The sequence below is a fragment of the Poeciliopsis prolifica genome, unplaced genomic scaffold, assembly GCF_027474105.1.
Source record: "Poeciliopsis prolifica strain line A6 unplaced genomic scaffold, Auburn_PproV2 SCAFFOLD079, whole genome shotgun sequence".
NCBI lineage: Eukaryota > Metazoa > Chordata > Actinopteri > Cyprinodontiformes > Poeciliidae > Poeciliopsis > Poeciliopsis prolifica.
In genome coordinates, this window is record NW_026562454.1 from 1,547,970 (window position 1) to 1,620,058 (window position 72,089).

At 39.6% G+C, this 72,089-nt stretch overlaps 1 protein-coding gene and 2 gene segments (V, D, J or C); 1 reads left to right on the forward strand and 2 right to left on the reverse strand.

Annotated features, from left to right (window-relative positions):
* Positions 1–676: 676 nt before the first annotated feature.
* Positions 677–31,522, forward strand: LOC129352677 (T-cell receptor alpha chain constant-like). The segment is given in 5 exon segments: positions 677–729; positions 28,768–28,980; positions 29,118–29,162; positions 29,240–29,347; positions 31,025–31,522. Coding segments are annotated over 5 exon segments (408 nt in total).
* A 5,664-nt stretch (positions 31,523–37,186) lies between these two features.
* On the reverse strand, positions 37,187–56,480 carry LOC129352747 (uncharacterized). Its single transcript, XM_055021851.1, has 6 exons — positions 56,435–56,480; positions 53,318–53,562; positions 52,568–52,649; positions 52,137–52,432; positions 44,935–45,084; positions 37,187–37,471 (listed from the first exon to the last, which is right to left on the reverse strand). Exons 1-6 carry the CDS (start codon positions 56,478–56,480, stop codon positions 37,187–37,189), a joined length of 1,104 nt encoding a protein of 367 aa, XP_054877826.1.
* An 8,236-nt stretch (positions 56,481–64,716) lies between these two features.
* Positions 64,717–65,294, reverse strand: LOC129352748 (T cell receptor alpha variable 3-like). The segment is given in 2 exon segments: positions 64,717–65,144; positions 65,218–65,294. Coding segments are annotated over 2 exon segments (483 nt in total).
* Positions 65,295–72,089: the final 6,795 nt, after the last annotated feature.

Sequence of the window (72,089 nt, forward strand, 5' to 3'; positions counted from 1 at the left end):
CGTGTTTCTGAGTTTCTGTCCTGAAGCTTCATGATGTGTGAAAACTGGAGCGCAGAAGCTGCTGTTTGGAGCCGGAACCAGTTTAACCATCGAAACCAGTAAGAGATGAAAAAACAGGAAGCTAAAGATTAAAATGATCAAAACGCCGAAATATTGAACAAAATGAAGAGAGATTAGAACAAAAGTCAGAATAATCTGAAAACTTTTAATGTTAGAATTAAATTCTGAGTTTCATCTGGATTATTCTGAATTTCATCTGGATTATTCTGAATTTCATCTGGATTATTCTGAATTTAATCTGGATTATTCTGAATTTCATCTGCCTGGCTGTGTGACTGGCAGAGGCTTCCAGAAAACCATCTTTGGAACTGGAACCAGTCTAACCAGTGAAACCAGTAAGAGATGAAAAACCTTTAAAGAAGAAAATAAAATAAAAATGATAAATTATCTTTTATTGTTGCCATAAATCTAAAGTTTAACTGTAAAAATAACGTAGAAATTAAATGTTTTTGTTAGAAAATAATAATTTTAAATGTGATTTAATTTAATGAGATTAAAACATAAAATTTAGTTTTTACAAATGTTATAAAAATCATTTTACTGATGTGATGAAATATAATCAAAGATTTAAACTATATTTTAGTTTTTGTCATGAATCTTCCTGCTGTGTGACTGGAAACTCTCAAAAGATGAACTTTGGACCTGGAACCAGTTTAACCATCGAAACCAGTAAGAGACGAAAAACCTTCCAATAAAATCAGCTGAAGGATTAATAATCAGAAATTACATTAATTATTTTATTGTTCTAAATAAACATTCAACTGTAAAATATTCTCTAAAATGATTTTTCAGAAAATTATCAGAATTTTAAACATTTGTTGCAATTTAATAAAATGAAAACTAAATATTGATGATAAAAATCTGAAGTGGGATTAAACAGTTTTTAGTTTTTGTCATGAACCTTCCTGCTGTGTGACTGGAGGCTACGACAAGGTGGTCTTTGGACCTGGAACCAGTTTAACCATCGAAACCAGTAACAAAAAAAACTTCCAATAAAATCAGCTGAAGGATTAATAATCAGAAATTACATGAATTATTTTATTGTTCTAAATAATCCAGAAGTTCAACTGTAAAAATAATCAGAATCATGAATAAATGATTAAAACTGATGATGTGGGAATAAAAGGTTTTAGTTTTCGTCATGAATCTTCCTGCTGTGTGACTGGAAGTTCTGATAAAATCACCTTTGGGACTGGAACCAGTTTAACCAGTGAAACCAGTAAGTTCTGGTCTAATTCTTAAAGATAATAATGTGAAATATTTCTGATTGTTTCATATTTCATATTTTCATCAAATCATTTCAGAAAATAAAGTTCTACAGAACTTTGACCCGGTTACAGAACCAGAACCAGACTACTGGACCTGGTTCTGTTTGGTTCCTCACTGTAACTTTGGACCTGAATGTTTGGGCTGAACAGAACCAGACTAACGGGTCACTGGTTCTGGAAATTACCCAGAGCTCCCAGTTCAGCACCAGTAGAACCAGTGGAATCATTTTCGGTTCGGTTCTGACCCAGATGACGGTCATCTGGGTCAGAACCTGGTGGTTCCTAAAGTTCTGGGTTTTTGGTCCGGGCCGTCAGGCTGTGTGACTGGAACCAACCAGTACAAGATGTTCTTTGGATCTGGAACCAGTTTAACCGTCAGAACCAGTAAGTTTGATCCAGTTTGGGTCGCATGAGTCTTAACTGGGTTAAATCAGAACCGATGGTTCTGGTCAGCGGCTCCTCAGGGTCCGATTCTGTGGTTTTGTTCGGCTCAGTCTTTCAGATGGTTCTGTTGGTTCTGCTCCTAAGTGGGTTCACTGATGGACGAACCGGTGCTGCTGGTTGTGTCTGAAGGTTCTGTTGGGTCTGGGCCCGGTTCGGGTTTTTGTTCTGACGGTTCTGGCTGTGTGACTTATTCCTCTGGAGGGAACCGGGTTCTGTTCGGATCCGGAACCAGGCTGTTGGTGACCAGCAGTAAGTCCGGTTCCGTTGCTTCCCGGTTCTGTTCACATTACAATCTGGATCAGAACCGGTTCTGTTTGGGTTTGGACCGTCATGCTATGTTGAAACCAGTGAGAACAGAAAACTCCAGTAAAACCAGTAAAACCAGTTTGTTTGTTCTGAGAGTAAAACTGATCAGGAGGTATTTCCTGGTTCTGGTTCTGGTTCTGGTTCTGGGTCTGGGTCTGGTTCTGGTTCTGGGTCTGGTTCTGGTTCTGGGTCTGGGTCTGGTTCTGGTTCTGGGTCTGGTTCTGGTTCTGGGTCTGGGTCTGGGTCTGGTTCTGGGTCTGGGTCTGGTTCTGGTTCTGGGTTTGGTTCTGGTTCTGGGTCTGGGTCTGGTTCTTGTTCTGGGTTTGGTTCTGGTTCTGGGTTTGGTTCTGGTTCTGGTTCTCGGTCTGGGTCTGGTTCTGGTTCTGGGTCTGGTTCTTGTTCTGGGTCTGGTTCTGGTTCTGGGTCTGGTTCTGGTTCTGGGTCTGGGTTCCAATAACTAATCGATAAAATAATTGATTATGTCTGCATTGCTGCTGCTGCAGCAGGTTTTATGCTGCAGCTCCCAGTTCATGTACTGGTTCCTCCTGCTGTGTGACTGGTTCCCAGTATAAGATCTACTTTGGAACTGGGACCAGACTGATGGTGGAAACCAGTAAGTTGAGAAATATCAATTTTATTCAATATGATTTAATTTGTGATCAGAAAACCTGAGAGAAATGAAATATCATCAAAATGATCCAAAATATTCTGAATTTAATCTGGTTGGTTTCCAGTTTGAAATCAGATTTTAATGTTTTGCTTCGTTTTAAATAAAAATTCAAAACTTTGAAACTGTAACTATGCAATAATTTCATTATAAGTTCAGAAATATTAATAATTTAAAACATTTTGTGATCAGAAAACCTGAAAAAATCTTTAAAATCTTATAAAAATGATCCAAGACAAAAATTAGAACAAATCCAAAATGACATTTTTTACAGTTTTGCTTCTTTAAAAAATCTGACTGGAGCAAAAAAAGGATGAAAACATAATATTGATAAAACTGTAATAATGGGGAAACTGGTTTCAGTACTGGGAGTTCTGCAGCTCCCAGTTCATGCACTGGTTCCTCCTGCTGTGGACTAACAACCAGTATAAGATCCACTTTGGAACTGGGACCAGACTGATGGTGGAAACCAGTAAGATCAGAAATATCATTTAAATGAACGTCTTTAATATTTAATATTAATATTTCCAGTTAAAAACAGTTTGATCAATTTACCTTTTTGTTAATATTTACTGTCAACATATTTAACTGAAATAAACCGAACATAAATAAACTGGAGGCTAAATTTAAACAACCAGTTTAACCAGTTTAACCAGTTTAACCAGTAAGTGTTGCTTCTGAAAATAACATTTTAAATTTATCGCTAACATTAAAACATGAAAATACAAGAAAATAATTCAGGATATAATTTCCAGCTGGGCTGCGGTTCAGAACCGAACAGAACTGAACAGAACCGAACAGAACCGAACAAAACTGAACAGAACCGAACAGAACCGAACAGAACCAAACAGAACCGGGATCCAATTTTATTAAAAAAATTTGATTTATTTAAAATATAAATAAGTATAGATATTAATCCCAGATCCATGTTTTAGAAAATAAACTCAGATTTTATAAAATTTTATTTTCGGTTTCATTAGACTGGTGGTGGAAAGTTTGCTTTTAAATGGTTGAACTGGTTGAACTGGTTTATGCTGGGCAGCTTCATGCTGTGTGACTGGAACCAGTGTGAACAAGCTGCTGTTTTCCAGTGGAACCAGATTAACCATTGAAACCAGTAAGTAGCAGATTTTAAATGTTTTTTTTAACAAGATTAAACTCAAAAACGTTAAAATGATAAAAACATTTAATAGATTAAAAAATAACTGATAATTAAATATTAATCTGGTTTAAATTTCTGTTTCCAATTTACATCCTGGTTAAACTTGGAGATCAGGAAGGTTTGAACTGGTTGAACTGGTTTACGTTGTGGAGCCTCTTGTTGTGACTGGTGCAGACAGGAGCAAGCTGCTGTTTGCCAGTGGAACCAGATTAACCATTGAAACCAGTAAGTACTGACTAGCTTTCCCATTAAAAGACTGGTTCAGACTGGTTCAGACTGGTTTCTGATGTAATACGTCTGAAGATGAATTTATAAAATTACTTTAGTTTAATATTTTAAATTGAGGGTTTACAGTGTAAAAACTAACTGATTAATATGAACCGTTCCAGTCTTGGACTGGTTGAACTGGTTGAACTGGTTTATGCTGGGCAGCTATGTTGTGTGACTAATGCTAACCGAAACCAGTGCTGTTTGCCAGTGGAACCAGATTAACCATTGAAACCAGTAAGAAATTTAAATAAATAAATTTAAACAATATAAATATTGATATGAACATAAATGTTTGATCCTCGGTGGAGGCGACAGAGAAACTGATGAATGTTAAAACAGGATTATCTGTCTGGTTTGAACTGGTTGAACTGGTTTATGCTGGGCAGCTTCATGCTGTGTGACTGGTACTAACCAGAATAAGATTATCTTTGCCAGTGGAACCAGATTAACCATTGAAACCAGTAAGTAATGGTTTCCATTAAAATTTTAATTCTTTCAAGATTTAAATGAAAATGTTAATTTTCAAAATTGTTTCATATTTCAGGTAAATGTCAAAATTTATATTAACTGATAATTCATATTTGATAAATTTCAGTTTTAACACCAGACTTTCTGAACAAACAAGATCCAGTCTGAGCTGGAACCAGTTTAACCAGTGAAACCAGTTTAACCAGTGAAACCAGTGAGTTCTGACACCATTTACAACTTAAATGTCAAATGTTTAAAAATAAAATTACGGAAGGAAAAATAGTAAAAGTTTAAACACGATGATGAATTAAAAAGCTAAAAAGCTTTAAATATTTGATTCATATCAAATTCATCCTGAAGATGACAAAACTAAACTATAATTTAGTTTGAACTGGGTGAACTGGGTGAACTGGTTTATGTTGGGATGTTTCATGATGTGTGACTGGATCCAACCAGAGGAAGCTTCTGTTTGCTGCTGGAACCAGTTTAACCACTGAAACCAGTAAGTGTTGATTATTGTCTGTATAGACGGGTACAGAGTAGAACCTTAAAGTTCTGTTCTGGGTCCGTTTGGTTCCGGTTCTGATTTAGAAAACTAAAACTTAGTTAAAATGCAGTTAAACCTAAAAACGGTTGTTGATAAAAATCTGATCCGATTCTGGATGTTGAGTTTATTCTGAGGCTAAACCGGTTCGGCCCGGTTCTGTGCGGCCCGGTTCTTGTGCGGCCCGGTTCAGTGCGGCCCGGTTCAGTGCGGCCCGGTTCTTGTGCGGCCGGTTCTTGTGCGGGCCCGGTTCAGTGCGGCCCGGTTCTTGTGCGGCCCGGTTCAGTGCGGCCCGGTTCTGTGCGGCCCGGTTCTTGTGCGGCCCGGTTCTTGTCAGCAGCTCTCTTGCTGTGTGAATTACGGAGGAGGAACAGGGAAGATGATCTTTGGTACCGGAACCAGATTAACCATCCAAACCAGTAAGAACCTTAAACTGGGTTTAATATTTTCAGAACTTTCTGCTGATTTTTATGTTTTTATTTCTCTGAATTTAATACAAATGAAAAATAAATTATGAAATAATCAGTAAAATAATCACATAAAATTATTTCCAGTTCAAATTTAGATAAAAATATTTAATAATTTTCCAGTTTTAAACGTTTGAGGTTTGATTCATGAAGCTTCATGTTGGACCTGCAAACAGAACCAGAACCATCAGAACATTTTATGCTCAACAGGAAAAATATGAGTTACAGAAAAATGTTGATTGGAAAATAAATTCTGATTATTTTTATTTCTAACTGGGAACCAAAATTCAGAAAATTAAAATAAATAAAGTTTTTCACCAGCAGTTAGAAAAAGTTCTGGTTCTGGTTCGGCCCGGTTTCTGCTCTGGAGGTTCTGGTTGTGTGAATGTTGGAGCTGCAAACCGGATCGTCTTTGGTTCTGGAACCAGACTAACCATCGAAACCAGTAAGTAAACTGGAAGAAATTTCACAGTAAAAATTATTAAAATTAAACCAACTGATTAGTTTGATTTTAATCATTTATAATCCCATTGATAATCTGTTAATTTTCTCAGAATATTCTCAGAATATTTAATCAGTGATTTTTTTCATCATAAATCTCTAAATAAAAGTTTCTGTTCCTCGTTTTAAATCCACAGCGACCAGAATGTTAATCCCAGTTTAAATTATGTCAGATTATTGTCTGATTAAATATTATAAATAATGAATATTGTCCATAACGGTAATTTAATCCCAGCAGAACCTGAACTTTAGGGATGGTTCTGTTGGTTCTGCTGGGTTTTTGTTCTGGAGGTTCTGGTTGTGTGAATTCTGGAGGAGCTTATAAGATCATCTTTGGTACCGGAACCAGATTAACCATCGAAACCAGTAAGTTCTGACGTTTAATCTGGAGAAGAACTGGGCTTAAATCAGAACCGAGTCCAGAACCGAGTCCAGTTCTGAGAATCGGCTCAAAATAAAACGTCTAAAATATAAAAAGTTTCTCCGAAATGTAAAAAAATTTTCTAAATTTGATTTGAATAAAATTGTTTAGAGAAAATTTTTGATCTAAAATAAAATAAAAGTTTAATTTGTTTTCTGGAGTGAATTTAAAATAGTTTGATTATAAATAAAATAGTGACAACAGTGAGGTTCTGGAGGTGTTCTGGTCCGGCTCGGCCCGGTTTATGTCATAGAGCTTCATGCTGTGTGAATTCTGGCTACAAGATGTTCTTTGGTACCGGAACCAGTCTGACCATCAGAACCAGTAAGTTCTGATTAAAATCCATTATTTAATTGGACTTTATATGAGTGGTTCTGATGCTGTTTGGACCCAGAACCAGAACTTTTACTGATCAAACCTGATTATTGGCAGAAACTATTAATTAGTTCACATCAATTTTATGTATTCATAAATCATTAAATATTAAATGTTTCTTGTTGAGTCTTTAAATTTCAGATTAATTATTCATATTTTTAGCTCCAAATTTAAAAATCTTAATTCTGATCTAAATTTTTTTAGATCAATATTTATATTTGTGATTATTAATATTTCTGTGATGCATTAATTTGCTCCTTAAATGAGAAAAATAAACATTTATTATCATTAATAATTATTGATGAGACTGAGCGCGCTCAGTTCGCTCATCTCATATCAATGATTGATGGATCATTGATCCAGATTGTGTCGTGGTGTTTCACACAGTGTGAACACAAACAGGATCCTGTTTGGACCTGGAACCAGTTTAACCATAGAACCCAGTAAGTTCTGGTTTGAATTGTTCTGTTCAGAACCGGATCCGGTGCCGTAAAATAACGATCAATACTGGATCATTTTTACATTTCAGGGGAAAATTTTAGAATTCTAAAAACCAGAACCGGTTCATCTATAGAACCCGGTTCTGGTTCTGCTGAACCCGTTTATGTTCTGGTTCCTCACGCTGTGTGACTGTTGGCAACAAGATCCAGTTTGGACCTGGAACCAGTTTAACCATAGAACCCAGTAAGTTCTGATCCAGGTCTCTATGGTTCTGGAGTTATGAATGTTTGGACCCAGAACCTCATCTGAACCCGGTTCAGATGAGGTTTTATCAGAACCGGTTCTGATAAAATAAAAGATTAATACAAAAAACATTATTACATTTATTTTACTGAAATGAGACAAAAAAAATTATATTTAGTTTTATTAAATATTTAATGTTTATATGTTTATTGAATATTTACTTTTTCAAAGTAATAATTTAGTTAACTGCAGCGGTTCTGGTCCGGTTCTGATTCGGCTGGGTTTTGGTTCTGGAGCTTCATGCTGTGTGAATCTTGGTCAGAAGTTGATCTTTGGTACCGGAACCAGTTTGACCATTGAAACCAGTAAGTTCTGATCCAAATGTTTCAAGATTTCAGTTCAGATTAAAGAAATTAATAAAACAGAATCGGATCAATAAAAACCCGATCAGAACAATCAGTGCATCATCAGACAATAATCCAGATTAAAAATGTAATTTATTCTAATAATCAGATTTTAATCTCATCAGTTGTGGTTCTGGTACCACAGTTTGTCGAATGGACCGGGTCTGATGGTTCTGGTTCTGGAGCTTCATGCTGTGTGAATGCTGGGAACAAGATGATCTTTGGTTCTGGAACCAGTTTAACCATCAAACCCAGTAAGTTACAGAAGAGGTCCAGTTGACCCAGAAGTTCTGGTTCTGAAACGATGAGGATTTTCTACGGATCGAATCTGTTTTATGATCCGAATGAAACACGTTCAGAACCAGAATTTCTGCTGAGAAAACTTTCTGTTTGGACCCGGTTCTGAAGTAACTGTAGAACAGAGTAAGTTCTGATCCAGATTGCTATGGTTCTGGAGATATGAATGTTTGGTCTGTTTCTCCTGAAACTCATCAGAACCTCGACTGAACCGGGTCCAGATCCGGTTCTGAAAGACAAAATGAAAATGAAAAAACAAAAATATTTAATATTTATTCTGACCTTTCAAAGTAAAAGCCTTTTTTAAGGATCAGAAATAATTCACTTCTGGTTCTGATCTGGTTCTGATCCGGTTTGTAAGTTCTGTCCTTCGGCCCGTTTGGACCGTTCATAGTTGCAGTTTGGTTCTGAAGAAGTTGGTTGGAGACAGAACCAAACCCGTCGGGTCTTAGAACCCGAACCGGCAGAAACTAAAACCTAAAACACTAAATTTAAAAAATTGAGAAGGTTCTGCCAGGTCTGGGCCGACCCGGTTGTCTGGTTCTGGTTCTGCAGCTTAATGTCAGAGCGCTTCACGCTGTGTGAATTCTGGTGGAAACCAGTTCAAGATCCTGTTTGGTACCGGAACCAGGCTGAGCGTTCAGAACCGTAAGTTCTGCTGATTAAATTATTTATTGTTTTCTGGTTCCGATCCTGTTTGGACCGGAACCAGAACTTTCTGATCAGACCTGAAACGAAAAGATTTTGCTGCAAAATTTATTTTTTGTGAATTTAAACGATTATTTCTTGTATAATTATTGAATTTCTGGCTCATTAATATTTTATTCTGGTAAATTAAAACAAATTCTGCCTTTTATTCAAATCAATATTTCATATTGGTGAATGTTTCCCGCCGAACCGGGCCGGTTCCGCACGGCCCGGTTTCTGATCAGAAGCTTCATGTTGTGTGAATCAAGTCAAGATGATCTTTGGTTCTGGAACCAGTTTGACCATTGAACCCAGTAAGTTCTGATTCTGACCAGTATCAGAAACATTTATCAATATTAATAATGATTATTGATTATTGAGACTGAAACGGAGCGCGCTCAGTCCACTGATCAGTTATTGATTACTGATAGATTATTGATCAGATTGTGTGAACTCAAACCAGAACAGGATCATATTTGGTTCTGGAACCAGTTTAACCATCCAACCCAGAAAGTTCTGCTTTTAATTGTTCTTTTCAGAACCGGATCCGGTTCTATAAAATGCGGATCAATACCTGATCAATTTTACATTTCAGAGAAAAAATGAAAAATGTAAAAAATGTTTTAAAATGTTTTCAAAAATATGAATGTCCTGAAACCCGTTAGAACCCGGTTCTGGTTCTGCTGAACCAGTTAATGATCTGGGTCGTCATGCTGTGTGACTGATGGATTTAAGATGATCTTTGGTTCTGGAACCAGTTTAACCATCGAAACCAGGAAGTTCTGATCCAGTCTGAGACGCTGCAGATTTAATTTCTCTGAAATGTTTTTATGCTAAAAGTTTAAAAATGATTAAAATAAAAACCCAACCAGAACCCGACCAGAACCAGAACCGGTTCTGTAGTCAGTCCAGCTTCAGATAAAATCTTTAATCCAGATTAAAGATTTTAATTATTCTAATAATCAGATTTTAATCCCATCGGTTCTGGTACCAGAGTTTATCAACCGGACCGGTTCTGATAGTTCTGGTTCTGGAGCTTCATGCTGTGTGAATGCAGGAGGGGGGTACAAGATGTTCTTTGGTTCTGGAACCAGTTTAACCATTGAAACCAGTAAGTCGAACATTTATTATACATTTGTCACCAAATTAAACATTTTAAAAACAATTTGACGTAAATTTGGTTCCGAGACAGAATCCGATTACTGGGACCGACCCAATTACTGGGACCGACCCAATTACTGGGACCGACCTGATTACTGGGACCAATCCGATTACTGGGACCGACCTGATTACTGGGACCATTCCGATTACTGGGACCGACCTGATTACTGGGACCATTCCGATTACTGGGACCGACCTGATTACTGGGACCAATCCGATTACTGGGACCGACCCAGTAACCGGGTCAGTCCGGATCATCTGTTTGGTTCTGAAGCTTCATCCTGTTCTTTGGTTCCAGATCCAGTTTAACCATGGCAACCAGTAAGTTCTGATTTTGTTTTCTGGACTTTTCAGAACCGGGTCCGGTTTGATAACAGAACCTCTGGATCAGGAAGTTACCGGGTTTCATCACATTTCAGAGGAAATAAAAAATATTTTTAAACATCTTTAAAATTCCAGATTAAAATTTTAGAACTTCAGGAACCCGTTTATCCATAAATCCAGGTTCTGGTTCTGCCGAACCTGTTTGTGTTCTGGGTCGCCGTGCTGTGTGACTGGTTCTGGAGGATTTAATAGGATCCTGTTTGGTACCGGAACCAGTTTAACCATCATTCCCAGTAAGCTCTGATCCAATGGTTCATTTAGTTTCTGTTCTTTCTGAATTTTTTTTTATGCTAAAAGTTTAAAAATGATTTAAATGTTTCAATAAAAACCCAACCAGAACCGACCAGAACCAGAACCGGTTCTGTAGTCAGTCCAGCTTTAGATAAAATCTTTAATCCAGATTAAAGATTTTAATTATTCTAATAATCAGATTTTAATCCCATCGGTTCTGGTACCAGAATTTATCAACCGGACCGGTTCTGATAGTTCTGGTTCTGGAGCTTCATGCTGTGTGACTGATGGAGGGGGTACAAGATGTTCTTTGGTTCTGGAACCAGTTTAACCATCGAAACCAGTAAGATTTTATATTTTTTTCTGTTTCTGAGGAAAAACATTTAAAATCCATTTTCATGAACCATTAAGAGAAACTTTTGAGATTAAATTATTTCAAGATTTTATTTATTTGAGTTTGAAAAATCTGATTTTAATTCAACCCCACAAAATTCTGAGAAATGGAAATTAGGAGAATCAATAATTTTTCAATCCAAATAAAATTAAAATTCTGCTTTAATAAATCAGATTTTATGTTTTATTCCTCATTTTGATCAGAACCAATCAGACCCGATCAGAACCAGTCAGAACCAGTGAGACCCGATCAGAACCAGTCAGACCCGATCAGAACCACTCAGAACCGATCAGAACCACTCAGAACCGATCAGAACCACTCAGACCCAATCAGAACCACTCAGAACCAGTCAGACCCGATCAGAACCAGTCATACCCGATCAGAACCGGTTCTTGTTGGGGAGATTCAGGCTGTGTGACTGGAACTGGTGGATATAAGATGATCTTTGGTACCGGAACCAGTTTAACCATTGAACCCAGTAAGTTCTGGTTCCATCTATTTTCTGGAGTCTTTTCAGAACCGGGTCTGGTCTTAGAACATCTGGCTCAGTGAGTCACTGGATCTTTATTTAATTTTTTAGAGACCAAATAATTTTTAATTTGAATATTTTATAGCTAACTTTCATGTGGCACCAGCTTTTCTATAGAACCCGGTTCTGGTTCTGCTGAACCCGTTAATGATCTGGGTCGTCATGCTGTGTGACTGATGGAGGATATAATAAGATGATCTTTGGTTCTGGAACCAGTTTAACCATCGAAACCAGTAAGTTCTGATCCAGTCTGAGACGCTGCAGATTTAATTTCTCTGAAATGTTTTTATGCTAAAAGTTTTAAAATGATTAAAATAAAAACCCAACCAGAACCCGACCAGAACCAGAACCGGTTCTGTAGTCAGTCCAGCTTAATCCAGATTAAAGATTTTATTTATTCTAAGAATCAGATTTTAATCTCATCGGTTCTGGTACCAGAGTTTATCAACCGGACCGGTTCTGATAGTTCTGGTTCTGGAGCTTCATGCTGTGTGAATGCAGGGAACAAGATGATCTTTGGTTCTGGAACCAGTTTAACCATCGAAACCAGTAAGTTCAAAATGTATTTTTCTAAAAACGTCTCCAGGATTATAAAATGTTTTTGATCTGCACAAATTTTCACATAAACATAAAAAATAATTTACTGAAGACTGGAAGAAACAGCAGCAGAACCAGTCCAGAACCAGTATAACACCAGTATAACCCCAGGATAGAACCAGTATAAAACAAATATAAAACCAGTGTAGACCCAGTAACCAGAGGTTCTGCTGTGGATTCTGGTTCTGTTCGTCACAGATAAGGTTCTGGAGCTTCATGCTGTGTGAACGCTGCCGGTGGATTAAAGATGTTCTTTGCTTCTGGAACCAGTTTAACCATTGAAACCAGTGAGTTCTGATCCTGATCTTTAATGGTTCCAGTTGTGGAAACATTTGGTCCTAAAATGTTCTGGAGTAAACTTGTAAACTTTTAAACTTTAAATCAAAAAGTTCTTTTACTGTTTGGTGATTCTGTCATTGATGCAGAACCAGTTAAACCAGTTTAACCTGTTTAACCAGTATAACCAGTTAGTGCTTGTGTTATAAATAAATGTTCCAGTTGGAGATGATTCAGATTCAAAGTTTCAGAACCAAAACAGTTCCAGTTCAGGAACACTGGATCCGTCCACTGATGGAAAAATAAAACCAGTACAAATCAAATCATTAATGGAAACCAGTTCAACAGTTGAACTGGTTCCTTTGAAGCGGTTTGGTTCTGGTTGGTTCTGCTCAGTTGTTGCTGAGGAGATTCATGTTGTGTGTTTACTGGGAACAAGATGATCTTTGGTTCTGGAACCAGTTTGACCATTAAAACCAGTAAGATTTTATGTTTTTATCTGTTTATTCAGAAAAACATTTACCGCTTTTATGTCATAAACTTTATTTAATCCAACAAAAACCCAGAAAGGAAAATAAATATCTAAGAACTTTTTTTTATTTAAAACAAAATTTTAAAAACCTAATTAACAATCCAAATAAAAATTATGTAATGCAAAAATGAATGAAACAGATTTTGTGTTTCCGGTCAGAACCGGCCAGAACCTGTCAGAACCAGTCAGAACCGGTCAGAACTGGTCAGAACCGGTCAGAACCCGGTTCTTGTTGGGGAGATTCAGGCTGTGTGACTGGAACCGGAGGAGTTAAGATGATCTTTGGTACTGGAACCAGTTTGACCACTGAACCCAGTAAGTTCTGATCCACATGTTGGTTAAAAACCAGTGAAACCAGTGACACAGGTTTACATCTGTGGAGTTTGAATTATGAATTCATGTAGATTCAGTGGAAACTGTGAATTATTTAAAACCGGTGATGATGTCGATCTTCAGGTTGTTACTGGGCAAACTGGGATTTTAAAAGCATTTTCTTCTTTACACTGTAAAAAATATTCAGTTTAATTTGATGGCTAAATTGATAATTTGCTAAAAATGTATTAAAATAAAACATTTTTAAAGTGGATAAAGTAATAACTTAAAACTTTGGAATAATGAAAGTTTAAATCTGCCTGGAGCCGGTCCGGTCCGGTCCAGTCCGGTTTGTGCCACTCAGCCTCATGCTGGCTGAGTTCTGGTTCTCCCAGTAAGTTCTGATGGCGATCAGAAACACATTAATAATTAAAGTTGGAGTTATTATTTACAGTGCAGCGTTTTCCTGTCCAGAACCGAACGTAAAAATTAAATTAAGAAAGTTAAATTTAAGACCCAAATATCAGAACCAGCTGGTCCAAACGGCTGCTGGGTTTCTGGTACCGAGCTTCATGATGTGTGACTGGAACCGGATACAAGATGTTATTTGGATCCGGAACCAGTTTGACCATCAAACCCAGTAGGTTCTGATTAATGTTGAATTAATTCATAAATTTGTTATTTATAAAAAATTTTGTACAATTTATTAGAATCATTTCATTTATAGTCAACAAATCTGCTTATAATAATTGATTTAAATCGTTTGGATCAGAACCGGCGGCAGGTTCAGTTTGGGTTTTGGTTCTGGACCTCCCTGCTGTGTGAATACTGGAGGGGTGAACAGGATCCTGTTTGGTACCGGAACCAGTTTAACCATTGAACCCAGTAAGTCCTGAGTTTCTCCCTTGGTTAATGTTCTGGTTCTGGTCGACCGGAACAAAGATCCGAAACAATCAGAACCGACATTCTGCCCGTTCAGAACCACAAAGATCCAGAAATCATTCAGTTATTAAGTTAAACTTCAGTTTAAATATTTTATTTTTCTCCTTGAACTTTTAATTCAGGAGTTTAGAAACAAAAAGAGAAATAAAAGCTTTTGTCTCGTTTCAGTAAATAGTTTTTATGATGGATCTGCGGTTCCGTGTGAACGCGAACAGGATTATCTTTGGTACCGGAACCAAAGATTTTATTTTTTTCTGCTGAAGCCAATAAAGATTTAAACCAGTTTTTATTCTTTAAACATAAAAACCTGATCAACAAAATCTGAGAGCAGAAATCAGTCAGGAGGAAAATCAGACAATGACTTTCAATCTCCCAGAGATTTATCTGGTCCTGGTTCTGGTTCTGGTCCTGATTCTGGTCCTGGTCCTGGTCCTGGTTCTGGTCCTGGTCCTGGTTCTGGTTCTGGTTCTGGTTCTGGTCCTGGTTCTGGTTCTGGTCCTGGTCCTGGTCCTGGTTCTGGTCCTGGTTCTGGTTCTGGTCCTGGTTCTGGTCCTGGTCCTGGTCCTGGTTCTGGGTCCTGGTCCTGGTTCTGGTTCTGGTTCTGGTTCTGGTCCTGGTTCTGGTTCTGGTCCTGGTCCTGGTCCTGGTCCTGGTTCTGGTCCTGGTCCTGGTCCTGGTTCTGGTCCTGGTCCTGGTTCTGGTCCTGGTTCTGGTCCTGGTCCTGGTTCTGGTCCTGGTTCTGGTCCTGGTCCTGGTTCTGGTCCTGGTTCTGGTCCTGGTCCTGGTTCTGGTCCTGGTCCTGGTCCTGGTTCTGGTCCTGGTCCTGGTCCTGGTTCTGGTCCTGGTCCTGGTTCTGGTCCTGGTTCTGGTCCTGGTCCTGGTCCTGGTTCTGGATGTTGTGTTTGTCACGGTGTGTCTCTTTCTGCAACTCGACTCGTCTTTGGTACCGGAACCAAACTGTTTGTCTGGTCCAGTGAGTTTATTGTTTTATGACATGTTGATATTTTGAATCTTTAAAATAGTTTATAATAATGTCTGTTTCCCAGAAAACGGCAGAAATCTCCTGGTGTCTCCAAAGGAGAAGAAAACATTTAAAATATTGAATCATAAACTCATCAAATCAAATAAATTCGTCTGGAATAAAGTGAAAGTCTTGCATAAATATGCAGCTGCAGGTCAAACTGATGGAAATCCTGATGGTTCTGGTCAGGAACTGATTCTCTGTGTGACTGGAAACTATAAAGTTTTGTTTGGACCCGGAACCTGACTGAAGGTGCAGAACCGTGAGTTTAATATTCAGATGGATAAAACCTGAACATCAGAACGGATCTGGATTAACGTTTATATGAAGCTCTTTTTCTCCGGAGAGTTTTTGCGGCGCTAGTGGCTCGTATTTTTTACAGTAGGCAGAGAGGAGAGGGGGCAAAGGTCGGCAGGCCCAGGAGTCGAACCCGCGACGAGGACTGAGGCTGACCCGCTGCGCCACCACGGCGCGCCCCGACGTTTCCATAAAGTTACAATAAATCTGTTCATCCATTTGTCAGCAGCTCCGTCACTGTAAACCTTAATTCTCTACATTTTGATTATTTTATTTTTAAATCCCAATTAATCACAAACAACCGTAGAAAACTAAATATTTACGTAATAAAATGTAATCTGGGTAAACAAATCTTCAGATTGCTGAATAATCCCATGGTGGCCTCTGTTGGTTCTGTTCGGTTCTGTTGGTTCTGTTGGGTTCTGCTGGTTCTGTTGGGTTCTGCTGGTTCTGTTGGGTTCTGCTGGTTCTGTTGGGTTCTGTTCAGTTCTGTTGGGTTCTGTTGGGTTCTGTTGGGTTCTGTTAGTTCTGTTGGGTTCTGCTGGTTCTGTTGGGTTCTGCTGGTTCTGTTGGGTTCTGCCAGTTCTGTTGGGTTCTGCTGGTTCTGTTGGGTTCTGCCAGTTCTGTTGGGTTCTGTTCGGTTCTTGTAGAGAGCGGCGGCGCGGTGTGTCTGGATCTGGAAACAGGAAAATGATTTTTGGTGAAGGAACCAAGTTAACGGTTGAATATCGTGAGTAAAAACTAATCTGGTCAAAATGTATCTGACTGATTTTATGGAATAAAAATCATTGATCTGTGTGACGTCGGGTCAAAACCCAAAATACCTTCAGCTGTTACTTTGGTTTAGTTGATTGATTCGGTCCAGACGTTGCAGATTCAGTCGGTTTTCTCTCCGATCGATCATCTGATTATCGGTTAACGTTTCCTGACTGTGTGACTTCGTCTGGAAACTGGAAACTGGTTTTTGGAAACGGAACCAAACTGGGAGTAGAAAGCAGTGAGTATCGATCAGTAATGATGTTATAAAGAAACTTCTACAGATATAAATCTGTAGATGCTTAAAACGGATTATCATAAAAACTTTCACAATATGCAGACGATGTGATTCTGATCAGCGTCTTATTTTAATTCAGAGGGAGAAACAGGAACATTTTATGAAAAACAATCTGCTGCTCTATTTTTCTCTCGGCTGATTCTGATATTTTCCTGAATGTTGAAACATAAAAGTTTCATAAAGACTTGATGTAAGATCAGTTTCTGTCGCTGCGTTCCCCTCAGTGTGTCTGCAGCTAAAATCATTTTTGGTTCAGGAACAAAACTCACCATAGAGTCACGTAAGTCGCAGCATTTGGTTTATTGTTATATTTTATTCTTTAATCAAACTTTACGACAGAAACAGGAAAACAGTTCAGCTCAACCTGCTTCTGTTTTAAATATGAACAGATTATTTATTGTTTGAGCAGGTTTGAGATAAAACATGAAGTTAATCGTTAATAACAGTTAATGTAACTTTACTGAACGTTCAGGTCGGGACGTAAGCTAACCGTAGCAGTGAACATCTTTTATTTTATCTGCAGAAACATTTGGTTTGGAATCTCAGTAAAAATAAGAAATGTTTCTAAACAGCATTTTAAAAGTTAAGATAAATTTAAATTTGCTTTATTAAATTAATCAGTAAAAGATCATTTTGAAAGTTTAGACATCCTACATATAAAGATTCATAATAATTATTTAATTAAAATAATGTCAACAAATTCACTGAAAAATGTTTTCATCCATCCAAAGCATTTGATCAGCAACCGAAACCAAACCTTTAATGAAACCTTTCCCAGAAAATTATCCCTCCGGATATTTTAAATTCATGTTTAATCCTCACACGTTCATTCTGAGAGGATTTTAATCCATGATTTGTGTGGAATAAATCCAGGCTGAACTCGTCGTTTCCTACAGTGAGTTAATTTCTGCTCCAGTTTCTGATTTTATTTAATATTCCTCAGCAGCTGAAGACCAAACTGAATAATTAGATCCACTTGTTTAGTTTTTATTTCTGCTTCTTGCAAAACAATATTTGTATTTGCTCATTCAGATTTTTAGGTTGAATAGACTTTACATAATTAACATCCAGCAGTTTCATCGTTACTATAAATGAATTTCCGTCATTAGAGATGAAGCTGAAAATCATAAACAGTAATTGAAACGATCAGGATGTTTTTCTGGATTGAACAGAATCAATAACCTGAACAGCAGCTGATCTGTCAGGATGTGTGTCTGTCGGATCAGGAAACTTGAAACTCACATTTGGAAAAGGAACCAAACTCCTCATAGAAACTAGTAAGTTATTTATTAATGAGTTAAATTACTGAGATTTAATAACGTTTGTTAATATTTAGAGGGAAAAGCTGCTGCACACATTAGATTAAAATAATCCAGTTTAAATGTTTTCAACCTTATTTAGACGTTAGATATAAAAATAATTCTTTAAACTGCTTGTTTTAGTATTTAATAATTATAAATATTTTCCACCAAAGTAAATCAGAAGATCAAGAACAATATTAATAGTTTCCTTGATCATTAGCTGTAAATATCATAACTACTTTTGTCCAGAAAGGAATACTTTATTAAACCAAATCTGGAGGTTTAATAGTGTTAAAGGTTTTATTTCTGCCATCAGATGTTGGTCTAGTTAAAGTCCTGGTCACAGTCACTGTGTGACAACAGCAGGAAACAGAAAGCTGATCTTTGGGGAAGGAACTAAACTAACGATAGAAAACAGTGAGTAACAATATTTAGTTGTGATTTGAAGCTGAAGGAAACAATTTAGTTTAAAACATTTCAAATGAGTTCAGATCCAGAAGGTCAAATCATTTGCTGATGATGTTGTTCTATTTCTACCTTTTCATCTGTGTCTTACTTATTGGGAGTTTATGTGCTTTCTGTGTTTATTCATCATTTCAAGCTATTTTATGTTTCACCTAAACAATATTTTACTGCATCAAGTTACGACTCAATGAAACATCAACATGGTCACGAAAAACAAAATGTCTCCATAACCTGAAACATGTTGAATCCACTGGGAATAAAAGCTTAAACACTGTAGTTTATGTGCTGTAGTTGGGGAGTTTATGTGCTGTAGTTGAGGAGTTTATTTGCTGTAGTTGGGGATTTTATTTGCTGTAGTTGGGGAGTTTATTTGCTGTAGTTGAGGAGTTTATTTGCTGTAGTTGAGGAGTTTATTTGCTGTAGTTGAGGAGTTTATTTGCTGTAGTTGGGGATTTTATTTGCTGTAGTTGGGGAGTTTATTTGCTGTAGTTGAGGAGTTTATTTGCTGTAGTTGGGGAGTTTATTTGCTGTAGTTGGGGAGTTTATGTGCTGTAGTTTGGGAGTTTATTTGCTGTAGTTGGGGAGTTTATGTGCTGTAGTTGGGGAGTTTATGTGCTGTAGTTGAGGAGTTTATTTGCTGTAGTTGGGGAGTTTATTTGCTGTAGTTGGGGAGTTTATTTGCTGTAGTTGGGGAGTTTATTTGCTGTAGTTTGGGAGTTTATTTGCTGTAGTTGGGGAGTTTATTTGCTGTAGTTTGGGAGTTTATTTGCTGTAGTTTGGGAGTTTATTTGCTGTAGTTGGGGAGTTTATTTGCTGTAGTTTGGGAGTTTATTTGCTGTAGTTGGGGAGTTTATTTGCTGTAGTTGGGGAGTTTATTTGCTGTAGTTTGGGAGTTTATTTGCTGTAGTTTGGGAGTTTATTTGCTGTAGTTGGGGAGTTTATTTGCTGTAGTTTTAGCTCAGCGCTGCAGCTCAGTGTGACTGGAGCTGGAAGCTGGAAAATGTTTTTTGGGACGGGAACTAAACTAACAGTTCAGAAACGTGAGTGAAAATTAAACGTTAATTTTTATTACGGACAAAAACTAAAAGTCTGATTTTAAAGCGATTAATAGTTTCAATAACATGGTCACCAGAAGAAACTTACAAAATTACACCATAAAATATTTGTGTTGTGAGACATAAAAGTGCAGAATAATAACACAGGGAGTTAATATTTAGTGTAAAAAAGAAACATCAGTATTTTAATTGAATCCTCATGGATTTAATCTGAATTACTGATGTGAAATGTAAAGTTAATCCTCAGTTTCTGCTCTTGTCTCTCCTGCTGTGTGAATGGTTATGGAAATAAATTCATCTTTGGTTCTGGTACCAAACTCATGGCTCAGAAAAGTAAGTTTATTAGTTTATTTTTTACACGACAAATAATTTAAACTTCACCTTGTCAAAAATACACTAAAAAACAAGTTTGGTCAAAATCCAGTGTTTTCCAGTTTGATGTGTTTAACTAGATTAAAATCATTTATTTTTGTTTTATTTGAGTATTGAGAAAATGTCATTGATCTTCAAGTCGGTTCAGTTATTGATCAGTTTCTGCTGATTTCTGACTGACAGTTACTGGAAACTATAATCTCACATTTAGAAAAACAAACAAGCTTCATAGAAAATAAGTTTTTATTAATGAGTTAAATTATAGTTGAATGACATTTAATGACATTTTTATATTCAGAGAAAAACAAGTGACACACAATAGATTCAATGATAAAACCAACTGAAATGGGAAATATTTGTAACTTTATTTAGATTTATCAAGACATAAAAACATTTTTTTCTGTTTGCTTGTTTTGGGGTTTAAGATGTTAGAAATATTGTGCAGTAAAGGTAACCATCAGATCAGGAGTTAAAGTAAAACTTCACTTCGATATTCACTAGAATGATACGTATCATAAATACTTTGGTCTAGATAAGAGTATTTTATTTAAAAACATCAAATCCCCAAATCTGGAGGTTTAATAGTTTTAAAGGTTTTATTTTCACCTTCAGATGTTGGTCTAGTTAAAGTCCAGATCACAGTTACTGTGTGACAACATCAGGAGTCAGAAAGCTGATCTTTGGGGAAGGAACTAAACTAACAATAGAAAACAGTGAGTAAACAAATAAAATTGTCACTAAATAGAAATATTTTTTTGTTTGAGGTCAAAATTCTAGACAATAAAACCAAAATGTGTTAAAATTCTGTTAAACATGTGGAATCCACTGGAAATAAAGTTTAAAATCCGTAGTTGGGGAGTTTATGTGCTGTAGTTTGGGAGTTTATTTGCTGTAGTTGGGGAGTTTATTTGCTGTAGTTGGGGAGTTTATTTGCTGTAGTTGGGGAGTTTATGTGCTGTAGTTTTAGCTCAGCGCTGCAGCTCAGTGTGACTGGAAGTGGAAACTGGAAAATGTTTTTTGGGACGGGAACTAAACTAACAGTTCAGAAACGTGACTGAAAATTAAACTATAATTTTTATTACGGACAAAAACTAAAAGTCTGAGTTTAATATATAGATTTAAATTTGAATGACATCACAAGGACATAACAGAATCACATCAGAGAATATTTGTAATATATAAAGTTAATATTAAATGAAGATAAAATCAGATATATATTTAGTTTAATGGATATATTGAGTTTAATCCTCAGATGTAATCTGAATTATTCACATGAAAAATAAAGTTCATCCTCAGTTTCTGCTCTGGTCTCTCCTGCTGTGTGAATAATTATGGAAATAAATTCATCTTTGGTTCTGGTACCAAACTGACGGCTCAGAAAAGTAAGTTTATTAGTTTAGTTTTCACACAACAAATAATTTAAATTACATCATAAACACTGAGATTATTGGTTCACAGGCTGAAAATATGGCTGGATCAAAAACTAACGTTTCCAGGATTTATTGATCATGTTAAAATAATCAGTTTATTCCTATTTGGTTGTTAAAATGTTCTACGCAGATTATCGTTTAGTTTAAAGCGGCTCGGTTTTCTGCTGGTGACTTTCTGGCTGTGTGTCTGGATATGGAAACACAAAAACGCTTTTCGGTTCTGGATCCAAACTGATCGTTCAGTCAAGTACGTTTTATTCATTTTATTTACAAATCAAACTATGATGCCATATTTTGGTTTAAATCCAGATTTAATATATAAACTTTAGACTTAATGAAAAATCTTTTCACCAAAGTGATTTTGGCCAGATAAATTAGATCAGTAATGTTTTACTGTTCCTGTCAGAAATCAGAGTTTATGCTGATGACTTTCTGCTTTTGAAACTCAGAAACTGTTTTTGGTTCTGGATCTTTGGTTCAGTCCAGAACATTTTTCTGTTTCATGTTATTTAATATCAGGAAATAAAACTTTCAACATGTCATTTTTAGTTTCCATCTCAAACTAATAACCCTAGTTTATTAGTTTCAGATAAACCTAGTTTATGAGATAAACTAGGTTTATCTGAAACTATCTGTCAGTTTCTGCTGCTGATTGTCTGATTGTGTGTCTGGAAACACAAAATTCATTCTTGGTTCAGGAACCAAACTGACGGTTGAATCAAGTGAGTTTTATTCTTTAAAACATTTTACATGTTGCTGCAACTCAGAATCATCCTAAATGTCATAAAAACTCACAAATAAAATATTTCATTCATTCATTGGGAATTTATAATCATCTAGTTCATATTTAATTTCTTATTTTACTTCAACTCTTAAGCTGCAGCTTCTGCAAAACAAATTTAATGAACCTGAATCGATATTTAAATAGTTTATTTCCTGAAACATTTTTTTATGGATTTATGAATCAGTTTTTCTGCTGTGTGAAAACCAGCAGCAATACGAAGCTGCTGTTTGGTTCTGGTACCAAACTAAACATTGGACCCAGTAAGTTTTTAGTATTTATGAGAAAATAATCAATGAATGAGGAATATTTCATCTGTGAGATAAAACTGTTTCTCCAGAAGTTATTTAACCATGGAAAGTGAGTTTGTGACGTTATTAGTTTTTACAGTAAAACAAATTAATTAATTAAAACAAATTAATCTGCTATGTTTAATCTAAAAACAGAAAAATATTGAAATATAAAACTGAAAACTTTTTTCAGTGAATAAATAAACATGAAAAGGAGTTTAACTCATTTTCTATTCCAGTGAGAATCATATTTAACCTCAGACATTTTGAAACAAACATATTCAATTTAATGTGTAAAATAAAAATATTATATTTTCATTTAGTTTAATTTCCTTTGCAGACGAGCTAAACTCTGAATAAAACAGATGCCGATCCTTTCATTTACACACAAAAAAAAGGAAGAAAGAAGGAAAAAGCGTATGTAGTGGAATTTTTCTGAATTTTTCTGAAATCTGAATCACCATCAGTAGGTTTGATAAAAGTTTTGAAGTTTTCGAGCAGCTGCTGAATGTTGCACTGTAAAAAGTCAGCTGGGTTTTTGGTTGGCTCAGATGCAGAGTGTGTCTGCTGCTGGGTCCGGTTGGAGACTTTTGTTTGGCGAAGGAACCAAACTGACGGTGGCGATCAGTGAGTTTAATGTCTGAATTCATTCACAGCGTTTTATTAAAACTCCGGATTTCGTTTCATGGTTTTAAAATCAGATCAAATCCAGAAACACAAAGTCAAAGCGTACGCAGACGATGTGAATGTATTTGACCCTAAATGTCAAATACGTTCACATTCATTCATTAACATTCATTTAGTCGTTCTTTTTTATTCTGCAGTTCATATTTCAGTAAAATTTCACATCCAGAAATTTTATTAAAATTAACAAACATTTTATAAACTAAATTATTAAAATTAAATTAACTTAAAAATTAGACATAAAATCCCCAGTTCCAGTTTAAATGGTAATAAAGCAGTTTGCCCGGTTCTGTCCATGGAGGGCAGAACCGGGCCGGCTCGGTGGTTCTGGTGGGTTTTTGTCGGGTCGGGTTCCACAGTGTGAATGACGGAGTCAGGATCCACTTCGGCTCTGGAACCAGTCTAAACGTAGAAACCAGTAAGACCAGCACATTTAACCAGTAACAGTTTTACATCATGTGTTTTTATTTTACTGGTAACCAGTTAAACTGGTAAACTGGTTGTACTGGGAGCAGATTCTCACTATAACCTTTAATATCCTGTGTTTTATTGGTGTTGGATTCATTAGTTAAAGTCCAGATTATTCTTACTGATACCTGAACGCGGCGCGTTAATCTGGAGCTCAGATTATAATCCCAGCTCAGATTCTGTTCCTGTTCTCACTGTGTGAAACTCAGAAGATCCAAACTGGATTCACTGGGAGGAAACAAAGCCAGTTCACCATAAACCGTTCAGAAACTGTAATCCTGAAACCTGAAAATGTTTTTATATCAGAAAATCATTTAAGATATGAATAAACTTTTGTTTGGTGAAGGAACCAAACAAAAGTTTGGCTCCAAACTCATAAATAATAATGATTTGGTTTGATTAAAGACCAAATTATTCTCATAAATACGGGATGAGATTTAAAATGCAGCTAAAATGAATTTTAGCTGCTCTGATGGTTCCTGTTGGGTCCCAACTGGTGGGACTGGAAAAACTGAGCAGAAACCACTTAAAATTAGATCATATCTATCAGTTATTGATCAGAACCTCCTGTTTGGTTCTGGAGTCTGCAGTATTGAGTAAATATTATCTTTATAAACACAAATATTTCCATCTGCGTCACATTTTAGGCCTCAAAGATTCATCACTTTGTTACATTTTAATCATTTATTACATTTTAGGGTCGAATACGTTCACATCGTCTGCGTACGCCTTGACTTTGTGTTTCTGGGTGAAATCTCTTTGTCAGGATTAGTGATTTTTCTAAAGGATAAATCCATAAAAACCAATTTACTGTCACGCGTCTGGTGATAATGAAGTATTTTTATGGTATTTATTCAGAGTTTTTTGCGCAGACAGGAACGTTGTTGGTGTTAAAAGTTGGTAGGTTTCTGAGTTGATGATGTGAGCTGTGTGAACGACGCTGCAAGAAAAATCATCTTTGGCAGCGGAGTCACACTTTTCATCCAACCCAGTAAGAATTTCACATTCATGTCTAAATGATATTTCAATTTATTAAGCTTCACGATAAACAGAGATTAATAAATTGTTACAACTCCAGAATCATTTCAAAGCTTTTGAAAATTATCATTTTCAATCTGAAATCAGAAATTTGATTTAAAAAAATAATTTACATCTTAGACTTCAAATCCTTTGGTCATTAATAAATCAGTTATTATTGAATCAAACATCTGAGGAAACATATTGTTTATTTAACTTGGATATGATTTTGTTTTGTAAAGAGAGCAGAACATTATTTTTTCATTAAAAAAGGTTTTGCTCCAAACATGTAAAATTGTCTTGAATCTGAGGACCATGGATTTAATCTGCTCAGATTAAAACCAGCCGGTTTCATGCTGGAGTTTCTGCTGAGCAGGATGTTGGTGTGTGAACGACGGGACCTGGAAGATCCGCTTCGGGTCCGAAACCGAGCTGAAGGTTCAGAACCGTAAGAAAATATCCTGACAATCTGGCACAAACAGCGTTTTCTCCAGAATTAACTGGAAGTGATTGATTATCAATCAGCTTCATTTAAATATTGATTTCAACTGGATCAGCAGCAGAGAAAAGCTGAATTTATGAAACATGACCAAACGTCGACCGGTTCGGTTTTTGCTGGAGTTTTTTTCAAACTGTAAATCTTATCGTGGAAACGAGTGAGTTCAAAATATTCATCATTAAATCATAAAAATTATCCAAAAATACATAAATATCTTTACTGTGTGAAGCTGATTACTGAAATGTTTGAATCAAACTTTTATTCTTATTGTCATAATGATTATTTTTATTATGCAATAATAATATTTCTGTTCTTTAAATCTTTGCAAAAACAATCAAATCAAATGTTTTTAGTTTAGCTCATTTCAGCAGCAAGGCATTTCAAAGAGCTTCACATCATAAACACAAAGTCATATAAACATTATTAAATATTAAATATTCTAATAAAACTGGTTTTTAGTTGAGATTTAAACTTCTCAGTTCATTTTATGTCGTTATCAGAACAATTTCTCTACTGAATCAGATTACAGGTGAAAGAAAATATCTTATGGGTTTTAAACTCAGATTAATCCAAATTAAACCCTAAAGAACCAACAGAACCAGAGAGAAACTGAAGGTTCTGCTGTTTGGACCCGGAACCTTCTGCCTGTCAAATATTTACCATTTTTACAGATTATTGCAGTTGGAGGAAACAGATTTATTTAAATGAACTTTAATCATCACAGCAGGTCAAAATTGATGCTTCAAATTTTCACGATTTGTAAATTTTTCTAAATAATAATAATAATCATAAATCTGAACAGAAAAAGATTTCAGCTGAACCAAGACAAAGATTTAGTTCTAATAAACTTCACCAACAATCAGGATCTGATCAAAGTTAATGGATCAGAAACGGTCGGGTTTCGGTCTGGCGCCGCGTCGCTGTGTGACACAAACTGGACTCAAAATCCAGTTTGGACCCGGAACCAAACTGTCAGTGGAGCAAAGTGAGTCCAGTTCAGCACGATTCATCGCTTCATTTAATCCAGTGCTTCTCAAATAGTGGGCGCGCCCCCTTTGGGGGGGCGGTGCGATACCTGGGGGGGCGTGTGATCCTGGGGAACAGGCTTTTTTTTGGCCGTACTAGTATAAAGTGTAATTGCGCACAGTAGGCAGCAGTGGCGCTCTCATTGTTACTTCTGTCACGTTTGCGACAGTGCAACATTTTACGACTTACAAGACAACAGGTTTGCCTTGGTTAGCAGTGTTAAGTCAACAAAAAGCTCCGACTGCGTTCTGTCTATGGCCTCCGTTATTCAACAACCCCCAACATGAAAAAGTTTTTCACAGGGATGAAAAGAAAAGCGGAGAGAGACAAAGATAATGAGACAACAGAAAGTCAACCGAAAGCTAAGAAGAGGAAATACGACGAAGCGTATTTAGCGCTTGGCTTCACTGTGACTACAGTTGGAGAAGAGGAAAGACCGGTGTGTTTGCTGTGTCTAAAAATGCTCGCAGCGGACAGCATGAAGCCAAATAAATGAGCGCGTCACTTAAATACGTTACATCCCAATCACGCCGATAAGCCGCTAGAGTTTTTTCAGCGAAAACGTGCTGAATATTGCCAACAGTCATCCCGCTTTGTGAAGGCTACTTCAGTAAACCATCAAGCGCTGCTAGCATCATATAAGGTGGCGTACCAAATTGCGCAGTGCAAAAAGCCCCACACCATAGCAGAGGAGCTGATACTGCCTGCAGCAGTAGACATGGATTTATTTATTTTTAATTTCAGGCATTGATGCACTTAAAATCTTTTCTGTTGCAGACTTAAAACACAATTTAATAAAGTTATTCTTTGTAAGTTTGACCATGTCTTTCTTTTTTTCTTTAATGTTAATAAGGAAAAAATGTTATGCAGAGATGGATAGTCACGGTGGGGAGTGGGGGCGCGAATAGTTTTCTTCTTGCTAGGGGGGGCGTAACGGAAAATAATTGAGAAGCACTGATTTAATCACTTTTACAGGAACTCATTATTTTCTAAAGCAAAATGTGATTTAATCATTAATTCTCCATCAAACAGAAAACTTCTAAAACTGTCAAATGATCTAAAAACAAAATCAGCTTCAGTTTTTATTCATTCAAACTAGTTTCTGACAATAACAGACGAATAATTCACATCACATGTTGAATTGTAGCTCAGATCAAATAACTAAAACATTCAGATCATTTCCACATAAATCAATAATTTCATGTTTTAAACATCGAGTCAGAAATGCATTAAATTAAAGAGAAAACGTTAATAATTCATTTAATTCTATGTAAATATTATTCATTATTATCACATTTTCTCAGGTTTAGAGCTAAAATAATCTGATTTAATGTGGATAATCTGATGGATAATCTGTCGTCATGTTTCTGTCTGGCGCTGCGTCGCTGTGTGACACAAACTGGACTCAATAAAATCCAGTTTGGACCCGGAACCAAACTGTCAGTGGAGCAAAGTGAGTCCATTCAACGTTTTTTATCAATTTAACTCCAAACTTTCATTTTTACAACAATTTGGTCCAAACATTGAAACACCTTAAAGATGCTTAAAGTTTCTACCAAATAAACAGAAAATATTGAAGGATGAATCAGTTTAATTCTGAAGTTCAGATCGATCATTTTGGTCCAGTATGAACCCTGGAGCTGGTTCCAGTATGAACCGGTTTCTGTTACTGGTTCCACTCCAGTGTGAACAGCAACAATGTGAAGCTGATGTTTGGATCTGGACTCAAACTGTTTGTTTCTGCCAGTGAGTTGATTCCTAACATTTCATATTTATGAAAAATCACCAAACAAATTAAATTATTCACATCGCAGCTAAAATCTGCTGCAGGATTTTATATAAAATTATTACATTTAATTTATTTGAGATTCAGTTCCATCAGTTTTTCCTCCAGTTTAAAATGAATAATTAATCTCAATAAATATGCAGAAAATGATTTAAACTCAGTGAGGATTTCTTTGGATCTTAATGAATAAAATCATTTTTGTAATTTGGTGTAAAAGTATTAAATGTGAGCTGACGTCCCTGGAGCGCCGTTTTTGTGTCGGTCTGGTTGGTTGTGTAGCAGCTGCTGGTTCTGATCCAACATCAGCCATTAAATATGTGAGAGAAAATATTTATATAACTTTAATGAGATTAGTCAGATTCAGGAAACGACAGTTTGGATCATTTTCAAACAAAATCCTCAGATTTATTCAGTTCTGCTTCATATCGACACTTTAAACCCGTAAAACATTTATATTTATTATATTTATCGTCTTTATGTTTTTATTATTTGGCTCAATTAAAATCTTAATGAGGATCAAATATAGCAAAAAACAAACTCGACATTTTTTAAACCAGAATCGAGTTTAAAGTTGAACAAAAACAATAAAATCTGTAAGAATGAGTGAATTAATGAAACCATCTGGTTCTGGCCGGGCTTGGCAGAACCGGATCAGAACCATCTGGTTCTGGCCGGGTTTGGCAGAACCGGATCAGAACCATCTGGTTCTGGCCGGGTTTGGCAGAACCGGATCAGAACCAGTGAACGGACTCATGAAGGACATCACAAGCTTTCTGCCACTGAAGGAAACGAAAAGGTTTAATGTTTTATATTCATGATTTCTGTTTCTGTGTTTCAGAGGATGAAGTTGAACCGGATTTTTACGATCTGGGTCCGATTGACGACGGCGGCACCACAGTTTGTCTGGCGACTGGATTTACTCGACTCAATGCAACAATGAATGAAACTGCCTTTCAGAACAATTCGCAGAGTCCGATTAGAGACGCTGATGGGAAACCGACAGGCGCCTTCAGCCAGGTGGCCTTTCTGACCGCAGGAGAGACATGTGGAGGTGAGTCTGACTGATTCATTCATTCACTCATTCACTCATTCACTGATTCACTCATTCACTGATTCACTGATTCACTCATTCACTGATTCATTCATTCACTGATTCACTGATGGCTGCTTGTTGTGTTTGCTGACCAGGGAACAGCACAGAACCGGTCCAATGTGACGCCAACCTGGAACCAGGTAGGTTGAACCCGGTGACCTCAATGACCTCTGCTGTGTTGAAAGGTCGGTGTTTTAATGGCTGCTGCTGTTTGCAGATGAAATGGTGAATCTGGCCTCCATCACCATCTTCGGCCTGAGAGTCATTTTCATGAAGACGGTGGCTTTCAACGTCCTGATGACGCTGCGGCTGTGGATGAGTCAGTGTGAGTACCGGACCTCACAGAACCACACAGAACCCAACAGAACCACACAGAACCCAACAGAACCACAGAGAACCTCACAGAACTGAACAGAACCCATCAGAACCACAGAGATCCACACAGAACCTCACAGAACTGAACAGAACTGAACAGAACCCAACAGAACCACAGAGAACCTCACAGAACCTCATAGAACCACAGAGATCCAAACAGAACCACAGAGATCCAAACAGAACTGAACAGAACCCATCAGAACCACAAAGATCCACACAGAACCTCACAGAACCTCACAGAACTGAACAGAACCCAACAGAACCACACAGAACCCAACAGAACCACACAGAACCCAACAGAACCACAGAGAACCTCACAGAACTGAACAGAACCCAACAGAACTACAGAGAACAAAACAGAACCACAGAGATCCAAACAGAACTGAACAGAACCCAACAGAACCACAGAGATCCAAACAGAACCTCACAGAACTGAACAGAACTGAACAGAACCCAACAGAACCACAGAGAACCTCACAGAACCTCATAGAACCACAGAGATCCAAACAGAACCACAGAGAACAAAACAGAACCACAGAGATCCAAACAGAACTGAACAGAACCCATCAGAACCACAAAGATCCACACAGAACCTCACAGAACCTCACAGAACTGAACAGAACCCAACAGAACCACAGAGAACCTCACAGAACCTCATAGAACCACAGAGATCCAAACAGAACCACAGAGAACAAAACAGAACCAAACAGAACCGAACAGAACCAAACAGAACCTCTTGGGTTTGATTCCAGTATTTCATTTCAGAGGAAAAAAGTTTTAAACCTTTAAAACTCAGAGTGCTTTTATTCTGAAAGTATAACAGGAAACAGCAGATGAAAATGAATATCAGTTAATATGATAGTAAATATTTTTATAAACATGATAACCTACTGACCCGGGTTTGGGTTTTCTGACCCGGTTCTGATTCAGAGGAAAACAAAACAGCAGCGGAAACAAAATTCAGTCCAGGAGTCGGACTCAGAACCAGACCCGTCAAAACCCACCAGAACCAGACCCGTCAAAACCCATCAGAACCAGACCCGTCTAAACCCACCAGAACCAGACCTGTTCAGACCCGTCAAAACCCACCAGAACCAGACCCGTTCAGACCCGTCTAAACCCACCAGAACCAGACCCGTCAAAACCCACCAGAACCAGACCCGTTCAGACCCGTCTAAACCCACCAGAACCAGACCCGTTCAGACCCGTCGGGTCCATCAGAACCAGACCCGTCTAAACCCACCAGAACCAGACCTGTTCAGACCCGTCTAAACCCACCAGAACCAGACCCGTTCAGACCCGTCTAAACCCATCAGAACCAGACCCGTTCAGACCCGTCGGGTCCACCAGAACCTCCCGGTCGCTCGGTGATAAACCTCCTTCTGCTCAGAAACGTCGTGAGGAAAGTTAAAGCTGCTTGTTTGGACCGAACAGAACTTTGTCCTGGTCACCTGGACCAGAGGGAGACGTGACCTGTGACCTGTGACCTGTGACCTGTGCTCAGGTCACAGGTCACAGGGGTTTTTCCTCTCTGTCGCCACGGAGATCCAGATTTCATGTTTACCTGGTTTTAATAAATCTGGTTCTGATCAAATCAATTAAAATATTTTTTCTTTTTGTTTTTCAGGATTTATTGAGGTCAAAGGAAAAGTCCTGGACCGACCCGATTCGGACCGACCCGATCTGATCCGGACCGGACCGACCCGATCCGGACCGACCCGATTCGGACCGACCCGATCTGATCCGGACCGGACCGACCCGATCCGGACCGACCCGATTCGGACCGACCCGATCTGATCCGATCCGGACCGACCCGATCCGGACCGACCCGATTCGGACCGACCCGATCTGATCCGGACCGGACCGACCCGATCCGGACCGACCCGATTCGGACCGACCCGATCTGATCCGGACCGGACCGACCCGATCCGGACCGACCCGATCCGGATCTGATCCGGATCTGTAGATAAACCTCCTGTTAAAAAACGAAACGGAGTGAATATAAAGTTATAAAGATGATTGTCTTGTGTTTTGTTTGATGTTTGTGTAAATATTAGTTTCATCAAAGACAAAAATATGTAGATTTATGACTCTGTGGAACTTCAAAATAAAAGCCCAAAATGAACGAGAGCTGACTCTTTTATTTACATTCCCATCAAATAAGGGAACATTTAATAAAAATGATATTCTCATTTATTAATATGCAGTAAATGAGAACATTTATTGATGTCAGATTAAATTATTTAAACAGTTTATTGTTTAAAAACTTATATTTAAATTAATTATAATGATTTTCTGCTTTTAGCCTCAGAAAACAGTTGAGATTAAAATATGATATTAAATTTGATTCAGTTTATTTATTTATTGTACATTCAAAACTAAAATCATCTCCAACTCGGTTCTGTTCAGTTTGTGGTTTAAATCCTGACAGACGTGCATGAGGCGACTGTGGAGAGAAAAACTGTCCGCTAACCAGAACCAGAACCGACTGGGCCAAATGAAACGGATCCAGGATTACTTCCTGTTAGGAAAGTAAAGCTGCGACGGCGGCATTATGATCAGAACCTGATCAGAACCAGATTTATTACTCATTCATTTCAGACGTTTATCATTTCAAACCCAGAGTTGGTTCTGCTTTAAACTGCAGCAGAAAAAACACAAAAGTCTTAAAGATGAAATGCAATAAATCAATAATGCAGCATCAAATCTTTAAAGACAATAAATTCATTTAAATTTAAATATTTTCATCACCAAACTGGAAAGAAAATTCAACTGGTCACAGGAAATATGTCAGCTTGTCAAAATAAAATCATGATTTTAGATTTCAAAATTTCATAAAGAATAAAGTTACTGGCATGAAGCATCAATTATTGATCATCTAGTATTGATCATCTATAGTTTAGTTGCTCTGGTGTGTTTGGATCTTTGGTGTTTTTCCTGCTGGAGGTTAAAGTTCATCCAGGAAAATGTTTACAAAACAACCGGACACATCCAGCTGGACTTTGGGCTTCAGGTCAGATGAAGGTCAAAGGTCAGAGGCTGCAGAGGTTCTGCTGTTGGTTGGGTTTTATTTATTGATTGATGTTTTGGTTTCATCTCTTCAGTGGGGCAGAGGGGGGCAGAGGGGGGCAGAGGGGGGTAGAAGGGGGCAGAGGGGGACAGAGGGGGCAGAGGGGGGCAGAGGGGGCAGAGGGGGGCAGAGGGGGGTAGAAGGGGGCAGAGGGGGGCAGAGGTTTTGTTGTCATTTTTTATCTGTATGTCAGAAGGCCTGCTTCTGCCCCTCAGCAGGAACATTTATCTGAATATAATAATTTAATATTTCTGCCTCCATGTTGTTCAGACTCCATCTGAGCCTCTTACTGTCACATTATGGGCAAGAATATTGTTTCATACTCTGGTTTGTGATTAAAAACATAGGTCTGATGTTGATGTTAGAAAAACCGTTTCTTCTATTCATAAATAGAAAACCCGCCTCGACCCGAAACACAGAAACGCTTCGGCTGCAGAGAAACTTCTTTCTGCTAAAAGCCCGGTTCTACAGGCAGAATGGGTCAGAACCACCGACACATAGATCAATGTCTGATTTATATCTGATGTGATTCCAACAGATTGTGTTGAAAATACAGTTCAGTGTCATCAGCATAAAAACAGATTTCTGAACAGGACTGGATGAAACCAGAATGAAGTAACATAACGGAGCCTTGTGGAACCTCAGCAGGACAGGAGAACATGGCAGACCGGGTCAAAGGTCGACCTCTGAGCAACGGCAGCCATCTTTACTATGACACATCTCAACTTCCTCCTGTTGCTCAATAAATTCTTCTTTTGACGATCTGGTCAGTTTTTAGTGAAACTTTTGAGGAAACTTTTCATCCTTCAGCTGCAGAATCCATCGGGACTTATTGATTTCTAGTCATTTTATCACATATTATCAAAGTGACGTGAGAGATAATCTGTAATCTGTCGGATCAGCAGAGCAGCTCAAACTGCAACAAGCTGCTGCTGTTTCTGTGGTTTCCTGTTTGTTCTGCTGCAAAACCTGCAGAGTTGAGATATGAAAGTGTTCAGACAGCTGGGTGAGCAACAAGCACCAAACGGGTCAGATAAACCAGAACCACAGAATAAAAGTTTTCTGTTGAAATCAGTGAAACGGTTTCTGATGCTGCAGAGAACAGCCAGCTTAAAACATTAGTTTAATACACAATAAGGGAGAAAATGCATAAAGATGTCATTGACCGGTTATGACCGTGTCAGAGTCTGGTCCACTTGCCAGCAATAAGGCGGATTGGAGCAACGTCTGCAGGGAACTGGACCGGCCCGTCATGGTGGAGAGAGCTGAGCCAGAAAGCGAAGCTCTCAATTTACCGGTCGATCTACGTTCCCACCCTCATCTCTGGTCAGGAGCTTTGGGTCACGACTGAAAGAACGAGATCTGGGATACATCGGCTGAAACGGGTTTCCTCCCTGAGAGAGAAGGTGATTGATGTGGAAAGAGGAGAAATATCGCTGCACTTTACTGTATGGCTAGCTCTGTGGTTAGCTCCATGGCTAGCTCTGTGGCTAGCTCCATGGCTAGCTCTGTGGCCAGCTCCATGGCTAGCTCTGTGGCTAGCTCCGTGGCTAGCTCTGTGGCTAGCTTCAGGGCTAGCTCCATGGCTAGCTCTGTGGCTAGCTCTGTGGCTAGCTCCGTGGCTAGCTCTGTGGCTAGCTCCATGGCTAGCTCCGTGGCTAGCTCCATGGCTAGCTCTGTGGCTAGCTCCATGGCTAGCTCTGTGGCTAGCTTCAGGGCTAGCTCCATGGCTAGCTCTGTGGCTAGCTCCATGGCTAGCTCCATGGCTAGCTCCATGGCTAGCTCTGTGGCTAGCTCCATGGCTAGCTCCGTGGCTAGCTCCATGGCTAGCTCCATGGCTAGCTCCGTGGCTAGCTCCATGGCTAGCTCCATGGCTAGCTCTGTGGCTAGCTCCATGGCTAGCTCCATGGCTAGCTCCATGGCTAGCTCAGAGCTTTATCCATTTATTGGCGCCGTTCAGACAGGAGGAGCCGTAGAATCATGTTCTATGCTGTTAGCCAGAGGCTGATCAGTCCAGGTGAGGCTCAACTCACTGCTGCTTTTGAATGGAAAATGCCAAAATTCAGCTTTTCTGAAGAAAAAATAATCAAAATTGGTTAAACTAAATACAAAATATACTTTATATTACAAACCACAAGATGAGAATAGCCATATAATTATTTTATCACAATATATTATTTTCATAATTTCCGCTGATCGCTCGACCCGCTCTGGTCTCCTGTCTGACAAATAAAATCCTACAGAAAAACTGATGCTACATTTATCTGCCACAGAAAATCTCATTAATATTTGATATTTTAGTTTTAATCTCATAAAATGAGAAGCAGTTCTGTTGTGAATCTCTGATTTTATTCTTTGAAATCAGAAGAATATCCGACTTTATGCAGATGACGTTGGTTTAGTTTCCTCCTGGTGTAACGTTGCTCTTCATGATGATCTTCCACACGTTCACTCCTTATCTTTTTATAATCTTTATTCTAATTGTCACAAACGCCACAACATATTAGAAATGATTTTAATAATTAAACTTCCAGAGCCTAAAAATACAAAGTTTTCATTCCGTTTCTCCTCCAGACGACTGAATCTGGATTCAGGAGAAAAAACATGGTAAATGTGCAACTGGTTCTGGTTCTGGTTCTGTTCTGGTTCTGATGTCTTGTGGTCTTTCAAAATCCAATAATGACTCGTTGTGTCTGTTATAATCTTCCATCAGATGGAAACGGTTCGTTCTTCCTGGTTAAACGTCGTTTATCTAAACGGACCGGAGTCTCGAGGTTCAGATGGAGAAGTTTGGACCAAACCAAAACGTTCCGTCATTTTCACACAGCAACAACCAGAATATCATGAGAATATTGTCTGATCAGGACTCAGAAAACAGGTGGGGGCAACCCTCCCTGCCTGTTTCAGTATTTTGTTTTTATCAGGTTTTATTTTATATTCAGCGTTTAGTTGAAATAATTTGACCCGGTTCTGGATGTGAAGCCGCTCAGAGTTCTGACCCAAAAACGGCAGGATGTCCTGAAGGCAGTTCCGAGCAGGTGGAGGAAGAGGAGGAGGTGATGAAGGAGCCGCGCTCTTCCTCTGTGGTTTCCTGGCAGAATCCAGATCCCGAGGCGATGAATCTGATGAACGAGTTTCATCACTTCCTGTTCAGAGACCGAATGGAAACTATGGCAACCCGCAGAGCAGCTGGAGGTGTGTGTGTGTGTGTGTGTGTGTGTGTGTGTGTGTGTGTGTGTGTGTGTGTGTGTGTGTGTGTGTGTGTGTGTGTGTGTGAGAGAGAGATCCACCTGTTTTCCACTCAGATCTGTTTATCATTCATGGCCTCATTATTTTAATCTAATTTATTACAGTTTTATTTAAACCGTATGAATATATTTTACATTTTTATTTGATGTTTCATAATATCTGATCTATAACTTTGATTGGCTGTAACCCTAAATCTAAAGGAACAATCTAGAGCTATAGATCTAGAGCTATAGATCTAGGTTTATAGATCTAGATTCAATGCACAGCTTCAGTTATTACAACTAAAAACTAGCGATCAGCCTGAAACCTGGGAGTAGTGATGACCTCTGACCTGAACCTTGCGAGCCACATAAAGACAGTTACAAAGTCGGCCTTCTATCACCTGAAGAACATCTCCAGGATTAGAGGACTAATGTCTCAGCCAGATCTAGAGAAACTCATTCATGTATTTATCTTTAGTCGCATTGATTATTGTAACAGCGTCTTCAGGCCTGACCAACAAATCAATCCTCCAGCTGCAGCTGATCCAGAACCAGCTGATCCAGAAGCTGCTGATCCAGAAGCTGCTGATCCAGAACCAGCTGATCCAGAAGCTGCTGATCCAGAAGCTGCTGATCCAGAAGCTGCTGCTCCTGTTCTCACTAAAACCAGGAAGTTAGAGACATAACAGCAGTTTTAAAGTCCCTCCACTGGCTCTGGTCCTGGTTCTGGTCGGTTGGTTCTGATGGGTTCTGCTCCAAGTTCAATCATTCAGACATTGGATCGAAGCTTTTATAGAAGAACCGAATCCATCCAGAACCAGGACCAGAACCAGGACCAGGACCAGAGATTTTATACAGTTTTAGCCTCCAGGAGCTAAAATAAACTGAACCGGGTCCAAAAGGTTCCGGGTTGAACATTCGGCTCCTGAACCGGTTCTGAAGGTTCTGATCTGTTTCGTCTGTTTTCACTAAAATACGACGTTTTAATTTTGAATTTAATTTCTGATGAGTGAAATTAACGATTTATATTTTTATCTTAAATCCTGAACATTAAAGACGCTGAAAACAGAAACTATTATTGTATAAGAAGTGTGTGTATTATTATTATTCTATAATAATAGTTTCTGTAATAATAATTTTTGTATAATAATAATTACTGTATAATAATTTCATCCCTGCAGGTCACGAATCAATCAGAGCATTGATTATTAATTATTCTCTGATCTATAACACAATCAGTTCTAAATTACAGACAGAATATTTTATAAAGCTTCGTTTTTATTATTCCTGTTTGGTTCATGAATTATTTAGATTCTGAGGAATAAAAACTTTCAAAGGTTTAAATCCTGAATCTTTTTCACTGAATCAACATAAAATTTATTTTATTTTTTACAAAATATAAAAACAATAAGCAGAGAAAACAACATAATTTCTGTCTAAATAATCCAGTTTATTCTATTTAAATTAGTTGAAGTTCAGTAAAATCGTGTCACTGTGAGCTCAAGCTGCAGACTTCCTGTGGCGGCTGTGATGTCACAGCGTGGGCGCCGGCTTCTGCCTTCCCATTGGCTGCTGACGATCTTCTGCTCTCTGTTTCCACAGGATGCGGTCGCTGAGCGTCACAGGCGAGGGCGGCTGAGGGCGGCTGCGGCCGGCGCCTCGAAGCCTGCTGGGACCGGAAACCGGGCCAGGCGCCCCCATCAGAACCGGAGGGGTCACACGCTTCCTGCCGCCGCCGACATGGTGAGAGCGCAGCAGGGCGGACGATCAGCAGCTGCACAAACATCCAGAAAACATCCAGAAAACATCCAGAAAACATCCAGAAAAACATCCAGAGCCACAGTGGAGCAGCAGAGGTCAGAGGTCACACCAGCTTGCAGATGAATTCATTCATTCATCTTCATATAAACGAGAATAAAACATTTTAAGGTCATTTCCTGTTTTATATAAATCAATAAATCATTTAGTGATTTAAAGCAAAAAAGAAAAAAATAAATACTACAGATACTTTACATAACTTCATTACATAACCTTTATTAAATAACCTTTATTACATTATTTATAAATTAGAACTTAATTTATTATCAATCAGTGACAATTAAATCAAAAACTAATAGAAAATAAAATACATAAAAACAACAAAGAATAAATAAAAATACTGAACATAAATATTGTGCAGTTATTAGAAATAATTCTGTGGTTCAAGATGCAGCTGAGTTTAATAAAATAAACTTTATGATATTTATGATAGTTACAATATTTATATTTATAATATTTATAATGTTTATAAAGTTTATGATATTTATAAAGTTTATAATATTTATGATATTTATGATATTTATAATGTTAATAATGTTTGTGTATATTTTGAGCATTAATAGAGAAACAGGAAGTTATTACCAACAGCAGAAATAACTGGAAGAACCAGCAGATACTTATTGATTATTGATCGATAACTAACTTATTGATACTTTTATGGTTTTAAGGTCAAAATATTTAAATATTAAGTTAAAATATTTTATAAATAAAATCGTTTCATTTCTTCTGGATCCAAATGATCATAAAGTCTCTCAGCAGCTCAGAGTCCATCAGAACCGTCAGAACCAACAGGTCCACTCTGCTCTGCCTCAGTCTGTGACTTTGACTAGGCCATCCCAGCACCTGGATTCTGTCCGTTCAGTCAGGTTTGCTGCTTATTATTATCATATTTTATGTTATTTTTCAGCTACAATAAACACTAAAACCTCATCTGGAGCACAGCTGTCAAACATGAGGCGCAGGGGCCAAAACCAGGCCGCCATAGCGTTTTCCTCGGCCCTCTGGGCGTCAGGAAACGCGACTTTAATATGAACATGTTTAAATATTTTACCAGGAGAATTAGAGCAACACGAAGCTCAACGTGATTCCATGTCAGGAAGAACAGATGGACACAGAGGAAGCTAACAGGCCCACAGCATCACTTCTCCACCGCCGAGCCTGACGAAGTCACTTTGACCCTGATGACGTCACGCTTTGGCCCAGCCGATGATGTTCTTCAGATCCGGCTGCCGTCTTGTTTCTGGATACCATCAGTACCATGGCCTTTAACCTCTGACCTGCTAATTGAGGCTTGCTTCACACTCTGACCTCTGACCTTAGCCTGAATCTGCTGCAAAGGTTTGGAGATGACCTTTGACCCTCCCCAGGTTGAGCAGCAGCAGCATCCATTAAACTGTAGAAATCAGTTTTAATTGTTTTTGTGTCAGGTTTAGCAGAAGCTGTTTGTTGCTTTGACTAGGCCAACCACACCGGAAAGCAGCAGCTGAGAGACGAGTCGGTGGCATCATCATCATCATCATCATCATCATCATCATCATCATCATCATCATCATCATCTTCTTCATCTGCAGCAGCAGCAGCAGCAGCAGCAGCAGCTTCGTGGTCGACCCAGAATCTGACAAACATCCGGCTGAAACTCGACCACAAAAAGTTTCCAACCGAAAAAAAAACTTGCAGCTGCAACTTCCAGGAAACAAAAATCATTCATTCAGTTATAAATATGACAACATGAACCACAGAAGCAGCTGGTCATTGTTACACATTCAGATCTATAATCTGGATTAAAATTGTCAGTTTGGAACCAGAATTATTAACCCAGGAAGTAAATCTAGATTAAATAACATCTGGATGACATTTGACCTCAGAGCCAGAGTTAACAAAATCAGACCAAAGCAACTTTTACTCTAAATATCCATTAAATGTTTCTAAAATATGATAGAACAGGATCAATAATGACGAGATTAATCAGATCCAATCAATCAACCTTCATCAGATTAACTTGCAGAGAAACCAGCAGATAAATGAAATATGATTTTATAAACACATTAAAATGATTTTATAAACACATTAAAATGATTTAATTAACACATTAAAATGATTTAATTAACACATTAAAATGATTTAATTAACACATTAAATTTATTTAATTAACACATTAAAATGATTTAATTAACACATTAAATTGATTTAATTAACACATTAAAATGATTTAACACATTAAATTGATTTAATTAACACATTAAAATGATTTAATTAACACATTAAATTGATTTAATTAACACATTAAAATTATTTAATTAACACATTAAATTGGTTTAATTAACACATTAAAATGATTTAATTAACACATTAAATTGATTTAATTAACACATTAAATTGATTTAATTAACACATTAAAATGATTTAATTAACACATTAAATTGATTTAATTAACACATTAAAATTATTTAATTAACACATTAAAATGATTTAATTAACACATTAAATTGGTTTAATTAACACATTAAAATTATTTAATTAACACATTAAATTGATTTAATTAACACATTAAATTGATTTAATTAACACATTAAAATGATTTAATTAACACATTAAATTGATTTAATTAACACATTAAAATGATTTAATTAACACATTAAATTGATTTAATTAACACATTAAAATGATTTAATTAACACATTAAAATTATTTAATTAACACATTAAAATTATTTCATAAACACATTAAATTATTTAACACATGAAATGATTTAATTCACTTTGCTTCATGGTAAAAGCGAAACTTTTAAAAACTTTGAATAATTTAAGAAGGAATTGAATTAAAATTCAGGAAAGTTCAGATTCTTAGAGGTAAAACTCTCCTGGTTGATTTGGGTCAAGAAGTTCAGACAGAAATCATTGATTACTTCCTGATGACCCGATCAGGAAGTAATCAATAAAATTAACAGTTTTTACTGGAAGCTGAAAAATATCAAACATGGAGCCTAAGACTGGATTTGAATAGATTTGGATGTAACTGTAGCTCTGCTAGCTAATGCTGTCAATGTTTCACCCTGTGGCTCATATTGTTTGTTTTGATTTCTGTTCTGGATTATAATCTCGACAATCTCGGCTTTAATGACACATTTCTGAGCATCAACCTGATGAATCATTGATTTCCTGCTAATGAAGTGTGAAGTCACTTCCTGTTCAGAGAAACAAGACGATTGTTTTCAGTCAGTCATGAAAGGATCAGATTATTTTAATCATGTTTCTGTTTGCAGAAGGTTCAGAGCTGAGTCACATCAGGAGGAGCAGAGTTTCACCGAATCGGTGACTGAAACGAAGACGATTCACTGATCTGAGTTTGATCTGATCTGGTTTCTGTAAAGGTCAACAGAAAAACTTCTGTCTCCTTCAGACTGGAAACAACAAAACACAAAAGTGGATAACCAGGTGAGTCGACTCTATAAGCTTCAACTATCATAAAATACAAAATATTCACATTAAAATCATTTTAACATCCATCAGAACAAATGAAACTGATCATACAGAAGGTCAAGATATTTATAAGTTTCTAAATATAAACATTTGTATTTATTTCCTCTAATAAAACATAATTTCTATCATCCTTTCATAACAGCTGGTGTCTAACAGAGATTAATCTGATGATCTGGATCTGAAAGAAACTTATAGAAATGAAAACATCCCAGAATTTTTCCAGTTTTCTTTCTTCTGTGTTTTTATTTATGATTTGAATCAAATCATTTCAGTGAAATCTGAAAGTGGCTGCAAGGACTCTTGCATCCTGCAGGTGGCGTCCTTCATGCTGGCTGTTCTTCTGTTTTATTGGACAACAGCACCATCAAGTGGATGTTTCAAGAACTGCAGTTTCTGTTCTCTGCTTTCATTCAGGATGTTTTCACATAAAAAACAGAACAGAGACATTAATATCCGCTTTTATAATAACCAGAATGATAGTGGAGGTGAAGTGAGCATAAAGATCTATTGACTAAGTTTCTTTATCAATTTACAACATACTCCATGGAGACACAAGTTAAGTCTGGCACATGCTTGGGGTTTTCCTTTTCCATATTTTCTGTTTCTCCACAGGTTCAGGATGGAGGCTGCTGCCAAGATGGGATATTGTTTTGCCTAAATGTTCAATGTGGGATTTAGAGAACTAGATTAGATGGGGAATGCTGTGCATTTTTCACAGGAAGGACACACTTGGTAAGTAGGTTGGTGCCACTCATGTGATGTTTAGGTGAAGCATTTACAAGAGGTGACAGGCTGTGTCAAATCCAGCAAAACAGGGAGTAACAGTTCCCTCCTTTCTGACATCTTTTCAGCGTTTTTGAGAATTTTTTGGAAATAGAGAAAACAAAATTTTTTCAATTTTGTAAGGACATTGTCAACTTGTTATGGTCTCTGTCTCTCTTTACATCCAGGGGCTGTAGAAATAAAAACTCTTAAACAAACATGTTACATTAAACTATTTACTATAGGACTCTGTCACACTGTCTACTGACAATCCCGGCCCTCGAGGGCTGGTGTCCTGCCACTCTGAGACGTCTCCCTGGTCCAACACACTTGAATCCAACAGCGGAATCGCGCCCTAAGTGCAGTCAGGTTCCCCAGAGTCCTGCTCATGACCTCATTATTTGACTCAGGTGTGTTGAAGTAGAGACACATCTAAAAGTTGCAGGAGACCGGCCTTCGAGGCCTGGAGTTTCCCATCCCTACTATAGATACTAACCTGAACTTCAGTAGATCAAAAACCATCACACAGACGCAAATCACACACATACAGTCCTGACCATCCTCTGAACTGGTTCTTCACTCTACTCCTATCAGACCGCAGATACAGAACTGTAGTCTGGAAAAGGCTCAAATGTTTTGTCCTTTCAGATGTCATCACATTGAACAAACCCTTATGACAATCATTCATTTCCTTGTGAAATCATTATTGTTTAGAAAAACAGGGACGTCTGTGATGTTATCTGGGAAATATCGGGGAAATGCGTTATGTATGTCTGCAGCTTGAAATATTTAATGAATGTGAAAAAGATCACTTCTACAGGACAATGAATGGTAAAGGTCTTGTACCTATATCGTACCTTATCAAGTCCAGAGTAATCCAAAGTGCTTTCCACTAAGCATTCACCCATTCACAATCACACTCGCTTACTGGGCCCTCTGAACCCCACCAGCAGGCAAGGCGGGTGAAGTGCCTTGCCCAAGGACACAATGAAAGAGGCGGGTGGAGCCGGGTCTCAAAATAGCAACCCACTGATTGCAGTGCAAACTCCCACCAGCATCATCCCACAAAGACTTTCTTTTTTGGCATAACTGTGTCACTGCTATGGGGTATCTTGTTTTGTTAAAGGTTTGTGGTGTGAGTTACAGGACTGGGATGGTGTGGGATGCCTTGTGCATATCCCATTTAGGATCCTTTCTGTTAGGAACAGTAGCTTAACAGATTGGTACAATCCATGTAATGGGCTAATCAGATAAAGTTAGTTCTTTTGCAGAATATTAAACTTCATTATAGGAGGCCACAACATGTCTGCAGTTAGTCTGAATGCAAATGTAACCAAATACAGGGTTGTTGTTTTATGAGTGAACAGACCTTCACCTGCTGGCCTTAACTTGATAAGCTAACAGAGCACCCAAATGTTTTACAGCTCTGCCTAAGATAAACTATCTTTTACATTTTTATATATAATGAGAACTGTGTGGAATTCAAATCAAGTGACACAATAAAGTAGGTCTATGCAGCATGTCTCTATGTAACAAAGACATAGAGTCATTAAGAAATTTAACTACGTCTCTATGTCTTTGCTGTATTCGTCCATCAGCTTTTCAGTGTTGCTTAGATTTTAATATCATTTGTTTTAGTTATAAATCATAATTTTTTTCAAACTCTTGTTCAACAAAGCAGCAGCAGGCGCCTCATTTCCTCCTGGTTTCTCTTCCAGTTTAGGTCCAGAATCAGAATCAGATCTGGATCAAACCGCCTGAGATGTTCAGAACCTGCCGGATCCTTTGAATCTGGACTGAATCATGAGTTTATGATCAGTTGAAACATTTGATCATTTCCTTTCAATGCAGCATTTATCCAGTTTCTGTTTGAAGTGTTTCTGTCTCTTGTGATGCTGCCTAAGTAAAGGCCGACCAGGAGACATGAGCAGCTGATTAGAATCAATTCAAATCAAACTTATTTGCAGAACACATTTCAGCAGCCAGGCAGTCCAAAGTCTTCACATCATGAAATACCAAAATGTCCAATAATACATGAATACGTTTTTCATGTTGTTTAGCAGTTTTCCAATGAAATCAGTCTTTTTCTCTGATAATGTTGTTTTCTGATGGAGTGCCACCGCCACCTACAGGCTGTTTTTGGGTACTGAAGCATCTGCTCTACAGGGCAGATCGATTAAATCTGAAGGCATCAAATATGTAAAATAAATACAGTCCAAATATAAAAACAAAAACTGAGATGAAATCAGAGGATCCATGGATGGAAACATTTAAAACAGGAAGCAGGGATAAAAAACCAGCTCAAAATAAAGAGCAAGCTTTGAAAGAAATACAAAAACAATATTTCTGTTTTTTCATGGTTGTGGGATGGAAACCAGGTGAGTCAACAGGAGGCCAAACAGAAGAAATCTGAAATAATCCATAAATTAACAGGAAAAAATATCAATAACATAAAATACACTGAATAAACCAAAAACTAATGAATGTAAAAGTAAAGAGGTTATGTGTGTTTTCCTCTGAGAAATGTGGTTTTAAAGCTTCTCCTGCTGAAACATTAGAGATGTCAGGACTGAGAGCCTTTTAAAGGAGAAATGATCTGAAACTGGTCCAGTGATGAAATAAATATTAAAATGCTGCAGCAGAAATTCAGCTCTGAAAACGCCTGAAACACAAACACCATTTATCCTGGAAACAAGAATGAAAAGAAAAGTTCATTAAAAAATCTGACTGGAAGAGTTTTCACCTGCAGGATCAACCACATGATGGCGCTGCTGATCCATGAATGGCTGAGCCGATCCCAGCAGTGAGGTTCTGATCCGAGACGGGTTCAGAGAATAGAGCCCAGATCCAGGACTCTGAAGCTCAGCACCGACCCGGACCAGGAATCCGGGTCGGTGGTGCAGCTGCCCTCCTGCATGTTGTCGGATCCAGAAGAAGGAAAAGTTTGAGAGTTTAGAGAATTGGTATGAATCGACGCCTGGTCTCTGTCTGGACTCGGCTCTGCTCCACCAGAACCTTATTTCTCTCCACCATGACGGGCCGGTCCAGTTCCCTGCAGACGCTGCTCCAATCCGCCTGTCGATCTCCCGTTCCCTTCTTCCCCCATTAGTGAACCCAGAGATACTTGAACTGCTCCACTTGGGGCAGGACATCCCCCCCGGGTAGAGAAGCTCTCCACCCTTTTCCGGCTCCAGACCGCGGCGTCGGAGCCACCGATCCTCATCCCGGCCGCTTCGCACTCGGCGGCGAACCGCTCCGGCGAGAGCTGCGGGTCACGACCCGATGGAGCCAACAGAACCACATCGTCCGCAAGAAGCAGAGATGGATCCTGAGGCCACCAAAACGGATCCCCTCAACGCCTCGGCTGCTCTGCAGATTCTGTCCATGAAGTGATGAACAGAATCTGTGACAAAAGCCCTGATGGAGTCCAACCTCACCGGGAACGAGCAGGAAACTTATTTTTGGTTTTACTGAAACCCAGTCATTGGTTTTCATCTAATTTTAGATTATTTTCAGTTCCAGTTTCATGAAACCCTTTGCTGAAGCTCTCAGGTTGGGCTCAGTAGGTTTTCTGTAGCATCAGAATCAAACATTTCAGTCTGAAACTGCAGCTTTTCTCCTGATGAAACTAAAGGAGAAAAAACTGAAACTTTCATTCAGAATAAATTTATCCTGTTGTTTCTGTTTCCCGTTAGTGGCTCTTGGTCATTTTATATTGACCTTTGCTCCTGCAAGTTTCGGGAGGCTGAGTCTGAGTTTTGGATCGGATGTTGATTTTTCTAAGCTTTGAAATCAGAATCTCAAAAATAATGTGATAAATTATTTGCAGAATTCCTTAAATCTAAAAAACTTTGCACAAAACTTTTAAGCTTCACTAGAAAATGGCTGACTTTTCTGAAAATGTTCTCTTGCTCATACTAAACTTTTATTTTTCTTATTGTAACTCCTGACAATTTTCCTAATTTTTACTTTTATTTTTAACTCTGAAAATTGTCAGAAGTGAAAATTGTGAATTTTTCCTTGACAATCAGATGATAAACTTCCATTTCTTCCCATAACAAGTAAGAAGCAGAAACCTTGGATGAGGTGGTTTGTGGTTTCTCTTATCTTTGAACCTGAGTCTGGTGTCTGCGGTCAGGTTTTTGTACAGCCTCCTCCACATGTTGCACCACTGTGTTTCCAGAGCGCAGTAGTAGAGACCGGAGTCTGCCAGGGTCGCTGTTTCTATCTGCAGTTCAGTCGATGTTTCTGTTGTTACTGATCTGTAACGATAGGGAACGTACGCTCCTCACTTTGGTTTCTTGCTCCTTTCCACAGCAGGAACTGAGGAGCCTCAACATCAGAAACTTGTTTGTACCAGTGAAGGTGAAGAAGGTTTGATTTTGTCTCATAGTTACAGTGGAGCGAGACACGCTGTCCTTCTGTCCCTCTGTCTTCACCTCTAACAGCAGAGATTGAGTCCTGAGCTGTTAGTCCTGTTAAAGTGGAGAAAATGAACAACCTGATCAGATTTACTCTCTACCTGCGCAACTATGTCAACTAGTGAAATAATATCAATTACTTCATAATAATACTGACCTCTACTGAGAGACAGAAGCAACAGGAGGGAGAGCAACATGTCTGGAGTCCTGAGAGCTACACAGCAGATCAACAATGAAGGAAGAACAAATGATGGAGGAGCTGAAGGTCAGTGGGCGGGGCCACTTCAACTCAACCAATCAGAGAGTTTCTGCTTCCTCAGCAGCTCCGTCTCTGATCTTTGCTGCTTCATGTCTCTGTTGTCTTTGTCTTCAGTCCAACGACTCAACAACCAGTGGGAGTGAGGCCCTCTAGTGGCTGCTGTGCAGTACTGCAGGTTTTTGTGCATAGTTTGATCAGACACAGATCAGTGTTCCTTGTGGAGAGTTTTAGAAACTGCTACATTTGAACGTCTCGCTCCATCACTCATTTTCCATCCGGTACCTCATTTGCTACAAGGTAACAGGGATTTGGGTTTTCCAGAGATGGGACACACTGATTTGAGGTTTCTGGTATTTATTATTCAGGTCTTTGTCAGGTCTCACTGTCAGAGAGGAATTATATTTATGGAATTGTTTTGCGAGGAAAAGGTTTTGGCATCTGTCTGGGTTTTTCTGACTCTCGTCCCCTCCTGATGTGCAAGCAAGGACTGGACAGGAGCCCGTTGTTATTATCTGCTGTTTGGGCAGATAACAACAACCCTTAATTGTTATTTGGCACATCTGAAACGGAGCAGATGTCGATTTCTTAGAGATCCTAAATACATATTCACATCTAATGTCAAACGGGACCAGAAGTCCTACGTAACTCAAGGGCAGTGATGCAGTTGGTCGAAGCTTTCTAATACACACTAGTACAAATGAGACTGTGACAGTAGAAAGTGATGTCAGAAGCACAAGTTGAGATATTTCAGATTTTTGTAACAATGTGTTTGACGATGTAATTTTGATAGATGTGTGGTAATAAAGCTCTCAACCCGCTGGCTTTAAGCAGTAAGAACCAAGTCCTGTGCAAGTTATTTCTTCCGTTCATGTATTCATGAATCCTATAAACACCCAACAGGCGTCCCTGTCCTTTCCCCAGGTGTAATCACTTACCACTGAGTGAATGTAAAGAGCAATATGGGGGTTGGTAATTTTTATGTCAACGCATCAAAATTGGGCTGGAAGTTACATTAAGTAGACCACGGACTGCCGATTGTAGAGTCTTCTCCCCTAAATCCTAAAACCCAATGCGTCTCAGTTCATACTGCGTCCAGTCCAGATTTACTGGTCAGGACCAGTAAGTCCTGGTCCAGACAACCAGGACCTACTGGTGGAGCTTGGAACTTTTGCTAGGGTTTTGTTGGAAACTACGACAACAAACATTCTTTAAGAAGCAGAAACCTTGGATGAGGTGGTTTGTGGTTTCTCTTATCTTTGAACCTGAGTCTGGTGTCTGCGGTCAGGTTTTTGTACAGCCTCCTCCACATGTTGCACCACTGTGTTTCCAGAGCGCAGTAGTAGAGACCGGAGTCTGCCAGGGTCGCTGTTTCTATCTGCAGTTCAGTCGATGTTTCTGTTGTTACTGATCTGTAACGATCGTTTGGGTTGTGCTCATCTCCACTGCTTTGTCTTGCTCCTTTCCACAGCAGGAACTGAGGAGCCTCAACATCAGAAACTTGTTTGTACCAGTGAAGGATGGGATCCGTTGAACCTGTCTTATAGCTACAATTGAATGAGACAGGTTGTCCTTCTATCCTGTTCACTTCATAACCAACAGCAGAGATGAAGTCTTGAGCCTGAACTGTTAGACCTGGAAAAAATCAAGCCATAAGATGAACATCGTCCACAAGGGAGAGAGAAAAAGAAAAAGTGGAAAAATGTCCCCTGAACAGTATTACTCTATCAATCTGCTCAAGTAAATTAACTGGTGAAAAGATTTTTAATTAAAAAATTTTAATTAATAAACAGATGAAAATAAACCTAAACTGACCTCTACTGAGAGACAGAAGCAACAGGAGGGAGAGCAACATGTCTGGAGTCCTGAGAGCCACACAGCAGATCAACAATGAAGGAAGAACAAATGATGGAGGAGCTGAAGGTCAGTGGGCGGGGCCACTACAACTCAACCAATCAGAGAGTTTTCTGCTTCCTCAGCAGCTCCGTCTCTGATCTTTGCTGCTTCATGTCTCTGTTGTCTTTGTCTTCAGTCCAACGACTCAACAACCAGTGGGAGTGAGGCCCTCTAGTGGCTGCTGTGCAGTACTGCAGGTTTTAGTGGTTTAACAGGGAGTGAGGCCCTCTAGTGGCTGCTGTGCAGTACTGCAGGTTTTAGTGGATTAACAGGGAGTGAGGCCCTCTAGTGGCTGCTGTGCAGCACTGCAGGTTTTTGTTCAGGGTTCTGGTGTTTCCTGTCACTGTGGGCCTCACAGCGCAGTAGTACACAGCAGAGTCTGTCACTGCAGCAGAGGAGATCAGCAGATCCATCTGGATTTTATCATCATTCATGTTGAAGTAGAAACCAGGAAGTGGAGTTGACATTAGAGCTCCTGTTCCTGAGTGGGAGATCAGGAACTGTGGAGATTTTCCAGGGTATTGTCGATACCAGAAGAAATAATCATTTGCAGCTTGTCTTGAAAATGTATAGGACAAATTAACAAAGCTGCTTTCTAAACTAGAGAGTTCTTCCTCATGAGGTGTAAGTTGATCACAGCTGACACCTAAATGAAGAAATATGTGTTTAGTTATAAAAGTTTCCATTGTGAGTCATTGACACATTTTCCCACATTAAGGCATTAAGATCCAATCTGACCTGTTAGCAGAGAGGCGATGAGCAGAGACAGACCATAATAGTCCATGATGAGCAGAGTTGATGTTGGAGAATTGAACTGAACTGAAGGAGGAAGTTTGAGTCTCTTTAGAGATCAGGATCAGATCAGCTCCTCCTCTTCCTCCTCTTCCTCCTGGTAGAAAACAAAGTCTTTCAGACTGTAATACGGGTTGTGTTCAGTGGTTCAGAGAAAGCAGGAGAAACATTCAGCAGGACAGTAAAAACTGTTACACTGTTGAAGAGGATTCTACAGTGCTTGTCTAGTAAAACACGCTATAAGGCCTGAGCTGATTAGATGCTGTCTCAACATTTCTGAAGCACAGTACATTCAACCCTTTACATCAGGGTTGTCAAACTCCAGTCCTCAAGGACCACTGTCCTGCAGCTTTTCGATGTGCCAAAGGTATAAAACACAGGAATGAAATGGCTTAATTACCTCCTCCTTGTTCTCCAGAGCCTTAATGACCTATTATTCTATTCAGGTGTGGTGCAGCAGAGGCACATCTAAAAGTTGCAGGACAGCGGCCCTCCAGGACTGGATGTCGACACTCCTGCTTTACATTATTTTGTCATGTTAATGTTGCCTGATTTGAGGCCCTCTGGTGGATATTGTGGAATATTGTATTTTTGTTGCTCTGCAGGTTTTTGTTCAGGGTTCTGGTGTTTCCTGTCACTGTGGGCTGCAGAGCGCAGTAGTACACAGCAGAGTCTGACAGATTAAGTTTGTTGATCCTCAGAGGGATGGACGCATCTTCAAGATTGGCATCAAATTTGTCCTTGTTGAACAGCTTAGAGTTCACGCCTGTTCCTTTAACACGCGTCAGTATATGGACTGGGAGTTTATTTTCTTCTTGTTTATACCAGAACAGATATGGATTCGCAAAGGAATTTGCTTCAAAGGTACATCCCAGAGTCAGTGATTCTCCTGCTGCAGCAGCAACTTCTCCTCCTGTCTGCTTCACTGAGTCTCCTTTACACTCTGGGAAGAACAGAACATGCAGAGGAAGAGACGGATCAATAAAGATGATTGATTAAAGGAGAACAATCAGCAGCTTTAAAGACTCCATGTAGAGGAAACATCTTTGTATCTTACCAGAGAAAAGAGCAGCCAGAATAATCCACAGCCAATGTTCCATCTGTCCAACAAGGTTTAAATCAGCAGGAGAAAGCAGCTGATGTTCAACATTCAGTCTGACTATTGTTCTCTTCACAGCACCACTTCTTATTGACACAATGCTGGAGCACAGAGCACAAGGAGAGCGCCGCCTACTGGAGCATGGCGCCCTCTGGTGGCTGCTGTGCAGTACTGCAGGTTTTTGTTCAGGGTTCTGGTGTTTCCTGTCACTGTGGGCCTCACAGCGCAGTAGTACACAGCAGAGTCTGTCACTGCAGCAGAGGAGATCAGCAGATCCATCTGGGTTTTATCATCATTCATGTTGAAGTAGAAACCAGGAACCAGATCCTGGAGTTTAGCTCCAGATCCTAAATGAGAAATCAGGAACTCTGGAGGTTTTCCAGGATATTGTCGATACCAGAAGAAATAATCACTTCCAGTAGCTTTGCTGGAGTAAGTGTAGGACAGAGTAGCTTTGCTTTTTTCTACAGCGAACTCTTCATTATGAAGCGCGGTGAGTTGTTGGCATCTGACTCCTAGATGAAGAGAAACTTGTTAGTTTCAGTTTCTGTAAATAAATTCACATTTATTAAACTTTGAAAACGTGTTTTTGAAAAACAGAGACATTGTGACCTGTTAGCAGAGAGGCGATGAGCAGAGACAGACCATAATAGTCCATGATGAGCAGAGTTGATGTTGGAGAGTTGAACTGAACTGAAGGAGGAAGTTTGAGTCTCTTTAGAGATCAGGATCAGATCAGCTCCTCCTCTTCCTCCTCTTCTTCATTTAATTCCCACCTTAATCCCAACACCTAACTCAAAAATTATGTTTTTATTGTCTGGACATGGCAAAATGTCCTCACAGCTATAAATGTCCAACAATGTCAGTTGTTTGACAAGATTAAGTCCTCATAATGATAGATAAACCAGCACACACACACACACACACATAAACACAACACACACACACGCACACACACACACAAAACACACACACACACACATACACACACACAAAACACACACACACACACATACACACACACACACACACACACATACACACAAAACACACACACACACACATACACGCACACACACACACCCTTGAACACCCCCACATGTGCTAAAACAGCAGATTATCCAGTCCTTTACATTTCTAAATTATTGTGACTGAACATAATTTTTTCCCATTTTCTAACTCCTCAGAATCATTAAGGGCAAAACATCATACAAAGTTCTGTAATTTTAGGTGAACTAGTTTCTTATAAAGAATGTATATGTATTTGTCTGCAATGTCCCTCTGTGACATGTGGAACTGAAAACACCTACAGGAAGGCTAATATAAATAAAAGAAAATTTTTATCAAACACAAACAGATTTTACGGAAACAAAGCTAATGGAGAGTTTCCCAAAGAGCTACAGTCTCTGCATCTCTTCATTGGGTCCAGGCAGCATCCTCAGCTCAGCATATGGCTGAGCTTCGTTATCATTTAAAAAGTGATCAGCTGCTTGTTCACAAACAGCCTCATGGTTTATCTATTGGCTGTCCGACATTTGTCCAGAGAGAGACTCTGAGTTCTCCCAGGAATTAACTCATGATGAACGACTGAAATATTGTCAGCATGTTGGTAAGCTGCAGTCAGGTGTAATAAACACCTGGGATAATAAACATGTTCCTATTTTATTCTATTTGTCCATCAGATGACAAACAGGACTTTTTAAAAAGTCCTTAATTTTGTAGTTTAACAGGGAGTAAGGCCCTCTAGCGGCTGCTGTGCAGTACTGCAGGTTTTTGTGGATTAACAGGGAGTGAGGCCCTCTAGTGGCTGCTGTGCAGTACTGCAGGTTTTTGTGGATTAACAGGGAGTGAGGCCCTCTAGTGGCTGCTGTGCAGTACTGCAGGTTTTTGTACAGGGTTCTGGTGTTTCCTGTCACTGTGGGCGACACGGCGCAGTAGTACACAGCAGAGTCTGTCACTGCAGCAGAGGAGATCAGCAGATTTGCTTGTTTCTGAGTTTTATCGATGTGAGCGGAGAAATCGGAGCGAGTTGGATGGATCGATCCCGACTCTGTGATGGAGAGCAGGAACTCTGGTCTGGATCTCTGCCGCTGTCGATACCACTGGACATTATAGATGGAACCAGTATAGTCGCAGCTCAAACTGGTGGGTGTTCCCTCTGAAGCGGCGTGTTCCCTCTGCTCCTGTGTGACGGTGTTCATGGAGCCCATGGCTGTAAAATGATGGTTCATGTCAGTCAGTCTGCAGCAGATTCAGGCGTCAGGAGACTCAGAGGCTCTTCCATCCACATGTGGTCGCAGTGAGATCCAGAGAGAAGATCAGAGCTTCTCTCGGTTCTGATACTCACCGATGCAGAGAGAGAAGAGCAGGAGGTGAAGCAACATGTTCCAGGAGTTCAGGTCAGACACGAGATCAACAGAGATGATCCACTGCAGCAGAAGGAAGACTAACAGACCTTCATCGTCATCATCAAGCTGCTTTTAGCTCTGCAGAGACGAGCCTTCTCATTGGCTGAGCTCAGCAGTGGTGGGAGGAGCCAGAGAAACTGGTTGTTGCTGAAGGTTCAGCCAGTGAGGAGATTTCTGACTGAGAAACCAGCTGAAGTTAGTGAGTCGGTGCTGCAGCGAACCAGAAACATCTGAGACTGGTTCTGGTGATCAGGTTTCAGCGACTCTGATTGTTTAAGATCCAGCTTTTTGGTGATCCTTCCAGTTTAGGAACCAGTTTGAGATCCGATGCCTGAAACATCCACCAGATGAGCCCACTATGGTCATACTGGGAGGAAGATGGTCAGAAATGCTCAGGTGACTGTAGGGGTGAAATGGTGACAACAGTCCCACATCATGCTGCCACCACCACCAGGCTCAGATCTGAAATAGACGGACCAATCAGCACAAAGGAAACGCTGCTGAAGGAAACCAGCCAGAGACTGACCCAGAACCAGAACCAGACTCATTCCTTGGAAGTTAAAGAACTAGAGAACGATGTGAGGCCCTCTGGTGGCTGCTGTGCAGTACTGCAGGTTTTTGTACAGGGTTCTGGTGTTTCCTGTCACTGTGGGCCTCAGAGCGCAGTAGTACACAGCAGAGTCTGTCACTGCAGCAGAGGAGATCGTCATGGACATTTCTTCTTTGCTTCCTATAAATGTCATCCTGTCCAGATGTTCTGCTTCACCTGAAGGTGAGTGAGACTTCAGGAACTCTGGATGTTTTCCTGGATTTTGTCGATACCAGAATAAATAAGTAGCTGAACCTTTGGAGTAACTGCAGGTCAGAGTAACAGAGCTGCCCTCTGAACTGAACTCCTCAGTCTTTGCTGCAGTGAGTTGTTGGCAGTTTACACCTGAAGGAAGAAAGAACTGATGTAAGTGAAGAACAACAAGGATGAGATTATTCTCTGAAAGACTCCAACCAACCTGATCCAGTGATCAGAACAGCAGAGTGAATCCAGATGTGAGCAGAGACAGCATGTTGAGCAGAGTTAATGTTGGAGAGTTGAGCTGAAGGAGGAAGTTTGAGTCTCTTTAGAGTTCAGGAACAGACCAGCTCCTCCTCTTTGTCCTCCTCCTCATCTTCCTCCTCCTCCTCTTCATCCTCCTCCTCATCTTCCTCCTCCTCCTCTTCATCCTCTTCCTCCTCCTCCTCCTCCTCCTCCTCCTCCTCCTCCTCCTCCTCCTCCTCCTCCTCCTCCTCCTCCTCCTCCTCTCAGCTTCATTTAATTCCCACTTTAATACCAACACCTAACTCAAAAATTATGTTTTTATTGTGTGGACATGGCAAAATAAATAAATGTCCACACAATGTTAGTTGTTTGACAAGATTAAGTTCATATAATGATAGCTAAACCAGCACATACACATACACACGCACACACACACACACACACACACACACACACTTGAACACACCTACATGTGCTAAAACAGCAGATTATCCAGTCCTTTACATTTTCTAAATTATTGCGGCTGAACCTGATCCCATTTTCTAACTCATCAGAACCATTAAGGTCTGCTGGTCTGGTTCTCCTCATCAGGGATTTTTTGAGCGATCGACCCCAGCGTGTGTGCATTAAGAAATTCCTCTCTGACTCTCTGGTCCTCAACACAGGAGTTCCCCAAGGATGTGTGTTCTCACCTTTGCTCTTCTCCATGTACACCAATGAGCTACAGTGTCAAACTGATGACCTCTCCCTCATTAAGTACGCAGATGATGTGGCTCTAATTGCCTGCCTATGGGGGAAGCAGATACCTCCCCCTATCTGCAGTATATTAACACCTTATCTGCATGGTTTGACAGCAGCTTCCTGGACCTTAATGTCTCCAAAACCAAGGAGATGTGGCTAGGAAGCAACAAGAAGGGAGGCAATAAAGACCAGGGGCACACCTTCAGGCCAATCAGCATGAAGGGTCAGGAGGTGGATACCTTGGTTTAAATACCTTGGGACAGTCATAGACAGTTCAAGACCATGTGCACGACACATTTAAAAAAGGTAGACAGTGCCTGGCTCTCCTGAGAAGACTCAGGGGCCTTAACCAGTAAGCGCACCATGTCCATGGTCTACAAGTCCTTGACCGAGAGTGTGCTGACATTCAACATGGTGTCATGGTATGGGTACCTCTCCGTCAAACAAAAGAACAAACTGGGACAGATCGTCAACCAGGCTGGAAAGATTATTGGACTTAAACAACTTTCACATTTGTACATGCGGGCCTTAACAAAGAAGGCACATCAAGTCTATCTGGACCCGACTCATCCTATCTGGACCCGACTCATCCTATCTGGACCCGACTCATCCTATCTGGACCCGACTCATCCTATCTGGACCGGACTCATCCTATCTGGACCCGACTCATCCTATCTGGACCGGACTCATCCTATCTGGACCCGACTCATCCTATCTGGACCCGACTCATCCTATCTGGACCGGACTCATCCTATCTGGACCCGACTCATCCTATCTGGACCCGACTCATCCTCTTCATTGTGCTCTCCAGTTGCTGCCATGTGGACATAGATTTAAAGTCCCAATGGCAAGGAGGAATGGCTACAAGCGATCATTTGTTCCATCAGCTGTGGATATTCTAAATAAAAATCTGACTATATTAATTGAGAATAGATAAGTTTATGTGTTCTCTAAGTCTGCTAGTTGTATTCCACTGAATTTAAATTTCACACAGTAACACAGTGCATTGTGACTCAGTGTAGAAGTTCTGTGTGCTCTCTTAGCAGTAGAATAGTAAATTTTAAATGGGTTTTAATATTTAACTGAATGACATGAGTAGAGTAGTATGACTTGATTTCATTTTACAGATCTTGTTTGTTCATTGTACATGCAGTTTTGTGGCCACTGTGATGTGTGTTGTGTTGTGTTTTTCTTGTGCCATTGCCAAAGATAAATTTCCATTTTATGTAAGTTTAATGGACAATAAAAGAGTTTAAAGTCTAAGGGCAACACGTCATATGAATTTTTGCAATTTTAGGGAAACTAGATTCTTACAAAGAGTGTATATGTATTTGTCTGCAACATCCCTCTGTGACATGTGGAATTAAAAACACCTACAGGAAGGCTAATATAAATAAAATAACATTTTATCAAGCACAAACCCATCTTACGGACCTGTGAAGGTTTTAGTAAATTAACAGGGAGTGAGGCCCTCTAGTGGCTGCTGTGCAGTACTGCAGGTTTTAGTGGATTAACAGGGAGTGAGGCCCTCTAGTGGCTGCTGTGCAGTACTGCAGGTTTTAGTGGGTTAACAGGGAGTGAGGCCCTCTGGTGGCTGCTGTGCAGTACTGCAGGTTTTTGTTCAGGGTTCTGGTGTTTCCTGTCACTGTGGGCCTCACAGCGCAGTAGTACACAGCAGAGTCTGTCACTGCAGCAGAGGAGATCAGCAGATCCATCTGGGTTTGAGTTTCATTCACTCCAATGGAGAAACCAGGAGGCAGCTGAGATAATTCTCCTCCTTTTGCTGTGTGGGAGATCAGGAAACTCTGGAGGTTTTCCAGGATATTGTCGGTACCAGAAGAAATAATCATTAACTGCTGCTGGTTTGGATAAAGCGTAGCTCAGAGGGACAAAGCTGCCGACTACTTCGAACACTTCATTTTGCCGGGGAGTCGGTTGATCGCAACTGATACCTGGAGGAAGAAAAATCTGTTCAGTTACAAAAGTTTTCATGAACATTTCAGTAGATCAGAGCGTCTAGACGGAATCTGACCTGTTAGCAGAGAGGCGATGAGCAGAGACAGACTATAATAGTCCATGATGAGCAGAGTTGATGTTGGAGAGTTGAACTGAACTGAAGGAGGAAGTTTGAGTCTCTTTAGAGATCAGGATCAGATCAGCTCCTCCTCTTCCTCCTCTTCCTCCTCTTTCTCCTCCTGCTCCTCCTGCTCCTCTTCCTCCTCTTCCTCAGCTTCAGCAGACAGTCAGCTCTGCTTCCTCTGACAACCTGACCTGGATTTAATCTGGATTTAATGGATTTAATGTGGATTTGCTTGTTATTAATTACTTAAACTAATCACAAAAATATCCCATGACAGCTGATTTACCCTCTTTTGTCTGAACTGCTGAGTTAAAGCATTTTACTATAAAATCAGTGAATACCTGAGTTTCTTCAAACAGGTCTTTCTGTTTCATTTGCTATTGTTTTGTATTATTTATAACCTGAGGATTAATGATGCTGATCCCATCCGCCATTATACTCTGACATGAATGTTATCAACAAGAAATCATGCAGCAAATCTTCTAATCATATTGTAAGATAAACTATAACCACTAGCAAATTGAAAATGTTTTGGCTGTTTGTGCAGTGAAACATGACGCAGTTGGAGGAGTCAAAATGCAGACTGGAGCTGGAATCCTGGCGATGAATCATGAAACGCTTATAAAAAGCCGTGACGTGTTTTCAGTGCCGAGGCCTCGGAGCGTGTCGACCAATCAGGAGGGTTTTATGAAGCTTGTGTTGATGCAGCAGGTTGTGACGTCTGAAGCTTCGTATTGAACCAGGTGACTGATTCAGGAACCGGTTCATCGGTTTGGTTGCAGATCGAAACAAAAGGCAGCAAAGCTGTTTCACCGTCACATTTTCTAGTTTTCAGATTATTACGTTTGCAGTTCATTGGAGCGTCTTTTTTCCAATGGACCCAATTTAGCTTGGCAACACTTTGATCTAATAAATAGTTTCACACAGTAATAATAAATCATCGCCTGTAATGCCAAAAGACCAACTCAGTGGATCCTGTGTTCTAATTTCTAGGGTTTTAAAAGTGTCCAATGAACTTTAATGATGTGGATAAACCTGTGCCGGCGCATTGTGAGCTCTGCAGAAACGAAACGATATCAACCGGTCGCCAAAGTTCAGCCGAGTCGTTTTAAGATGCAAACAGAAAACATCCCTGAGATAAAATGTTTTATCACAGCTTCCATAAACCGCTGATCCGTTTCTGGCTTCATCCGCTCCGCGAGCGGAGGAACCGCCTAAACCCGAGCTGTTCTAGATTTTATGTTTAAATCATAAATAATGTCATTTTGTCCCAGTGAGCCTGGCTGCAGGAACACGCCAGTCACAGCTCTCTGCCATTTTCTTTTTACCAGTTTTAATCTGTTAGTTGTTTCATATTAACAGATTAAAACTATAATCAGAATTTATGTTTCAGAATCAAACCTCATGCTTGTTATTCACTGTAAGGCTTCATGTTGTTTTCACAGGTCAGAATGATTCATATTTAAATATGGGACACAATTTATCATATGACAGAATAGGTTGTTTTATTCAGTCAGGTAAATATCTGAGATTAAAAATCTCTTTTTCAAGATTAATCTGCTCAAACACAGCAACACAGAAAAACGTAAACCATTAAACCACAGACACAGAAACCCACTTTAAATACAATATGGTAAAAAAAAGAGAAATAACGAACAGACCAATACAAGAATAGAGAAATATAATGATGCTAAAACATTATTTACAGGCTCATTAACAATGTCTTTCTGAACATTACAAGACCTTGGATTCTGTTTAAACTATAGGAAAATAGAAACAAAAAAAACCCATCAGTTTAGATAAAATATAATAGCACATGTTGAACAGAGTTAATTTTATCCAGTTTGAATAAAATTTTTGATAAAAAAATCAAAATACATTTAATTTTAATTATTTGTATTTCTGATAAACAATCTAAATACCATCTATAATTAACTTCATTTTGGTATTTAGTCTTGAGGCTTCAGTTTCTGCCTTAATCCAGCAGCTGGTTTGGACCAGCAGACGTCCAGACGCTCATCAACCTGCGGCTTATAACGGTTCCTCCCATTCACTTAGATCTGCTGCACAAACTGGAGCAGAAGCAGCTTTGCATGAGGTTCAGAAAGTTTCTACAGAGAAGCCTCAGGTCCACACAGTCTGAGGCCCTCTAGTGGCTGCTGTGCAGTACTGCAGGTTTTAGTGGATTAACAGGGAGTGAGGCCCTCTAGTGGCTGCTGTGCAGTACTGCAGGTTTTAGTGGATTAACAGGGAGTGAGGCCCTCTAGTGGCTGCTGTGCAGTACTGCAGGTTTTAGTGGATTAACAGGGAGTGAGGCCCTCTAGTGGCTGCTGTGCAGTACTGCAGGTTTTTGTTCAGGGTTCTGGTGTTTCCTGTCACTGTGGGCCTCACAGCGCAGTAGTACACAGCAGAGTCTGTCACTGCAGCAGAGGAGATCGTCATGGACATTTCTTCTTTGCTTCCTATAAATGTCATCCTGTCCAGATGTTCTGCTTCACCTGAAGTTGATTGAGACTTCAGGAACTCTGGATGTTTTCCTGGATTTTGTCGATACCAGAATAAATAATTAGCTGAACCTTTGGAGTAACTGCAGGTCAGAGTAACAGAGCTGCCCTCTGAACTGAACTCCTCAGTCTTTGCTGCAGTGAGTTGTTGGCAGTTTACACCTGAAGGAAGAAAGAACTGATGTAAGTGAAGAACAACAAGGATGAGATTATTCTCTGAAAGACTCCAACCAACCTGATCCAGTGATCAGAACCAGCAGAGTGAATCCAGATGTGAGCAGAGACAGCATGTTGAGCAGAGTTAATGTTGGAGAGTTGAGCTGAAGGAGGAAGTTTGAGTCTCTTTAGAGTTCAGGAACAGACCAGCTCCTCCTCCTCCTCCTCATCTTCCTCCTCCTCTCCTCCTCCTCTCCTCCTCCTCCTCCTCCTCATCCTCCTCCTCTTCCTCATCCTCCTCCTCCCTCATCCTCTCATCTTCCTCCTCCTCCTCCTCCTTCTCCTCTTCCTCTCAGCTTCACCTGCTTTCTAATGGAAATATAAAGTTTTATTTCAGATGATAAAATACCTCAAATAAAGACTCCTCTGAATCTGGAGAAGTTAACAGAGCAAAGTGTCTGGATAAAGTTTTGTCTCATTATGACTCTCTGCTGCTTCATTGAAGTCACATGAGGACTTTTCCATCCTAACAAGGAAAAAATTTGGAGTTTTGGGTCAATAAGCAAATATTTGTTGGATAACAAACTTTCTTATTTAAGGTATTGATCAGAACCAGGCTGTTGGGATTTTGTCTGAAGATCTATAATCTTATTTCTAGGTCAGTTGGAAGCATAAACTGTTTGTCTCATCATAAAAAATATCCTAAAGTGATTTCAGATCAAACATTCCCTGCTGCTCCCTGCTGTTTGCAGAAATATTAGAGAAACCTTTAAAAACTGGGATCATTGTTAGAAAGAAAGATTTCAGATCGATGGTGAAATATAACCCGATGTTTATCTCTAACAAATACATTTACTTCAGTCCCGACCCAAGTTCAGTTTTTCGGGGTTTGAGAAGAATTTAAAGTTTCTTGTTGTGTTGAGCTTGTTTTTGTCCATTTTGTTTCACTCCAGCAAATTTATGTGCCACAGCCAGCAGGTGGCGATGTCCAGCTGTAAACCAGCTGCAGGAAGGAGAAGAAGACCATCAGCTGCAGCAACATCGTGGGAAACACAAAAACATGCTGCATTTGGGCAAAACTGGTATGTGAATGGTTTGGATGGAAATAGAGAGAGAAGATGAGGAAGACTTGGATTGTGAAGGTTGGAGAGAGGAAGAGGGAGAAATAAAATAGATGAAGGAGGGAATTAGTGATATTTAGTGCAGTGAACGAAAACTGGAAGGAAATAGTCCAGAGGAAGAAATGCTAGGAGGAAAGTTGTGAGGGATGAATTTAAAATAATATTAAAACTCATGAAGAACAGGATAACATCAGCCTCGTTGTGGTGTCAAGAGAAATGAAAAAGAAAACAAAAATCAGAGGAGTGATTTATGGCATCCCTCTGGATGAAGATCTTGATCAAATCAAGAGAAATATTGTTGGTGCAAAAGTGAAAAACTGGAAGAGATTGTCAAAAACAATAAACGGAGAAAAAGTAGGAAGTTTCTTTATTGAATTTCAAGAAAAAGAAACATCAAAATAATTTTTCTCCTTGCATCCCTGCACCACTTCATTGTTTCAAAGGTCAAAGGTCACATAGCAGCAGTCTGTAAAGGAAGCAGAGAGTCCAAAATGTGGAGGATGTGAAGAACAAGAAAACTTGTAACTGTGGAGGGAAACAGAGAGATGCATATGGAGGATGTGAAGTAAGGAAAAAGAAATCATTCAAATTAAAATGACTAAAAACATAAACTATGCAGCAGCAGCTAAAATGTGAAGCAACAGAAAACAAGATAGTGAACAAACAACGAGTCAAAATCCACAGCAAAGCTGAAGAAAATATCACAATATCAGTAGAAAGACTATTATTATTAATAGTCAATCAATCAATCAATCAAATTTTATTTGTATAGCACATTTCAGCTACAAGGCATTTCAAAGTGCTTTACATCATAAACACAAAACACAAAGGCATGCAACATAGAATAAAATATCAAGGTTTTTTTTTCCCTCTTTTTTCCCTTTCTTTCCCTTTCTTCCCCTTTCTTCCCCCTTCCCTTTGACACGGAATTTGAGCGCCTGTTACCGCCGGACTCCGCCGTCCGTTTAACCACGGGTATTCGCCGGGCCCCGTTGCCCACAACAGGAAAAAAAAATTACATACATATCCACAAAATCAAATCCATACATATTACATTTCAAATGCAACTCTAAACAGGTGCGTTTTTACTTGAGATTTGAAGGAAGTCAGGGTTTCCGCTGTTTTACAGTTTTCTGGAAGTTTGTTCCAAAGTTTTGGTCCATAGATGCTGAAAGCTGCTTCTTCTCTTGGTTGGATAAATCCATGTTGGGGAAAAAAGAAGGGAAGAAATGAGGAGTTTTGGACGGACAATTGAAAAAAAAAAAAGAATTTGAAATGAATTTAGAAATGAATCAAAACCAACATCAATAATATCAGCGTGGATTCTACCAGGAGCAACAATAGATATGTCAATAATGGAAAAGAAACAACGTAACTATTTTATCATAGATAATTATTCAGTACAATTATCAATATATAATTGATAATTTATCAATTAAACAATTCTCAATATATTCAAATCCAGACAGATGCATCAATAATAACTAGGAATAGTTTTTGTAGAACCAGAACTGAATATAAAAATAGGAAAACGAATGACAGACGGTTCAGTTTACACAGGAGAAATATTACTAGCTTTACAATGAGTAGAAGTCATAATAGCATTAAAAACATATAATATTGTAGTAACATGTTCAGATTCAGGCTCTGCATTATTAAGTTTAAAATATAATCCATCAGATCGAAGGATGGACATTTTGCATACATTGTTCAGAATATAAAATCTGGGTTTGATAGTAATTATTCCAGCATTTTGGAGTGGAAGGAAACGAGAAGGCAGATAAAATGGCAAACAGGAGGAATGCAGAAAAAACAGGAAAATGCTTTTATAAAAAGAAGAAAGGAGGAAAAAGACACAACAAGGTTAAGATCTGAACATACAGGACTTATTTATTCACTTTTTAAAATTCAAAAGCATAACTTTAATAAAACTATGTTTCATATTTTAAACAATTACTGTGGAAAATATGAAGCAATAGAGAATGTTAAACTAGAATGTCATAAATATGAAAAGAGAGAGAGAAGAGAGTTTTCATGTAATAAGGAAAAGATTAAATTATTAGATATTTAGAGGAAGAATTTGGGGAGAAACATAAACAAATAGTTATTTTTAAAGAAAACTCTATTTCATAGAATTTGATTATAGTAGATGTGTTTGTGAATGATATAGAGGGTAGAATACAAAGTTATGTATAAGTATGTATATTTACATATGTGTGTGTATATATATATATATTTATATGTGTAGGTAGGATATATTGATTTGTTTTTTTGTCTTTCTGGTGGAATATTTATATATATATATATATATCATCATGAACCACACTCCATACCAGTAAGTGGCAGTAAAGCTACTACCAGTTTGTTGCCAAGCGCCAGTAAAACCAAGAAGATGAAGAAGAAGAAGAATCGTTTTGGTCCTGCTCGGGTTTCCTTACGGATCATCGTCACGTCGCTCAGCAGCTGCTAAATGCAGCTCAGAATATAATATTCTAATTATTTACAGTATTTATATTGATAAAATACTGATCATGTTTTTATCTCGTTTTTTCCCAGTTAAACCAACTGAACTGGAAAACTCTACTTCCCAGTTCAGCTGCATCTTCGTTTCCCGCCAATTATGACCAAATTATTCCATTTCATGTCTTTGCTTGCTAAATATTAAATTGTTTCTTATATAACAAAAACATACATTTTAGGAAACCCTTGTCCTGGAGCCCTTATTGCTCACTGTGTTTATTTTTATCTTATTTAGTCCACATATGTAACTGAGAGCTTTAATAAATTGCTTTAATATCGTTAATCATTTATGGATCATTTATCTGCTGACGGGTCATTAAGACTCGTTCACTAATGTCGGTTTGGTAACATATATCATGTCAAGTTAAACAGTTGTAGTAAAACTGACAACATGCTAGCCGCGCGTTAAATGCTGGTAATCATGGTGACCAGGCAGCAGCGTCTCCCAGCTCTCATCCTCCAGGCTGGTTTCCACGTTTCTCTGCTTTCATCCGCCTGATTCAGAGTGAAATCAGCCGAGCTGAAGCAGGAGATCCTCAATCATGCAGGGCTGTTCAGATCCACAGCCGGTTTCTGATCCACCACGAGTTCAACCTGTTCATTTTATTTCTAGTGTTTTCTGAGGACAAACCAAAAGTTCCAGCTCTCCTGTTGTTTAGATCCTGATGTGAACATGAACACGACTCAGTGAAGACTTTAGGCTTTCAGACTCTTAGTCCGCTTGTTCTATTAATGGATTTCTACCAAATAAACTTCAAAATGTGTTTCTAGAAACACATTGAATTGGTGACAATAGAAAGTTAACTGAGCTGAGAGGTGCTGGTTCAAATCCCTGGCTGAGCAAGGTTGTGGTGCGTGGGCATGAAGGTTCACCGAGCCTCGCCGGTATCAGATATAGATGTGGTGACCCGGATGGGTCCAGAACCGACTGAAGCTGACTGAATACTGCATGACATCATAAAGAGACCAGAAAAGCACCGTATAACACTAACACACTATAATTATATATTTGGAGTTATACATGTGTCCAATAAGCCTCCAGTTTTAAATACTTTCACTACTGAAATGTTTTTCAAAGCACATACTTGGTAGTAATTTGGCAGAAATACATTTGCTTTTATTGAAGTATTATTTAACCAGGAGGATCAACACTTTGACTCAGGTTATTAAACCGAGTGCTTTATCCACTAGTAGCTACTGGTTAGACCAGTAGGTTTCCTAACTGCTTCCACTGGTTTCCACTGACTTCTCCCAGTTTGAACTGTTGGAGGGAACCAGATGAAGATGCTGCTGCACCTCATGTTAATGTAACCTGATGTATGAGGCCCTCTAGTGGCTGCTGTGCAGTACTGCAGGTTTTTGTTCAGGGTTCTGGTGTTTCCTGTCACTGTGGGCTGCAGAGCGCAGTAGTACACAGCAGAGTCTGACAGATGCAGATCCTGGATCGTCAGGTTGAATGTCTTATCATTGATTTCTGCATTGAATCTGTTGTTGTTGAACTCTGGAGCTTTATCTCTCGTTGTGAAGTATTGCTTAAGCATGTACTTTGGGAAACTGTTTTCTTCTTGTTTGTACCAGAACAAGGCATAATTAGTACCACTGGTCTCAAAGGTACATCCCAGAGTCAGTGATTCTCCTGCTGCAGCAGCAACTTCTCCTCCTGTCTGCTTCACTGAGTCTCCTTTACACTCTGGGAAGAACAGAACATGCAGAGGAAGAGACGGATCAATAAAGATGATTGATTAAAGGAGAACAATCAGCAGCTTTAAAGACTCCATGTAGAGGAAACATCTTTGTATCTTACCAGAGAAAAGAGCAGCCAGAATAATCCACAGCCAATGTTCCATCTGTCCAACAAGGTTTAAATCAGCAGGAGAAAGCAGCTGATGTTCAACATTCAGTCTGACTATTGTTCTCTTCACAGCACCACTTCTTATTGACACAATGCTGGAGCACAGAGCACAAGGAGAGCGCCGCCTACTGGAGCATGGCGCCCTCTGGTGGCTGCTGTGCAGTACTGCAGGTTTTTGTTCAGGGTTCTGGTGTTTCCTGTCACTGTGGGCCTCACAGCGCAGTAGTACACAGCAGAGTCTGTCACTGCAGCAGAGGAGATCAGCAGATCCATCTGGGTTTTATCATCATTCATGTTGAAGTAGAAACCAGGAAACGGCTGAGATGTTTGTGTTCCTGTTCCTGAGTGGGAGATCAGGAACTGTGGAGATTTTCCAGGATATTGACGATACCAGAAGATATAATCATCATAAACAGCAGTTTTAGAGTAACTGCAGGTCAGAGTAACAGAGCTGCCCTCTGAACTGAACTCCTCAGTCTTTGCTGCAGTGAGTTGTTGGCAGTTTACACCTGAAGGAAGAAAGAACTGATGTAAGTGAAGAACAACAAGGATGAGATTATTCTCTGAAAGACTCCAACCAACCTGATCCAGTGATCAGAACCAGCAGAGTGAATCCAGATGTGAGCAGAGACAGCATGTTGAGCAGAGTTAATGTTGGAGAGTTGAGCTGAAGGAGGAAGTTTGAGTCTCTTTAGAGTTCAGGAACAGACCAGCTCCTCCTCCTCCTCTTCATCCTCCTCCTCCTCCTCTTCCTCCTCCTCATCTTCCTCCTCCTCCTCCTCTTCATCCTCCTCCTCCTCATCTTCCTCTCTTCATCATCCTCATCTTCCTCCTCTTCCTCTTTTTCCTCCTCCTCCTCTTTTTCCTCCTCTCCTCTTCATCCTCCTCTTCCTCCTCCTCCTCTTCATCCTCCTCCTCCTCCTCTTCATCCTCCTCCTCTTCCTCCTCCTCTTCCTCCTCCTCCTCCTCCTCCTCCCCCTCTTCATCCTCCTCCTCCTCATCTTCCTCCTCTTCATCCTCCTCATCTTCCTCCTCTTCCTCTTTTTCCTCCTCCTTCTCCTCCTCCTCCTCTTCATCCTCCTCTTCCTCCTCTTCATCCTCCTCCTCCTCTTCATTCTCCTCCTCCTCCTCTTCATCCTCCTCTTCCTCCTCCTCCTCTTCATCCTCCTCCTCTTCATCCTCCTCCTCCTCTTCATCCTCCTCTTCCTCCTCCTCCTCCCCCTCTTCATCCTCCTCCTCCTCTTCCTCTACCTCCTCCTCCTTCTCCTCCTCCTCCTCCTCCTCCTCCTCCTCCTCCTCCTCCTCCCCCTTTTCATCCTCCTCCTCCTCTTCATCCTCCTCTTCCTCCTCCTCCTCCTCCTCCTCCCCCTCTTCATCCTCCTCCTCCTCTTCCTCTACCTCCTCCTCCTTCTCCTCCTCCTCCTCCTCCTCCTTCTTCTCCTCCTCTCAGCTTCAGCTGGTTTTAAAGTTCTCAGTATCAAACCGTTACGCTGGTTTCTATGAAAAAAAACTGTTGACGGTTTATTATTTACTAAAATGCTGGATGGTTGACAATTTCTTCCAACTAAATTCTGATAATCAAAGGTTTAAATTTGTTCCATATTGTTTCCTGGTTGAAATAAAACATTGAGACTTAACATTAAGGAAGTTATACAAGAATCTGAAATTATATTCAATTTAATAATAAAGAAGGCAGGCTCACAAATGTGCATAAAAAATGTCTATACTCCAGCTCTTAGTTTATGTATTCATTGTCAGTCAGTTTAATAGATGAACTGTGATCTTTCCCCAAACTTGTCGAGCTTTGGGTTTGAAGATACAGAAATGTCACCTGGAGGTGGCGGGTGGTGGGCGCAGGCGAGTGAATGAATGAACAAAACACCTGGCAGCAATACGGGATATTTATGGCACCTTCGTTCATCACATTCAGAAACTACCAGCCATTAGCCACCATGATGCTCCACCTCCCTTTTGTTCAGACCAGGATGATATGAAACTTATTATGCGGTTCATTGTAAAGCTACGTCTGGAGCCGCCCGCCGTGTTCAGTCCGTCCTCTACCTGCATCAATACTCCTGCAGCTCTTCCCACTGTTTGCTCTGAACCAGCAGCTCCGAGGAGAAAAGCTGCCGGACTCCAGGCAGCGCACCCGTCATTTTAAGGATGTTTATTGGTCCCCAAAAGATGAAAACCTGGATTATCATCGATTAATAAAATCCCCTCAGGCTGAACTTGAAAATTTGAGGTTATGCTGCTAACACTTGGCTTTCACCAACAACTCAGAGAAGTCAGAGCTCCATGTAAAACTAATAATGTCCCCGCTGGAACACAGTGCTAAATAATAAAACATGAATTAGTGAAGCTCACACGCAGGTAAATTTTTCTGGAGGAATTTTAATAATCAAGGAACTCGAGTCATTCAAGGAATCGTTTAAGACCTAATTGGGATTTTATTAGAATTGATTCACTGTTCACAGTTCTATATCAGCAGGTTAGTCACAGCTAGCTTAACTGCTGTTAGCTTATGAAAACAGAAAATTTCCTAAAACCTTTAGGGCAGATTTTTGTGACTTAGTTTCAAGAAAGGGAAGAGAAAATACCCATAAGAGTGAAGCTGTTCATCCTAGGCTACTGGGTGATTATAAAGTGGTATAAAGTGGAACTGGTAAAGTTTACAGGAAAAAAATTTACAAGTTCAGCCTCTGGTTAGCTTTAACTGCACCAAGGTTACCTCATTCTTTACTTCTGCCAAGGACCTGGTCAGGTGATTTTCATCTTTCTCCCAGTCCATTGGAACTCTTAACATCCTGTCCTGGTTGTGAAGTGGCGACCATAATTGAAGAGGTAACATAACTTGTTCTGAGAGCTTTTTTCCCATGATACAGTCAGAATGCCTTTATTGTCATTGTGCAAAGCAGATACAGTTTGGGGCTGCAAAATACCTCTGCACATAAAGAAACATGGACAACAGAAGGATGGGGGCCAGCAGAGGCAATGAGTTTAAGGTTTGGGGATGTTTATATGCAGGAAGTGTGTATGTTTCGTGTTTGCTATACCAATACCTTATGGACCTGCACCCTGACTCATGAGTCCCTCTAGTGGCTGCTGTGGAGTTTTTGTTCAGGGTTCTGGTGTTTCCTGTCACTGTGGGCTGCAGAGCGCAGTAGTACACAGCAGAGTCTGACAGATGGAGATCCTGGATCGTCAGATTGACTGATTTCTTGTCAGTGTTGAGTTCAGCATCAAATTTGTTTTCTGAAATCTGCAGCATTATCTCCTGTTGATGAGAATCGTTTCAGCATGTACTTTGGGAAACTGTTTTCGTCTTGCTTATACCAGAAGAGGTAAACCGTTGAATAAACACTGGTCTCATAAGTACATCCCAGAGTCAGTGATTCTCCTGCTGCTGCAGCAACTTCTCCTCCTGTCTGCTTCACTGAGTCTCCTTTACACTCTGGGAAGAACAGAACATGCAGAGGAAGAGAAGGATCAATAAAGATGATTGATTAAAGGAGAACAATCAGCAGCTTTAAAGACTCATGTAGAGGAAACATCTTTGTATCTTACCAGAGAAAAGAGCAGCCAGAATAATCCACAGCCAATGTTCCATCTGTCCAACAAGGTTTAAATCAGCAGGAGAAAGCAGCTGATGTTCAACATTCAGTCTGACTATTGTTCTCTTCACAGCCAGCAGCGGCTCCAGTGTACATGCAGCCCTGAGTAAACACCGCCTTTGTTGAACTCCACCCCCACACACAAACACACTCCTGTTTCAGTGCACGTTTATTCACTTGTACTGACTCCCATCAATTCTATGATCTTGACATTTCCCCTGAGCCACTTAATTCCCTCCTTAATCCCAACCTAACTCAAAAATATGTTTTTATTGTCGGACATGGCAAAATGTCCTCACAGCTATAAATGTCCAACAATGTCAGTTGTTTGACAAGATTAAGTCCTCATAATGATAGATAAACCAGCACACACACACACACACACACACACACACATACACACAAACACACACACACATACACACACACACATACACACACACACTCACACACACACACACACACACACACACACACACACACACACACACACACACACCCTTGAACACCCCCACATGTGCTAAAACAGCAGATTATCCAGTCCTTTACATTTTCTAAATTATTGTGACTGAACATAATTTTTTCCCATTTTCTAACTCCTCAGAATCATTAAGGGCAAAACATCATACAAAGTTCTGTAATTTTAGGTGAACTAGTTTCTTATAAAGAATGTATATGTATTTGTCTGCAATGTCCCTCTGTGACATGTGGAACTGAAAACACCTACAGGAAGGCTAATATAAATAAAAGAAAATTTTTATCAAACACAAAACAGATTTTACGGAAACAAAGCTAATGGAGAGTTTCCCAAAGAGCTACAGTCTCTGCATCTCTTCATTGGGTCCAGGCAGCATCCTCAGCTCAGCATATGGCTGAGCTTCGTTATCATTTAAAAAGTGATCAGCTGCTTGTTCACAAACAGCCTCATGGTTTATATATTGGCTGTCCGATATTTGTCCAGAGAGAGACTCTGAGTTCTCCCAGGAATTAACTCATGCTAAACTGAGGGTGTGACTTTGTGTTGCAAGTTGGTGAGTACGAGGAGGAGTGGGATACGCTGATGCACCCAGTCACTGGAGGGCCTTTTCTTTTTTTAGAGCAAAGAATGAAGCCAAAACTTTCATGTGAACAGTCTTATTCAAAGATTTGGACATACATCCTGATCATACGTACTCATCAGATTAATAGTACCTTTCAAAAATAAACTTCAGCATGTATTAAACATAGAATGAAATATAAATATGTTAAAACAGAAGTTATCTAATTATATAATGTCTTTCACTTGGTGATGGAACTGCTGACAAAGGAACTTTTCAGTCATATTCTAGTTTATGAAATAAGTCTTTTATTCACTCAATGCTTACAATTTAAAACTGTTTCACAATTTAGAAATATTTTTTGTAAAGAATTATGAGATTCTGTAACAATCAAAATGTTATTAAACATTTAAAAAATAGAATAAGTAACTTCTTTGTAAACCAAATCAATCAAACTTTTTATTTTTCATATGATTCTGACTCTACAGCTGTCCCTCAATTGGTTGGCAAACCCTTTGCTGAATTACCCTTAGCCAGGGGAGCTCAAGTCCAGTCCTGGAGAGCTACTGTCCTGCAACTTTTAGATGCAGCCTTACTCCAGCAGACAGAGATCAGCTATGAACAGGCCTGGTAATGAACCATTCATTTGATTCAGGTGTGTTGGAGCAGGGATGCATCTCATAGTTGCAGGATGGTAGCTCTCGAGGACTGGACTTGAGCAACCCTGCCCTTAGCAGATGAGCTATAGCTATATTAAAGATATAGTGCAGGGGTGGGCAATCCTGGTCATCAAGGGCTGCTGTCCTGCAACTCTTAGATGGCTCCCTGGTCCAACACACCTGAGTCCAAAAGCTCAATCACCTCCTAAATGCAGTCAAGTTCTTCAGAGTCCTGCTAATGACTTCATCATTTCACTCAGGTGTGTTGAAGTGGAGACACATCTAAAAGTTGCAGGAGACCATCCCTCAAGGACCAGGAGTTGCCCACCTCTGAATTAGAGGTGAGCAACTCCTAGTCTGCCCTCCTGGTCGTTGAATTTCCCAACGACCAGGAGGGCAACGCTAACCCTAACAATCAAAGAGATTGTTTTCTCTCTATGTTCAGTTTTTTATATTGCCTCAAACGATCAGACAATCAGACTGAAACCTAATAAGCCATAGAAGCAGGGAGTGTGGCCCTCTAGTGGCTGCTGTGCAGTACTGCAGGTTTTAGTGGTTTAACAGGGAGTGTGGCCCTCTAGTGGCTGCTGTGCAGTACTGCAGGTTTTAGTGGGTTAACAGGGAGTAAGGCCCTCTAGTGGCTGCTGTGCAGTACTGCAGGTTTTAGTGGGTTAACAGGGATGAGGCCCTCTAGTGGCTGCTGTGCAGTACTGCAGGTTTTTGTTCAGGGTTCCGGTGTTTCCTGTCACTGTGGGCCTCACAGCGCAGTAGTACACAGCAGAGTCTGTCACTGCAGCAGAGGAGATCAGCAGATCCATCTGGGTTTTATCATCATTCATGTTGAAGTAGAAACCAGGAAACGGCTGAGATGTTTGTGCTCCAGATCCTAAATGAGAAATCAGGAACTCTGGAGGTTTTCCAGGATATTGTCGATACCAGAAGAAATAATCGTTGCCGTCTGCTGTTTTGGAGTAAGTGTAGGACAGAGTAGCTTTTCTTTTTTCTACAGCGAACTCTTCATTATGAAGCGCGGTGAGTTGTTGACATCTGACTCCTAGATGAAGAGAAACTTGTTAGTTTCAGTTTCTGTAAATAAATTCACATTTATTAAACTTTGAAAACGTGTTTTTGAAAAACAGAGACATTGTGACCTGTTAGCAGAGAGGCGATGAGCAGAGACAGACCATAATAGTCCATGATGAGCAGAGTTGATGTTGGAGAGTTGAACTGAACTGAAGGAGGAAGTTTGAGTCTCTTTAGAGATCAGGATCAGTTCAGCTCCTCCTCCTCCTCCTCTTCCTCCACAATGTGCAAACAGCAGGATTCCAGGTTCTTACTGACGAATGGAACGAATGCTGACGATGGGGTGGTGGATGCAGCCCAGCAGGTGAGTCAACATTCATTGATGGGAACCATGGTGAGCAGCAGTGTGATGGAGAAGCAGGATGGTGGACAGGGTCTGCAGCAGCAGTGGAGTGGAAGGAGCCAACTGGGGACCGTTGACCAGAATCTGAGTGGAACGGAACAACAGGAAATCCAGATCTGGAGATCGGTTCAGGTAACCTCAATGAGGAAACAAGGTGGAGGAGCGACACTAAAGATGCAGAGATCTAGAAGGGCTTGGAGCTTTACCTCTACTGGTTAACACTCGGATGCCAAAGTGCTGCCTTGCAGGTTCTTACATAGAAACCCTGATGAGATGGAAACTAACTGCAGAGAATCGGACCTGCTGCCTCATGAGGCAGATCACGCAAACTGCAGAAAAGGGCTGGAGGAATAGATGAACACAAGTCCTGGACCCCATCAGTGAGACATAGGGTCAGATATAAGGTCAGATGTATCATCAGCCAGGAGCCGCAGGGATTTTTGGGGCCTCCATCAGGCCCTGGTTTAGCTCACCTGGTTTAGCTCACCAGGTGAGGCGGTCATCTGCCCTCTTTGCCCTTTGAGGTGTGCAGCGCCCCCATCTGTTCTCCCTGTGAAGTTGACACAGTCAGTCCTTTCTTCTGATTGCATTAAATGTCTTGACCTCATTAACTGGAAAGATGAGACCCTTTCCCCACCATTAGTTCAGCTTCCAATCTGCATTGGTACATCAGTTTTGGGAATGATTAACTCCTGAGCCATTTTAAGTGAAGCCAGTC

Excerpts from the sequence above, each read along its gene's own strand:
- LOC129352747 (XM_055021851.1), bottom strand. The coding sequence starts at position 56,480 with ATGGACTATTATAGTCTGTCTCTGCTCATCGCCTCTCTGCTAACAG. Across the intron at positions 53,563-56,434 it reads CATCGCCTCTCTGCTAACAG|GTGTAAACTGCCAACAACTC; the intron begins GTCAGATTCCGT and ends TTCTTCCTTCAG. Across the intron at positions 52,650-53,317 it reads TGACGATCTCCTCTGCTGCA|TGGATCATCTCTGTTGATCT; the intron begins GTGACAGACTCT and ends CTTCTGCTGCAG.